This window comes from Rhineura floridana, chromosome 7 (genome assembly GCF_030035675.1).
Source record: "Rhineura floridana isolate rRhiFlo1 chromosome 7, rRhiFlo1.hap2, whole genome shotgun sequence".
NCBI lineage: Eukaryota > Metazoa > Chordata > Lepidosauria > Squamata > Rhineuridae > Rhineura > Rhineura floridana.
This window is the reverse complement of record NC_084486.1, coordinates 105,778,944-105,851,032: the sequence shown is the minus strand read 5'-3', so window position 1 is coordinate 105,851,032 and position 72,089 is coordinate 105,778,944.

Here is a 72,089-nt window from a genome sequence, read left to right as displayed (position 1 = left end):
TAGAAAGGTATTTCAGCAACAGGCATTGAACATATCCTTTCTGTTAATATCCAGTTCCCTTCCCCTATATTGTCAGATGAGTGATGCTTCCTGTATCCTCCCCCTTTTTTGTTTTTTGTTTTTGGCCACAGAAAACATTTCAGCATTGACATTTTTGTATGTGTTGCAGCACTCTTCCTGGAGGTCTTCATTTATAAGAATCATCTCTGTTTAAAGTTGAAAGGTTTTAAAAGGAAACAAACCTAATTAAATGCAGTTTGTGAAGTCACTATGGAACTGAAAGCTACAGTGTCGTATTTCTAATCCCTTGTTCCAAAGACTGCGGGAGTTTTAGGATTCCTGACAAACCTAGTTGTTTAGTTAAGTAAATATATATGTGTGTGTGTGTGTGTGTGTGTGTGTGTGTGTGTGTGTGTGTTTTTCAGTGTTGTGCAATTTTTATATAAAGCTTTACAATGTATAGACAGAGACTATTAATACATAGGTATATAGCTGAAGGGATTAGGAAATTAAGATATTTATTAGAAAAAATATAGAAGAGAAATTTTATCAAAAACATCCTCTAGAGGAAAACAGATTTGCATATTTTATTTCATAACAGGGATCATAAATGTTTGGATGTTGGGGTGAGACTATTTTATTCTTCAGACAGTGGCCTGAGGGCTAGTAACATAATAATCTTTCCCTCCCAAGTAGTGGGCGTCTATAAAAAGTTACTGCCATTGACTAGTAAGAGCAACCAAGATATGAAACACATGCCATTGCTTACAAATAAATATAATTTACATACAGACTTTACATGCAAAATAAAAATAAAAAAGAGAGATGCAACTTTTGAAGTGTGCAATAGCTCTGTTTCTAGCATATTGAAAGCATTTTTATTTTCCTCATTGAAATAGTGGACAATCATCTTAGCATACCTTGCTTATAATTTATTAGAGCAATCACAATTTATTTATTTATTATTTGATTTATATCCTGCCTTTCTCCCAGCAGGAGCCCAGGGCGGCAAACAAAAGCTCCAAAAACACTTTAAAACATCATAAAAACAGACTTTAAAATACATTAAAACAAAACAACTTCAAAACATTTTTAACAAAGCTTTGAAGACATCTTAAAAAAAAAAGGAAAAAAGGTTAAAAAAGTATTGTTTTTTTTTAAAAAAAGGTTTAAAAAAACATTAAAAAGCAATTCCTACACAGACGCAGATGGGGATAAGGTCTCTACTTAAAAGGCTTGTTGAAAGAGGAAGGTCTTCAATAGGCACCGAAAAGATAACAGAGATGGTGCCTGTCTAATATTTAAGGGGAGAGAATTCCACAGGGTAGGTGCCGCCACACTAAAGGTCCATTTCCTATGTTGTGCAGAATTAACCTTCTGATAAGATGGTATCTGCAGGAGGCCCTCACCTGCAGAGCGCAGTGATCAACTGGGTATATAAGGGATAAGATGGTCTTTCAGGTATTCTGGTCCCAAGCTGTATAGGGCTTTGTACACCAAAACAAGAACCTTGAACTTGGCCTGGTAGCAAATGGACAGCCAGTGCATTTCTTTCTGCAGCGGGGTGACATGTTGGTGATACCCTGCCCCAGTGAGCAGTCTCACTGCCACATTTTGCACCAGCTGCAGCTTCCGGACCAATCTCAAGGGCAGCCCCACATAGAGTACATTACAGTAATCCAGCCTGGAGGTTACCAGTGTGTGGGCAACAGTGGTCAGGCTATCCCCGTCCAGAAATGGCTGCAGCTGTCTTTCTAGCCAAAGCTGGTAAAAGGCACTTCTAGTCACTGAGGTCACCTGGGCCTCTAGCAACAAAGGTGGATCCAGGAGTGACTACAGACTTGCTGTTTCACAGGGAGTACAACACCATCCAAAGCAGGCAACTAACCAATTATCTGAACTTGGGAACCACCAATCCACAGTGCTTCCGCCTTGCTAGGATTCAGACTCAGTTTATTAGCTCAGTTTATTCAGACTAATTCAGCCCACCACAAAGTCCAGGCAGCGGTTAAGGGCTTGCATGGCCTCTCCCAATTAAGATGCTACAGAGAAATAGAGCTGGGTATTGTCAGTGTACTGCTGACACATTGCCCCAAATCTCCTGATGATATAGATGTTAAACAGCATGGGGGCCAAGATGGTACTCTGCGGCACCCCACAGCAAAACTGCCAGGGGGCCAAAAGACAATTGCCCAATGCTACTCTCTGAAAATAACCTTGGAGATAGGATCAGAACCACTGTAAAACAGTTCCTCCAATACCCATCTCACCAAGTCGGCCCAGAAGGATACCATGGTCAATGGTATCAAAAGCCTCTGAGAGATCAAGTAACAGTAACAGGGTCACACTCCCCCATCTTTCTCCCGATAAAGGTCATCCATCAGGGCGACCAAGCCCGATTCAGCTCCATAACCAGGCCTGAACCCAGATTGGAATGGATCAAGATAATCATTTTCATCCATGAGTAGTTGCAGTTGCTGCGCCACAACCCTCTCAATCACCTTCCCTAAGAAGGGGGTATTTGCGACCTGTCGGTAATTGTCACAGACCAATCTGCCCAGGGTGGGCTTTTTCAGGAGTGGTCGGATCACTGCTTCTTTCAGGGTGGCTGGAACCACTCCCTCCCACAATGATGTGTTGACCACCCTCTGGATCAACTCGGTCAAACCCCCTCGGCAAGCTTTAATAAGCCAAGAAGGGCAAGGGTTGAGAGGTTGCTGGCCACATCATCACAAGCACCTTGCCTACGTCATCAGGCCTCATCAACTGAAACCATTGCCAAGAAGTTGCAGCAGATGTTGCACTGGACACCTCATTGGGTACTACAGTAGATGTGGAGGGGGCATCAAGACTGCTATGGAGGCGAGCAACTTTGCCCTTAAAGTGCCTTGCAAACAATTCACAGTGGGCCTCTGAATGGTCTAAATCTCCATTTCCTGGAGTTGATGTCAACAGACCTCTGATAATATGGAAAAGCTCTATTGGACGGCTACTTGAGGATGCGATGGAGGCAGAGAAGTGGGTCTTCTTTGCTGCCCTCACCGCCACACAGTAGGCATGATTATGATGTTTTACTCGTGCCCGATCAGCCTCTCAGCATGTCTTTCACAACTTGCACTCTAGCCGTCGTCCAGCCTGTTTCATTGCCCTTAGCTCACTGGTGTACCAAAGTGCAAAATCACAGGTCATATATGATTGTTTGGCAGGGGTGAAGGATCCAGCTTGTCTCTAGTTCAGCCTTCAACCAACCTGGTGGTGGTTGGGGCCAATGGAAACATCTTGAACATCCAGAACATCTTGAAGGCACCTGGTTGGCAAAGGCTGCTCTAGGTCTATACTGCTCCCAGGAGTATGGAAGCTACCATATTATCACAAAACTTCCTATTCATCTTTTTTTTTAATTTCAAACCCCAAGCTGAACATAGACACAAAGGTTGTAATTAAGGTGGTTATGTGTCCTACTTTACAGAGGATATTTTTCTACTTGAAGGGCTGTCCAGTTCAAGTCCAGTTTAAAATCAAGTGGTATAAGAAGGCCTTATGCAACAAGGGCCTTGAAGTTGCTTACCAACAATTAGTACCTCCATAGCAGAGGAGTCACACAGGTCACCTGGTCACAGTCTTCTTCAATATGGTGACATATTGCATTTCTATTTAAATTTCAATAATTGTTTCAAAATATGCATCTACCCATTTAAATTAGCATAAGCAAATTTTATGGAAATCTCATTTTTGTCTTCTTTCTTGACAATAATGAGTGACTATCTTTGCTGGAATCATTCAATAATGTTGTATTGCTGTCCTTGAGAAGTGCTGTTGAATTTAGGAAAAATAATAAGTAGTAAGTGATTTAAAGGCATTGGCCAAAATAGGTTTTCAAGAACAGAAAATTGAGATCTTCATGGTTTGTATCTCAGCACAACTCTGCAGAAGTCAACAGTAACAGAAGCCAATGATTGGTCCTAGATTCTATAAGCTATTTAACCATGTTCCAAAGATGCTAACATTTCCCAGTTCTGTTAGTAATATGTCATGTTTCGATGATTTTGACCTTATCATAATAAGCACATCTGGTGATGGAATTTAACAATATGGCTGGCTTCAGAGCCTAAATATTCCTTTCTGATGTACATGACCTTGACATTGTCTCCAATGGTATATAGGAGCAGCAGTGTGTGTGGGGGGGGAGGGAATACAAATCTGTAAAAAAGAAAAGAAAAAACAGATTATTTTCAAATTAAATATTAGTTTGTCCAATTGTTTCAGAATTCCAGTCAGCTAGACAACTATGTCTGATGTGATGGAGGCCTATATATGTGAACAACACAGTTATTATTAGTAAAGCTGATACAATAAGCTTGGGGTTAGATTAAGAACTCCTGTATTTGAATCAGGAGGACAAAAAAAACTTGCGTTGGACTGATATTTAAAAAAATATTTTTATTTGCCTTTATAAAATATACAAACAGAATAATACAATGCACTGTATGTATTAACAAATGAAGAACAGCATTGGGTATGTAGTTGTATTACATCGTATCAGTGTGTTTCCACCACCACCACCAAACACCCTTCACCAGCAGGTCCCAGGGCAGGTTACAGCAGTCTAAAATTCAGTATTAAAAACAATTAAAAAAATATAATCACAGGAATAGGGTGGGTTCTGAAAACACACATCTCAACTGCCAAAGGCCAGGACAAAAAGGGGCATCTTTAGCATTCACCAAAACCTGTACGAAGAAGGTGTCAGGCACACCTCTGTGACAAGGGAATTCCACAACTTATGGGCTGCCACGGAGAATGCCCTTTCCTGGTCCACCATCCCCCGAACTTCTGAAGGTGGTGGAATTACCAAGAAGGCCCCCTCTGCTAATCATAACACCTGAGAGGGTTTGTAGGTAAGGAGGTATTCTGAGATATTTGGGGCTTAAGTTGTTTAGAGCTTTAAACATTTGGGACTGATTTTCTTTTCTGATCACTTATTTAGTTCTTATTGTTTTGACCTCATTCAGACTCCCCGTTCTGCTTCTTTAGATTTAGTTGATGAAGGATGAGATTGTTTTTGGGCCCTGATGCTGTAGCTAGTGATGTAATATTGCTATACAAACAGGAATGTCCATAGAAGACATTCAGAAATTTTACTACAACCTTTAGATAAAGGCTTCTGACTGGATTAATTTCTGATGATGCATTTGCCATTTAGTTAACATTTATTCATTTATTGGATTTCTTAGTCGCCCATCTGGCTGGCTAACCAGTCACTCTGGGCGATGTACAAAAGAAGCAAAATAGCACAAAATGACACATCAATACAATAACATTAAAATCTAAAAGTAATGATGTTAAAATCTAGCCCACCCCAAAGGCCTGCCTGAAGAGCCAGGTCTTCACATTATAGTATTCAAGGAACTGGAGGGTAATCATAGTCACAGAGAAACATTTGTTGAAGGCTGCTGGCTGCTGTTTATTCAGAGAAATGAGAATCCACTGTGGGAGAGGGCCTGTGGCATTACAACTTCAAAATCCCTTAAGCATGAGATCATTGCTTAAATAGTTCTGTATCTGTATCATAAGGAAAGCCTATCTGTGGGCTACTGGATTTTAAATGTGAACATGATGTGAAACACCCAGGGGAAACCCATATCTATTTATTTATTTCATTTAGGGATCACTTTCCACAAAAAATCCCAAAAGAATTAGCAATAAAAGCATCACAAAACCATCAATAAAACATATTTTAAAACAACTTTAAATCCAACAGAGTAAGAATTTTCACTTAAAAGTCTTGTTGAAAAAAAGAAAGTCTCCAATAGACATTGAAAATACAATAGAGACAGTGCCTGTCTGATGTGTAACGGGATGAAGGTTAGGTGCCACCACACTACAAGTTTGACTCCTGCTAGGGCTGTGTGCCGGATTTGGCTGATACTTGAGGTCCAAACCAAATTGGGCCTATTTGGATATTTCTCGGCCTCATCCGAGTCAGGTTCTGACAGCCACAGATCACTGCATTCTATGACTCAAGAGTGACCCAGGACTGTCAGAGGCGGGGCATCAGGCAGGAAGCAGCAGCAGCCAGGGCTCTCCTTTCTGCCTGACGAGCAGAGTGATCTTCCGGGGGTGAGGGTGCTGTTTTGCTCTCGGAAAACCCTTTGCAAAATGACATCATGATGAATTAGTCCCTCTGCTCAAGATCTGGGGGAAAGATCCTGGGGGATGCTGTTTTGCAAAGTGCTTTCCTGTAGGAAAATCCTTTGTAAAACAGCATCATGAAAGATCGTTCCGTCTGCTCGACAGCCAGGGGAATGATCCTCAGGATTGTTCCCTCCTGTGCGATGCAAAGCTTTTCAAAACATCTTCATGACAGAAGAGGAAGCAGATACATCTCTTTTCCCCTCCTCCCTCCTCACCATATGTTTACTTATATATATATATATATACACACACACAATATTTTAGGTATCCTGGTTGCAAACTGCACAGGGCTTTGTACTCAAGTACCAGCAAGTTGAATCTAGCTGTTTTTGCTCTTTGCACTCTCAATGTTTTTCCATTAAAAATGGAAAAAATTAACACAAACAATAGAAAAGTAACTTTATTGTTAGGAAATTTTAATTATGTAGCATCCACATAGCAAAGGGGAAAAAAACCAGATGTCAAAATCTAGCTAAAGAGCAGATGTTTGTTTAAAAATATTGATACTTGTGTAGTTATATAATGCTAGGAATTAAAGTCTACAGTGCATTTATGATCTGTCAGTTATCAGTAGAACAAATATTGGAGAGAGGATAACTACTGGGCTCCTGCTGGGAGGAAGGGAGGGATATAAATTAAATAATAAATAAATAAACAAATAAATAAAATAAAAATACTCTGGGGCAGAGAGAGTGTTGGGCTAAATTGGTTCTTTGCTAATTGGCACATACCCAGCCAAATCCATGATGCATTTCATAAAATAAGTGCAGTCTGGACAAGACGTAGTTTAATGATCTGAATTACCAGTCAATGACATGGTGGCCACATTCACACCATATGTTTATTCCACTATTCCACTATTCCACTTTAAATACTCATGGCTTTCCCCAAATAATTGTGGTGAAGGGAAGTTTGTGAAGGGTGCTAAGAGACTCCTATTTACTCACAGACCTACAGTTGCCAGAGTGGTTTAACAGTCAGTCCCTCTTCCCAGAGAACCTTGGGAATTGTAGCTCTATGAGAGGAAAAGGGGTCTCCTAACAACTGTCAGCACCTTTCTCAAACTACACTTTCCAGGATTGTTTCAGGGAAACCATGACTGTCTGAAGTGGAATAATGGCAGAATAAATGTATGGTGTGAATGTGGTCTGTGTAGGCATGAATATTACAGTATAGTGTGCGGACAAGGGCATTTCGGTAAAATATGCTTGCACGGCAGTGGACAGTGTCAATAAGGAATTTTCTTATTTGCTGTATCATCACCCCCTTCCCAAAACATTAATCCCCCTATATCCTAGAATCTTCCAAAGTATTATCAGTCATGTTCAGGCAGCTCCCAGGAATCAACCAATAGAAAATGGCACCACCTTCTTAACTTGACAAACTGTTTCATGAGCTGTTCAGGTATGTGAATTGTATAGCTTCTTGACATTGCAATTGATTCCTTTTTGGAGGAAGGGTGGAATATAAATATAAATAACAACAACTATTGTTGTTATTATTGTTATTCCACAGTGCACCCCAACAAAATGGTGAATTCTGGTCTTCAACTATGAATGCATAATATAAACAAATGCAGTACGAAGAATATATAGGTGTTAGTAATGCATAAATTTTAATTGCTTCTGCATAACGTCCACAGCCACCCTCAAGTTGCATATATACAATCACTCAGTGGGGGAAAGTTTGCTCTTAAATACACTTTAACTGTCATGGTAATTAAACATGTGTCTTTCAACACATGTTCATGGATATAGAATAAGGATTCTAACCTTTTTGTAGTCTATTTTGTTATCCATAGCATGGCTCTCTGATTTACTTTTCTATCTGACAAAATTGGAGCAGCAGATCAATATAGAGAGCAAAATTCAACCCACGTATTGTATACTGCTGCCTTATGTAGAGCAACTGACTGAATTATATATGCGTTGTTGATAACATTGGATGGAGAGTTTCCATTTATGCTGTTTATGAAGGCTTCGCAAATCAATGCAGATTTCTTAAAGCAGATTACAGTATTTGCATGGATTTATTTGCATTGACTATTTGCCATTTGTGATCCTCACGTACCCTTTGTGTTATTATTTCTGGCTGACATTTTAAAATAGGCAAATAATGAATCCAGGAATAGTGAAACACAGCCAGTATTCATTGAAGACAGAAACTCTGAAGCCCCACTTTTGGAAATCAAATCTAAAACCTGCATTTAGGTTCTTAACATTTATATTTCCATTATGACTTCAAAATGTTTTCTATAATCATGATGACTAGTAGCCTAGGATTTTAATATTTTTCAAATAATAATAATAAAAACCAATAAAGGCAAAGCACTGTTAGAGGGGAAAGAAAGAATCCAGACCCTTGAAGGTCCAGAGCAGAGCTTGGAAAAGTTACTTTTTTGAACTACAACTCCCATCAGCCCTAGGCAACATGGCCACTGGATTAGGCTGATGGGAGCTGTAGTTCAAAAAAGTAACTTTTCCAAGCTCTGGTCCAGAGATCATTTTTCCAGGCAGAAAACATCAGGTTGCTTTTTTAAAAAAGTCATAGGAAAAATGTACATATAAAAATGAGCCCATTAATTTTTTTCAAGTATAGTGCACATGACACATATCCTGCTTCTAAATATGAGCTTGTGTAAATCCAAGTGCTGTCATTTACAAATTGATCTCAATTTGTAATGTGGGATCCAAGTTAGGGATTCTAGAGCTGACCAAGGAATATCTTGGTCTGAAGGTGAGACCATGTCTGGTAATCTGCTATGGACTGGGTGTGCTTTGGTCTCTGAGTCTCATCAGGCCTACAAGAGAATAAGGATGTGCAACATCAGTCATTGCAATTTGCAAGAAGCAGGCATCAGTACACGGCATCCTTGTGGAGGGTCCAAATACACCATCCTGGCTCAGATGGCGACGGACTAAGACGCCAAACAGGGAGCTCCTGCTAGCTGACAAATAACATCGGACTATTGCTCAGTAAATACTGGTAAAATACTGGTAAATACTGGTAAATATTGATGAAGAACATACCCTGCTGTTGGTGGCGGTTTGCAGCTGCGGACGAGGTGGCCCCTATGTCATTTTGGGCCGGTTTGAACTGTGTGGCGTCTGGGCCTTGCTGCCTGGGCTGCAGCGTGATTTCTCCATCGGGAGGCTTTCCGCTTGCCGATCCATCTGCCCTGCTCTGGTTGTTGGTGGATGACGCAGTTCTGGGAGCCATTTGGGGCCGGCTGAGAGGCGCCCCCGCCCGGTTTTGGATTGTGCGGCTGCTTATCTCCCCCTCCCTTTTTTTGGGTGTTGTGTGGAGTTAAGTGCCATTTGGGCGACGTTTTGTGCTTTCGGGAGGGGGCCGTCGGACGGAAAGGGGACCTCTTGCTTTTGCTTCCTGTTCCTGTCTCCTGTCCTTCATCTTGTTCATCCCCTGCGGTTGTCGACGGAGCGCAGTTTGAAACGAGTGCTTCTTCTTCTTCGGGCTGGATTTTCCAACATTGCCTCCAACTAGCGTGGACTTGAGTTTGCGAGCTGTTTGCTGCTGTGATTTACGGGCAGAGACTTCAATTTGGCGCTTGTTTAGTGATGGACATTGGCTGAGCTATTCTCGATGGAGCAAGAAACAGCTGAGGTGATGCTGCTCGTCTTGAGTAAATTGGCTTGATACATTCTTTCATCCCCAAGGCATTGTTAGTTGCGGACTGGTTTTTTAACTGCTTTGTTTGTTGTTTGTTGGATTGTGGGTGTGTATGTTGTGATTGTGTGTGTGACATATGGTGTTTGCTGTAAGTGTGTGTGGTGCACTTTTTACATTATGTGCCTGGGAGAGAGGAATCAGAGACAGGAGGAACTTGCGGGGGCCTCAATTGGCGTAGTGACGGGTAGAGGGAGATATCACGTTGTGTGCAAGACTGGCCAGGTGAGGGGAACTCGGCCCAGACAGCTGACAGCTGTGCCGTGTTCCAGTCTTCCACACATTCACAGGTATGTGGGATGCCCTATCAGCCAGCTCTCTGATCTCCGGATGCTGCTTTTCAATGCCAGATAGGTACATAATAAGATCCCCCTCATCCACGATTTTATTTTGGATGAGGCAGCCGATCTGGCATGCATAACTGAGACCTGGGTGGGTGAGCAGGGAGGAGTTGGTCTCTCTCAGCTGTACCCACCGGGGTACTCGGTTCAGCATCACGGTAGATCTGAGGGCCGGGGAGGGGGGGTTGTTGTGGTCTATAGGAATTCTATCCCTCTCTTCAAGTGCCATGTCCATGTATGTACTGGCCTTGAGTGTCTGCACCTTGAGTTGGGCCAGAGGGACAGATTGGGGATTCTGTTAGTGTACTGCCCACCCCGCTGCCTAACAGACTCCCTGACTGAGCTGACTGAGGTGGTCTCGGATGTTCTGCTGAGATCCCCTAGACTACTGGTACTGGGGGATGTCAACATTCATGCCGTCTTATCTGGGGCGGCTCAGGACTTCATGGTTTCCATGATGACCATGGGGCTGTCCCAATACGCTACTGGCCCAACCCATGTGGCAGGGCACACTCTGGACCTAATATTTGCAACTGGACATGGGGATAGTGATCTGTTAGGCGGCTTTACATCAGCTCCTTTGTCATGGACAGACCACCACTTGCTGAAGTTTAGACTCACGGCGGCTTTCCCCCTCTGCAAGGGTGGGGGACCTATTAAGATGGTCCGCCCCCGGAGGCTACTGGATCCCGATGGTTTTCAAAAGGCTCTGGGGAGTTTCCCGACTGATAAGACTGGTGCTCCTGTCGACACCCTGGTCGATCTGTGGAATACGGAAATGACCCGGGCAGCTGACACGATCGATCCTGTGCGCCCTCTCCTTTGTAGAGCTCATACAGCTCCATGGTATACTCCGGAGCTGAGGGCGATGAAACAATATAGGAGACGGCTTGAGTGCAGATGGAGACGGACTCCTGATGAATGCAATTTTGCACTGGTGAGTGCCTACAATAAGATGTATTTGTTGCAGCACGTGTTGGTACGGTCCAGGAAGCCAGTACCGAAGCAGGTTCGATCAGAAATAATCCAGGCCAAGCAAAGTACATTGTAAGAGTCTTTTACTGACATTAGGTTTCTCAAACGCAGTCCTCCTTCCATACAACATTCCCCCACACCAGAGCTGCCGTGAGTCGTGTTCTTATCAGAGCTGTTGCCCTTGCCAACCAGCTGCTGGCCTTGACAGACCTGGCATTCTCCCTTGCTCTGGTTAACCCTTTTCCTTCAGGTTTTCAGAACCTCTTTCTGTGAGACACACAGATAGCACAACAGGCCAACAGCCCCCACCTGTGACTCACAGAAAGCAAAATACATTTATCTTATTTCATTTTACAATACAATTTCAATTCATTTCAACAAACATATATACATATCATTTTTGTTATTCATTACTTTGATACAGTCTCTATTTCCATTTCATTTCTTGTTTTTGTTTCTTTATTCATACAATTCATACAGCATGTTTGTTGATTTTTATTTTTCTCAAATTCATTTACATTTCATTCTTCAATACAGTACTTCCACATTAAATCCATTGTTTCTGTGTCTATTGGCCCTTCTTTTACCCATTCTGTAGGATATTCATCTGTCTCATCTTCCTTGTGTTGTGTTACATTAAATGTGAATCTATGTGCCGGTTTTCCTTTTGTTGTTCTTTCAGAACGTCTGACACTGTCAATTTCCATTGCTTCTTCACTCTCATCTTTTATTGTTCCTGCACCTGAGCCTGCACTTGTTTGCATCCTTTGTGGCGTGTATATACGTGGGCATAGTAACATAAAACAGTGAATCCTGCAATTTCCCCTGCATACATATTTCATTGCCTTTCTGCACAATGCATCTATTTCCTTCAAAAGACACTTTACAACCGAGTTGAGTTAATTTTCTCACTGAAAGAATATTACATTTTAAATTAGGAACTAAGAGTACATCCGTCAATATTGTTCTAAGATTACTCAACCTGATAGTGCCTCTGGCAATCGCGTCTCTTGTCGATCCGTCGGCTAGATAAATCTTCTCTTGAACAGGCTTTGAAATGTAAAACAAACTTGCGTCAGTAATCAGGCAATTTGACGCCCCGCTATCCAGAAGCCATTTAGAGCTAAGTGTTTTATTGTCCTCCTCAGTAATAAAGTTTACACTTGGTTTCTGCCATCCATAGTCCCTGTTTCTTCTTTTCTTACTCAAACAATGTCTCTGTATATGTCCCCGGGACCCACAAAAATAACATGTTTTATTTTCTTGCCTGTTTCTTGAATACTTCTGTTGTGCTGCTGTAGCCTCTTTAGACTCAGTCCTTTTACGCTCCTGTCTTCTGTTCCATTCCTGTTGCAGCTTTTGCTCTACAAAGTCCAAATTTAAAGTCCCATCAGGTAAAGTTTCCATACTTGTCACCAAATTGTCCCATTTTTGATCAAATGAAGATAAAATGATATAAACCATTTGAATGTCACTGTGATTCACTCCTCTATCTTGAAGATCTGCAAACAATCGACGAAATTCAGCCAGATGCTCACTCATAGTCACTTCATCTGTAAAACACATCTGATAAAGTTTCCGCGCTAAACAAAGCCGGCTCCCTGCTGTTTGTTGCACATGGGCAGCCCTCAACGTTTCCCACATTGCATGTGCTGTCGGCTCATTCCTTACGTGTAGCAGTTGAGAATCAGACAGCCCTAGAGTAATAAATGCTTTTGCTTTCTCGTCTTTCTTCGTCCACGCTGCTGATGGAGCGGCCGGAGGGGGATTTTCCACCACGTCATATAAATCTTCTTTGACCAGAACTGCTTTCATTCTCCACTTCCAACTGGCATAATTAACGGCACTCAATCTTTCCATCGGCATCCCGGTTGACAGGTTTATCGCCATGTTGCTCACTCTTTTACTTGCCTCTCTTTTGCTGCTTTCTTTCTCTTCAGCAACGGATCAGAACAGCTCCAGAACCTCCTTCTTTGGACCGTATGCTGGGCCCATAACCCGTGTTTCAGCGCGTGTTGGTACGGTCCAGGAAGCCAGTACCGAAGCAGGTTCGATCAGAAATAATCCAGGCCAAGCAAAGTACTTTGTAAGAGTCTTTTACTGACATTAGGTTTCTCAAACGCAGTCCTCCTTCCATACAACATTCCCCCACACCAGAGCTGCCGTGAGTCGTGTTCTTATCAGAGCTGTTGCCCTTGCCAACCAGCTGCTGGCCTTGACAGACCTGGCATTCTCCCTTGCTCTGGTTAACCCTTTTCCTTCAGGTTTTCAGAACCTCTTTCTGTGAGACACACAGATAGCACAACAGGCCAACAGTATTTTGGGGCAGTACAGACGGCAAAGAAACAATACTTTGTTGCCTCTATTCAATCTTCTATCTGCCGTCCGGCGGAGCTTTTTTGGACTGTCAAGGGGCTATTACATTCTGGCCCTAGGGACATGATTGAATCTTCTAGAGCATGCTGTGACGAATTTGCTAGGCACTTCCAAGACAAGATTTCTTGCATCCATCAGGACTTAGACTCCAATGATATAACAGTTGATTCGCATGAGGTCTCCGGAGCACAGTCTGGTCATGTTTTTTTGGATGAGTTTCAATCGGTACAGCTTGAGGACGTTGACAAGGTGCTTGGACAGGTGCGCGCAACCACTTCTCTGTTGGACCCTTGCCCCTCTTGGACTGGTGCTCCTGCTGAAGCCCTGGTCGCTCTGTGGAATACGGAGATGACCCGGGCTGTAAACACGATCGCTCCTGCACGCCCTCTCCTGTGTAGAGCTCATACAGCTCCATGGTATACTCCGGAGCTGAGAGCGATGAAGCAAGATAGGAGGAGGCTTGAGCGGAAATGGAGACGAACTCCCGACGGATACAATTATGCGCTGGTTAGTGCTTCGACTAAGCTCTATGTAGGAGCAGTGAAGGCAGCTAAAAAACATCATTTTGCTGCCACTATTAAATCATCTCTTTGCCGCCCAGCGGAGCTCTTTCGAGTTGTCCGGGGGCTTCTCCATTCAAACCCTCTGGACACGGTGGAATCATCGGAGGCCCGCTGTAATCAGTTTGCCGATCACTTCCAGAATAAGATCTCATGTATCCGCCAGGACCTAGACTCTCAAGTTATAGCAGTAGATCCTAGTGAGATGTCCGGAGCACAGTCTTGTCCTGTTTTGTTGGATGAGCTTCAGTTGGTTCAACTCGAGGACGTGGACAAGGTGCTTGGACAGGTACGTGCAATCACTTCGGTACTGGATCCTTGCCCCTCCTGGCTGATAAAAACTAGTAGGAATGGAACAGGTAGCTGGGCCAAGGAAGTGATAAATGCCTCTTTACGAGAGGGAGTGGTCCCGGGCTGTCTGAAAGAGGCAGTGGTGAGACCACTCCTGAAAAAGCCTTCCTTGGACCCAGACAATTTTAACAGCTACAGGCCAGTGGCGAATGTTCCATTCCTGGGCAAGGTCTTGGAACGGGTGGTTGCTGGCCAGCTCCAGGCGCTATTGGATGAAACTGATTATCTAGATCCATTTCAATCGGGTTTTAGGCCCGGTTTTGGCACTGAGACAGCCTTGGTCGCCCTGTACGATGACCTATGTCGGGAAAAAGACAGAGGGAGTGTAACTCTGTTGATTCTCCTTGATCTCTCAGCGGCTTTTGATACCATCGACCATGGTATCCTTCTGGAGAGGCTCGCGGAGTTGGGAGTTGGAGGTACTGCTTGGCAGTGGTTCCGCTCCTACTTGGCGGGTCGTCTCCAGAAGGTAGTGCTTGGGGAACATTGCTCGACACCGCGGGCTCTCCAATATGGGGTCCCGCAGGGGTCAGTTTTGTCCCCCCTGCTTTTTAATATCTACATGAAGCCGCTGGGAGAGGTCATCAGGAGTTTTGGAGTGCGTTGTCATCAGTATGCTGATGACACGCAGCTCTACTTCTCCTTTTCATCTTCTTCAGGTGAGGCTGTCGATTTGCTGAACCGTTGCCTGGCCTCGACAATGGACTGGATGAGAGTTAACAAACTGAAGCTCAATCCAGACAAGACTGAGATGCTGTTGGTGGACGGGTTCTCTGATCGGATGGTGGATATATACCCTGTCCTGGACGGGGTTACACTCCCCCTAAAGGACGGGGTTCGTAGTCTGGGAGTCTTTTTAGACTCTTCCCTCTCACTTGAGGCTCAAGTAGCCTCGGTGGTTAGGAATGCGTTTTACCAACTTCGGTTGGTAGCCCAGCTACGTCCCTATTTGAGTAAAGAGGACCTTACATCAGTGGTACATGCTCTGGTAACCTCACGTTTGGATTACTGTAATGCGCTTTACGTAGGGCTACCTTTGAAGACAGTTCGGAAGCTACAACTAGTGCAAAATGCGGCGGCCAGATTGCTGACAAGGACCAAGCGGTCCGAGCATATAACACCTGTTCTGGCCAGCTTGCACTGGTTGCCAATATGTTTCCGGGCTAGATTCAAAGTGTTGGTATTAACCTATAAAGCCTTATACGGTGCGGGACCACGATACCTTGCGGAACGCCTCTTCCGATATGAACCGGCCCGTGCACTACGTTCTGCTACGAAGGCCCTCCTCCGAGTTCCAACTCACAGGGAGGCCCGGAGGGTGATGACAAGATCACCAGTGGTGGCCCCCGAACTATGGAACAGTCTCCCTGAGGAAGTACGCCTGGCGCCGACTCTGCTCTCCTTCCGGCGCCAGGTCAAAACCTTCCTATTCTCTGAAGCATTTTAAGTTACACTGATTTAATTTTAAAAATGTTTATTGTGTTGGATTGTTGCTTGTATTTTAGTATTGTTTTGTTATTTATTGTATTTTTATGCTGTTTTATGTTCACCGCCCAGAGAGCTATTGCTAGTCGGGCGGTATATAAATTTAATAAAATAAATAAATAAATAAAATAAATAAATAAATAAAAGCTAGCAGGGATGGCACTGCCGGCTGGGCTAGGGAAGTGATTAATGCTTCACTATTTGAGGGAGTGGTCCCAAACTGCCTTAAGGCGGCGGTAGTGAGACCGCTTTTGAAGAAACCTTCCCTGGACCCAGAAAATCTCAATAACTACAGGCCGGTAGCAAATGTTCCATTCCTGGGCAAGGTCCTAGAAAGGGTGGTTGCAGCACAACTCCAGGCACTTTTGGATGAAACCGATTATCTGGATCCATTTCAATCGGGTTTCAGGCCCGGTTTTGGCATGGAGACGGCCTTGGTCGCCCTATATGATGACCTTTGTCGGGAGAAAGACAGAGGGAGTGTAACCCTGTTGATTCTCCTTGACCTCTCAGCGGCTTTTGATACCATTGACCATGGTATCCTTCTGGAGAGGCTTACGGATTTGGGAGTTGGAGGTACTGCTTGGCAGTGGTTCCACTCCTATCTGATGGGTCGTTTCTAGAAAGTGGTGCTTGGGGAGCATTGCTCGGTACCCTGGGCTCTCCAATATGGAGTTCTGCAGGGATCAGTTCTGTCTCCCATGCTTTTTAACATCTATATGAAGCCGCTGGGTGCTGTCATCAGGAGTTTTGGAGTGTGTTCTCATCAGTACGCTGATGATACGCAGCTCTACTTCTCCTTTTCATCTTCCTCAGGTGAGGCCGTCAAAGTGCTAAATCGATGCTTGGCCGCGATAATGAACTGGATGAGAGTGAACAAATTGAGGCTCAGTCCAGACAAGACTGAGATGCTGTTAGTAAATGGATCCCCTGACCAGATGATGGATGTTCGACCTGTTCTGGATGGGGTTACAGTCCCCCTGAAGGAGCAGGTGCGCAGCTTGGGAGTCCTTCTGGACCCATCCCTGTCACTTGAGGCGCAGGTAGCCTCGGTGGCATGGAGTGCTTTTTACCAACTTAGACTGGTGGCCCAGCTACACCCATATCTGGACAGAGAATATCTTGCTTCAGTTATTCATGCTCTGGTAACCTCGAAATTGGATTACTGCAATGCACTCTATGTGGGGCTGCCCTTGAAGACAGTTCGGAAACTGCAGCTCATGCAAAATGCAGCGGCCCGACTGATAACTGGGACTAAGCGGTCAGAACATGTAACACCAATTCTGGCCCGCTTGCGCTGGCTGCCTATATGTTTCCGGGCCCAATTCAAGGTGTTGGTTTTAACCTATAAAGCCTTACATGGCATGGGCCCGCAATACCTGATGAAACGTCTCTCCCGATACGAACCTACCCGTACACTCCACTCAACATTGAAGGCCCTCCTCCGGGTGCCTACTCAGAGAGACGCCCGGAAGGCGACTACAAGAAAGAGGGCCTTCTCGATAGTGGCTCCCGAACTTTGGAACACCCTTCCTGATGAGGTACGCCTGGCGCCTACGCTACTATGCTTTCGATGCCAGGTGAAAACCTTCCTCTTTTCCCAGGCTTTTTAACATCCTAACATCTTAGTATGTTAGTATTTTAGTTTTGTATTGCAACACTTTGTATTTTGGTATTTTGTATTGTCTATTTATTGGCATCTCAGTATGGATTTAATTATGTTTTTACTTTTTAGTCGTTGTTGTATGTCCTCATTGTTGATCATGTTGACCAAGTGGTTTTAAATTGTATATGAAATGTTTTTTATCTTGATGTACACTGCCCAGAGAGCTTCGGCTATGGGGCGGTATAAAAATTTAATTAAATAAATAAATAAAATAAATAAATCAACACCTGCTGCTGAGACCTGCTCTGCTTCTTCTTGTTTGTGTGTAGCAACTGGATGATGATGATAATAATAATAATAATTTCAGAAAGCTGTGGCTAAATATGCCCACAAGGTTTAATAATAATTCTTAGCAATCAGAATTGAATAACTTACAAAAGGTTTCTGCATTTTAAGACTTCACTCCTTCCAAGCACTGTGATTGGAGAGTGTTGGGTGGGTGGTAGCATTCTAGCCTTCCTCCCTCTCTCCCCACTCTGGTGTTCTCCTTCATGGTGTTGTAATTGCTCCGTTTCAGCATCAAGGTATTCATGAGCATCCTTCTGCATCAAGGCATTCATGACCCCCTGAATTCACCCAGTCACTCCCTACAGCTAGTTTTTATAAGACAAGATGGACAAGCATTGAGAGCTATGTGGTAGGCTGCATACCTTCCAACAGCTTTCCACATCCTCAGTCTATTCCTTAGAACAATTGAAACTGATTCAATGTAACAAGACTAGATGACACTATGGAACCCACACCAGACTTTCCCTAACCTTTGCATTTATACTTTGTGGCTTCATAAAAAGCTTAGAGATGACCTGAAAACAGAAAAGGACATGTATAGGAAGTGGAAGCCAGGCCACAAAGGAAGAGTACAGACAGGTAGCATAGCATTGCAGAGAGGGCATCAGGAAGGCTAAAGCTGAGAATGAGCTGAGGGATGCTAAAAGCAACAAAAAGGCATTCTTCAAGTACATCCATACCAAAATACAGAGAAAAGAAATGGTAGTGCAGCTACTCATTGAGGATGGCAAAAAGATAACAGATGACAAATAAAAGGCAGACATGCTCAGTTCCTACTTTAGCTCAGTCCTCTCAAAAGAGGACTAATTTTACCTCATTTTTTGATCAGGTAACCTCCCTGGTAGATGGTGGGAATGCTGTGGACATAATATATTTTGACTTTTACAAAGTGCCCCATGATATTCTGATTAGCAAGATAGCTAAATGTGGGCTGGATGGAACAATTATTAGATGGATCAACAGTTGGCTACAGAATCGTACTCAAGGAGTACTATCAATAGTTCTTTCTCAAAGTGGAGGGAGGTAATGAGTGGGTTACTATAGGGCTCAGCCCTGAGTCCAGAGCTCTTCAACATTTTTATTAATGACTTGGATGTGGAGGTGCAGTGAATGCTTGTCAGATTTGCAGATGATACAAAATTGGGAGGGATAGCTAATACCCTGAAGGACAGAAACAAAATTCAAAGAGATCTTGATAGGCTAGAGCATTGGGCTGAAAACAACAGAATGATGTTTAGTAGGGATAAGTGCAAACCTAGGAAAAAGAAACCAAGTGCACAGTTATAAGATGTGGATATTTGGCTCAACAACATTACACACAAGAAGCATCTTGAAAGTATTGTTCATCACAAGCTGAATATGACCTAAGAGTGTGATGTGGCTGCAAAAAAGGCAAATGCTATTTTAGCCTGCATTAATGTAAGTATAGTTTCCAAGTAGTTCCCCTCTATTCAGCACTGGTTAGGCCTTGAGTACTGTGTCCAGTTCTGGACACCACATTTTAAGAAGGATGCAGACAAACTGGAACACGTTCAGAGGAGGGCAACAAGGTTGATAAGGGGACTGGAAACAAAGCCCTGTGAGGAGAGACTGAGAGAACTGGGCATGTTTAGCCTTGAGAAGAGAAGACCAAGTGGAGATATGATAGCACTCTTCAATTACTTGAATGGTTGCCACACAGAGAAGGGCTGGGATCTCTTCTTGATCCCCCCAGAGTGCAGGGCACAGAATAATGGGCTCAAGATATAGGAAGCCAGATTTTAACTGACCATCAGGAAACACTTCCTAACTGTTAGAGCAGTACAACAATGGAACCTATTACTTAGGGAGGTGATGGCCTCTCCAAACTGGAGGCATTCAAGAGGCAGGTGGACAGCCACCGGTCAGGTATGCTTTAATTTGGGTTCCTGCATTGAGCAGGGGGTTGGACTTGATGGCATTATAGGCCCCTTCCAACTCTACTATTCTACAATTTTGTGATTCCTGTACAGATCTCAGTCAGCTTATCCCGAAAGTTTATGGCAAACTTGTCACATCAAACTTCAAATGATACAGCACTCTCACTCTTCTGGCCAGATTTCAAAAGGGTATTTACAACCTGGAAGAGCTCTGCTGAATAACTAATTGAGCATGTAATAGTGGCAAAGAAATAGTCCTTTTTTCATGCCCATTACTCCCAATTGGTAGGTACAGTAATGTGCTTTCACCCATATTCAGCCAGATTCATCTTAGGATAGGCTTAGGTCCACTGACATAGGAGAGGATGAACCAGAGGGCAATATGTTACCTCCACCTTCTGACTGAAAGCAACAAAAGGTACATATGAAAATAAGTGCCTATCCATACCTAACAGCAAAATCCACATTTTCCATATTTGGTTGGTGGCCTCAAGATCCATACATGTCCTGTCTGTGGTCAGTTTTACATTGTGAAAACCCGATTTTCAAGCATCCATACTTATGAGCTTTTTTTTTTCTAAATCGCTTTAGCATTGGCCATTTCCCTAAGTCCACCCCTTTTCAGTGATTGGTCCATAATGGTTGTTTGCTTTTCACATGCTTTTTTGGAAGAGTGCAGTAATGTATGTCTTTTTTAAACTTCCCATACAAGTGCAGGTTTGTGGATGTGCAAAAGGGCAATGTTAATGGACCCTCCCCCCCATTGTACACAAAATATAATGCCTGGGCTGTTACATATAACATAGTGCATACTAAGGATGGGAGCCACTGGATACTCGCGATTCCATTGAATTTGTCGAACTGGGTGGCAAATCCCTTTCTGTGTTCAATTGTTACCCACTATTTCCTGCTGTTACCATTTTGAAAGGGCTTTCCTACTGCCCGGTGCACCCACCAAATTTCCTCTTCATGCTTTCTCTTCCCAAATTGTATTAGGTCCTCCACCACCCACCATGGAGAAAGCAAGAGGTTGTCTATCATTCAGTTTCATGACCCAGGACCCAGATTGGTCAGTTTCAGGCTTGCAGGAAAAGAACACAATTTACAGTGTGTACACTCACACAGATCTGGCTGCCTAGAGGGAGAGAAGCTAGTTCCTGTGGTCCTCTAATTTTTGGCTCTTTGGTATGTTTGGCTGTCCCATCCCCATCAGCTGTTGGGTAGGAACAGAGACGCTTTTCCTGCTGCTGGATTGGCTGCAAAATCAGTGCCTGGGCAAGGTCTTAGAACGTGTGGTTGCCAGCAAGCTCCAGGTGCAACCGATTATCTTGATCCATTTCAATCCGGTTTTAGGCCCGGTTTCAGCGCTGAAACAGCCTTGGTCGCCCTGTATGATGACCTATGTCGGGAGAGGGACAGGGGGAGTGTAACTCCGTTGATTCTCCTTGATCTCTCAGCTGCTTTTGATACCACCGACCATGGTATCCTTCTGGGGAGACTCATGGAGTTGGGAGTTGGAGGTACTGCTTGGCAGTGACTCTGCTCTTACTTGGTGGATCGTCTCCAGAAGATAGGGCTTGGGGAGCACTGCTCGATACCCTGGACTCTCCATTGTGGAGTCCCGCAGGGATCGGTTCTGTCCCCTATGCTTTTTAACATCTACATGAAGCCACTGGGTGCGGTCATCAGGAGTTTTGGAGTGTGTTGTCACCAGTATGCTGATGACACGCAACTCTATTTCTCCTTTTCATCTTCTTCAGGTGAGGCTGTTAATGTGCTGAACCATTGCCTGGCCGCGATAATGGACTGGATGAGAGCTAACAAACTTAGGCTCAATCCTGACAAGACTGAGACGCTGTTGGTGAATGCCTTCTTGGCATTCACCTGTTCTGGATGGGGTTACACTCCCCCTGAAGGAACAGGTTCATAGTCTGGGGGTTCTTTTCGATCCATCCCTGTCCCTCGAGGCTCAGGTAGCCTCGGTGGCACGGAATGCGTTCTACCATCTTCGGATGGTAGCCCAGCTATGCCCCTACCTGGACAGCGACGACCTCGCCTCAGTTGTGCATGCTCTGGTAACCTCTAGATTGGACTACTGCAATACACTCTACGTGGGGCTGCCTTTGAAGACAGTTTGGAAACTACAGCTAGTGCAAAACGTGGCAGCCAGACTGTTGACGAGGACGAGACAGTCCGCACACATAACATCTGGCTCGTTTGCACTGGCTACCTGTTCAGCCAGATTCAAAGTGCTAGTTTTGACTTATAAAGCCTTACACGGCGCGGGACCACAGTACCTGGCGGAACGCCTTCCTGATAAGAACCTACCCGTTCACTATGTTCAACATCAAAGGCCCTCCTCCGAGTTCCGACCCATAGAGAGGCTCGGAGGGTTGTAACAAGATCTAGGGCCTTTTCAGTGGTGGCCCCCGAATTATGGAACAGTCTTCCTGACGAGGTACGCCTGGCGCCTACACTTCTATCTTTCCGGCGCCAGGTCAAAACCTTTTTATTTTCCCAGGCATTTTAATATATTTTATTAGCTTTTAATATGTACCAGATTGTTTAATTGTTTAATATGTTTGCCTTTTAGTGTTTTTTATGTGATTTTATTGTATTTTACTTACTGTTGTGCACCGCCCAGAGAGCCTTCTGGCCGTGGGCGGTATAAAAATTGAATAAAATAAATAAATAATAAATAAATAAAGTACTAGAGCTTGCTCCTCTCCGCCCCCCTTTACTCCTATCAGCCCAAGGAAACTCAGTTAAATACCTCCTCCTTTAAACTGTGTGTTTTCAATCAATTGTTTGCATAATATCTCAAAATAGCTTTTAAGTGGAAATATTATTCATTCAACATTTGATTTTACATTTGATTGCAAAATAGTGGGTTTTTTTTAAAAAAAAATGTGATACAGTTACAGAAGCCAGGAGGATATACCCCAAGTACCACTGTTCAGTACCAGAAGCAGGAATGAACTGTAAGAAAGAAGGAGGAGGCATGAACAGAAGGTGGATCCAACTTCAGTACCAGAAATGCAACTGGCTATTGGGTGGGAAGGAGACAGGGGGCTTGGCATATGACAGATGAACACCCATTGATCACCTATTGCAGGAAAGTCTGTGGCATTGCATCCGAGTGCACAGACGTTGATGCAATTGATTGTCGATACAGGAAAGCATATCAGTTTTTCAGTGGTATTTGTAATGCAGATTTCTGAATGCAACAATCCACACTAGCTTGCAATGTCATATGGACAGTGGTGAATTAATGAGGCCACAAAGCAATAACTTTGCAGATTATACACTCATATGGATAGGCCCTAAGTATCTGTCACAAATGGTTATTACTTTCCCTAAGCCTTGAAGTAATACACTTTCCTCAAAAAAACCCACACTCCAAGCCATGTATGAATTTATCAAAACCCCAATCATTTTATATTTACATTTTATATCAGCTTTCATATAAAAACACTCAAATACATATAATTGAAGTGTTTTGTATATGAAAACTGATATAAAATGTAAACAGTTCTATTGCAAACAGTTCTATTACAAACAGTTCTATCCTGCCCTTTTGCAACATGAATTCAGTGTATAGATTTCTACGTAAACAATATATTTAAAAAATCTTTATTGACAACCTCCATATAACTGTTGTGAATTCCTTGACACAATGGAAGATCTCCACTACCATTCAGTCCCAATTATTCTTAATAATGGCAGCAGCAGTTTCTGGTCTCATGTTTGTGCATTATGCATTTGTCTGCCTGTTAATAAATCTCCTCAATCAAAACCAAATTGATTTTCTAGATAATTGAAGTTGCATATTCCTTCAGTTCAGATTTAGCTGTGTTCAGTTTTCCAGTTATTCTCTCTTTATATTTTTATAATAAATAACAAACAAACTCAGTTATCAAAGTGATTAACTTTCTTTAGATAATTAGTGGCTTGTTTAAATTCTCATTTGTTTGCAAGGTACAACGTATACAAATTCATTTCAAGCCATGTTAGATTTCTCCTTTTGATCTTTAACTAATCAATAACAATGGTACAAGAACGTTTGGATTTACTGATTTAATTTTCCTTTCCCAGTTTCATAGTAATTTAAAACTCTTGTCTTAAGGGAGCCCAATTCCTTATTTTCTTGAGAATTCTTTTGAATTATCCATATTAATATGCAGCTTTAGAAAATGAAATATAAACAATTAAGGCTGCAATCCCAAACACACTTACTAAGAAGTATGCCCAATGGAACACAAAGGAACTTTCTTCTGAGTAAACCTGCATAGGATTCATAAAGGTGGCATAATATTTCTAAAATTTATACTGGAGGGTTAAGAACATAAGAAGAGCCTGTTGGATCAAGCCAGTGGCCCATCTAGTCCAGCATCCTGTTCTCACAGTGGCTAACCGAGGCAGTGCAAGGTGGTGGCAGAGATACAAGAAGTACTGGCCTCAGCACTGTGCTGGTGTGTGGCAATACCTAGCAACCACAAGCCATCATGTCAGCAGCTTGTGCTGGATGCTGCTAGTCACTGAACAGTCCCATGACGCTGGCAGTCCCATTATTCTAAAATTCTAGTTCTAATTTCATTTTTCTTTTAAAATGTAAGTTCAAGTCACATGTACCTATGAATATTTAATCATAATTTGATTTTATGATCTGAAGTTATGCTTCCTATTATAGAAGGAATTACGCATAGGCATACATATGTAAAGTAGGGCTAGATCCTGAAAAGCACATTTTCACACCCTACACTGTCCATTAGTGATACAGATTATATTCAACCACTATCCCAGATAAAGGTGGATATGTGTACTTACCTCTACCAAGAAGATTTCGCTATTCTGCTATAATATAAACATCAGAGCCCTCCTATTATATGTAGTATAAATTTCAGGTTGATTTAATATCTTTATCAAAAGAACTCACATTCATTTATTAAAACTAAACCATAAAATAAATTCAATGAAAAGTTTGTCTTGTGACACCCCCTCAAGCCAGATGTGTTTCTTTTAATCACAGCCACGGTTTATGGGGCAGATACAGAGCTTTCCCCACAGAGTTTCACTTAAATGTCTCCCCAGTTATCCCAACTGAATACTATAAAGGCTTTGCTCCCCAGAACATGTGCAGTATCTTTATGGGGAAGGACAGGAATTATTTAATCTTCTTTATTTGTACATTCCTCAATGCTAGCAACTCTGATCCATGAAGAATCATAGATGATCTCATATCCTAGGTGCTGAAAGCACTGGCTCTTTTAGAGAAACTTTCATACAGATGCTGGTGCACATCCCACTGTTGAATATAAGAATCAGCATTCAGAAAGCATGTTTAAAGGCACATGGCTTAGCAGATGAGACCAAGAATGAGAGTTCTGGTCACCTCTTCAACATAACTTTGTTCTGGGAAGCCAGTTGGGTTGGAGGGCACACCAGTGCAGTGGAGATAAATGCTCCTCCCCTCACTCCCTAAGGTCCTGCTATGGTGAAAACAGAGTTAAGAAACAGGGTAGATGTTTTAAGCAAGGTGTGGGGAACCCTACAGATGTTGCTGAACTACAACTCCCATCGTCCCTGGCCATTGGCCATGCTTGTTAGGGTTGATGGGAGTAGCAGTTCAACACCATCCTGAGGATCAAATGCCCCCCACTCCTGTTTTAAACAGTGCAGTTCTATTCATGTTTACTGAAAAGGAAATCCCACTATGTTTCATGGGGCTCAGTTCCCAGTGCAGGGGTATCCAACATGGTGCTCTCCAGATGTTATTGGACTGCAACTCCCGTCAGCCCCAGTCAGCATGGCCAATGGTCAGGGGTGATGGGAGTTGTAGATGTCCAACCACATCTGGAGGGCATCACATTGATTACTCCTGTCCTAGAGTATTTAGTAGAACAGTAATGCTTTCATGTTTATTCATGCTACGAAGCTAAAAAAAAGCAGAACTGATCTTAATTTCCTGCTAGAATGAGGCCAATAAAGTAACTACATATGTATAGTTTGAAAAGAATTGCCAAAGCTGGGCAGTGCAGATTGGTGGTATTGAAGTATCTTGCAAGAACAGCTAAGTGGTCTTGCAGACTGCTTTGCTTCAATCTAGTAAACTGGACCAATCCAAAGTTTCTTTTAATTTCCATTAGCATTTTACAGCAGTAATATTTCAAGCAGAGGCTACACAGCCACCTATCCAGGATGCTGTATTTGCATCCTGCATCACAGATCTTGCACTGAGAGTATAGTTGGACTAAATGACCCTCAAGTTTCTTTCTCTGTGATTTTAAAACAAACTTAATCTATGCATGGATGTAAATATTGTCAGTGATAGAACAGAAGCAAAGTTGGAAGACTTTCAAAAGAAAGATAAGCCTTAAAATCGGATATCTCTCACTCAAAGAGAAAACAACTGTCAAGATCGTGAGTGCCTACATATTAATATGGACTATGTCATGGATAAATTAGGCATTATACCATATACATGGGATACAAAGTAATTATGACTAGCTTTGTTTAGAAATGCAGTTTTCCTGATCTGAGGATGTAATATATATATATATATTAATTTTGGAATTTCTTGCAGGAGAGAAAAGAAAACAATTTCTCACCCCACTAAAGCCCATCGAGTGACTGTTTGTTAGCCTTGACCCACAATTGTACTTCATTCTTAAAGGCAACTGAAAACTGTTATATTTATTAGCAGATGAGCAGAATAGACTTGGTGGTTGGAATCTCTTCAGTACTGCATTCCATTGGCAGTAACCACAAATGTATCTCCTGTTTCTTATAATACAACCTATCCCCTAAGAACAAATATATCTTTATTCACTGGTCAAATGTGCACACTCTGAGCACTCCAAAAGCATAGGCTTTCTTTTTTAAAGTCAAATATTGCATTGTAGGGTTTTGTAATGGCTCAAATTAGAAAAAATGTATCATGCTGACATGCTGTTAAAAAGTCTTAAAATGTTAATTCCTTTTAATAATCAATACAAGATAAAAACTGATCCACTCAATTTTATTTCAAGAAGTTTTAAATGCATTTTTCTTGGTAGGTTGGTTGTTTACACACTGATGGAATGCAGCATTCTGGGTGAGATCCAATTATGTGTTTCTGAATGTCATGGAACTTCCCCTTCCTCCTCTCCTGCATGCATCTTCCATGCCTCCAATGTGCTTGACAGCAGATTTTGGGAGTATGGGAGGACTGTAGGGGGGGAGGACAAGAAGGGGAATTCCCGTATGTGAAAACCAAAGTCAATTGTGCAAGTGGGACACCACAATTGGCCATCACCCTCTGTCCCTTGGCCCTGTCTACACTAAAAAAAGGGAGGAATAGCCTTAGCCTTTTTAACAAATATTATGGACTATTTGCAGTAAAGCCTAAATCTTGTCAAAAATAGGAACATGAGAAGAGCCCTGCTGGATCAGACAATGGCCCTTCTAGTCCAGCATCCTGTTCTCAGAGCCAGATGACTATGGGAAGCCTACCAACAGGACTTATGTGAAACAGCACTCTCTCCACTCATGATTCCCAACAACTAGTATTCAGAGGCATACCATCTCCAACAGTGGAGGTAGTACAAAGTCATCATTGCTGGTAGCCACTGAGAGCCTTAGTGGCTGAAAGGACCAGAACCAAAGCCCACTAAAATCTGTAGATTTTTCCCAAACTTTTCAAATAGTGTTTGGATAAGCCACATAATGTTTTAAACTGCTGAATTTGTGAAGTGTGTGCAAGCGATTGCATTTGCCCTCTAATGGTAGGACATTTGGTGTAGTGGTTAAGGTGCTGGACTACAACCTGGGAGACCAGGGTTCAAATCCCCACATAGCCATGAAGCTCACTGGGTGACCTTGGGCCTGTCACTGCCTCTCAGCCTCATGAAAATCCTATTCATAGGGTTGCCATAAGTCAGAATCAACTTGAAGGCAGTACACACTGACTGAAAGGTTCCAACAGAGGGCAGTATTCAACTAAATTTTTGCACTAGCACAAGGATTAGTGCTACTGCAAGGGGATTTCTCCCTATCCTTCATGTCCTATGCCATCCCCAAATATGCAGGAGGGGGAGATGGTTCCATCACTCAAGGAAAAATCCTTGCACTGATGGAACCTTAGTAGTGTTACCTGGAATACAAACCACAATAATTTTCTAGGGTGGAACTGTTCATCCTTTTCAGATCCAAAACCCAACTTTAATCCCAAACGCTAGCTGAATATGCCCAATAATTTTTTAAAAACAATTATTGAAATATAAACATCATTTCCCAAGTGTATGTATATAATAGACACCATGTACTAACCTAGTAGAAATTCAGAGTATAGAAGCATTTGGTTTCTCTTTTGGAAGCCATATGTGAGAGGAATTTTTTAGTGGTGGCACCCCAACTTTGAAATGCCCTTCCTAAAGAGGCTTGCCTGGTGCCCAGGTTGCAATTCTTTTGGCATCACACTGAATCGTTTTTTTAAAAAATAATTAACCAGAATTTTAATTTTTTTTTCATTAATTTTTATTCAAATTTTTAAAGACAAAAAACAAAACAAAACAAAAATTATTAAACAATAAAATAAAATGTTGACTTCCGATTTATTGCAGATCAGTTATAAGTCTACAATATATAACAATCCTGTCTCCTAAATTATATTATAAAATCACTTTCCTCCAGTAGTTATCTTAATCATCAAATCTCATAAACATTACTTTATTCTTCCCACAAAAAGTCAAAGAGAGGTTTCAGTTCCTTGAGAGATATATTTTTCTCTAAATAAACATGTCGATTAATCCATCTCATTCAAATCTGTTAGGTCCAATAATTTCAATAGCCATTTTTCCATTATCAATGTTAATTCCATCTTCCATCTTCAATAATCCTGTTAAGTCCAATAATTTCAATAACCATTCTTCCATTATCAATAATCCTATTAAGTCCAATAATTTCAGTAGCCATTCTTCCATTATCAGTATCCCATAATAATCTTGTTATCATAGCCATAGTCCAAATAAACATATAGATTAATCCATCTCGTCAAACCAGTTTGATCCAATGATTTCAATAGCCATTCTTCCAATATCAATATTGATTCCATCTTCCGTCTTCAATAGTCCTGTTCAGTCCAGTATTTTCAGTATCCATTCTTCCATTATCAGTATCCCATATTAATCTTGCTGTCATAGCCATAGTCATATAATAAGAGTCTGATGGGAATTTCCTTTATTACAAATCTTTTCTTGCCATCAATTCTAAATATGTTGCTGAGATATTGTTGTAAAGTCATATCTCTGTTCTTCTTTTTTACAAAATGCACTGGCTCATCTCTTAAGAGTTTTTCCATTGTCACATATCTGTAGTCAATTCCATAGATTTTTTCTATATCAAGCTCCATCACATCATTCCAGTCCAAAAAATTATCCAAAACATTGATAACTTTATCTCTATTATCTTCATTAATTTCTTCAGAGACAACGTTAAGTTCCAAACAGTAAGCTTTATTTCTAATATCCATAAACTCCAGATCTTTTTCCAATTCTACATTTGTTCCAATCTCCAGAGCTTGTATCTTCCCTTTAATTTTTCTTTTCTCATCTCTAATCTCAACAATCTCCTCTCTCACAGAATCCACTATTTCTTTAAACTCCTGCGTCATTTTACTAAATTCATTTTTCATCTCCTGTCTACCCTGTCTCAGGGTTTGTTTCGTTATCTCAATCTCATCCATTATTTTCTGAAACATAATTTCTTCCATGGTCTCAGCCACTTTCCTGATTGCCATTCTTAAAACCACAAAAACAAAAATTATTTCAGTCACAATTGGGTTAATATTCCAGGCTCGATGAAGTCACAATGTAGACAGTACAGCCTGCCTTATCTCTTATGTTCAGGAATACAAAACAAATTTAGTTCCCAGCTTCAAAAAAGTTAATGGCATCGTGAATAAGTAGATTCGTCAAAATGAAATAGACCAAAAAGAAAATAATCCCAAACATATAATGCTCCAAAGTTCATAAATCAAATTTATTTATTTTTTCCCCTCCTCGAAATAGAAATCCCTCTTCCGTTTGTATCTTTAGAATGCACTTCCAGGCCAGCTTTTTGCAATAAAAACTAAGATAGGCTTTTTCAATTTCTTTCCTCCTTAGTTTCGTGAATAAAGGAGAAAGTTTTTAACTCACCCAGAAGATCTTTATAGCTGATTCATTGACAAATCTCTTTTTGCAGCAACGATTTAAACCAAATGAAAAAAAAATATAGAAAGAAGGATGCTTGCTTGTTTAAGTCCATTCTTCTTTAAAGAAAAGATAAACGTGTCGCTTTTTCAGTTAGAGCTTGATGGACGTCCTCCGGCATTGCTGGCTGAACCTTCTCTCATAAATTAATGAGATCCAGTCCTCCCAAACAAAAACAGGCTTTTATGGTTAATCTCTACGTTTCTCCCTGCCCGGGAGAGAATCTTCACCAGTCAAAAAGAACGTTCTGACTGATTTAAGCTGAAAAAGCTTCTTCTGAGACGAGAGCTCATCTCAAAAAGCAGGCACAAGCGAAGTCACCCTTCCTGGAAGTCAGAATTTTAAATTTTTCTAAGATAGAGATGGAAACTTGCAGTCCATCATCCATAGCCATTGTCCATATTGTGTTGGGGCTGATGTGCTGAAGTCCAACAATATCTGGAGGACCACAGGTTCTCCACCCCAGTCTAAGCCTCAGTCACATTATAGCTTTTATCAATTTATTATTGTGACTGTATTGCTGTATAAATCTGTTAATATATCCTGTTCTGTAACAACCTGGGATCAAAACTGAATGAAAATGGAAAATGGACTGCTTTCAAATCGATCCCAACTTATGGCTACCCTATGAATAGGGTTTTCATGGTAAGCGGTATTCAGATGGGGTTTACCATTGCCTTCCTCTGAGGCTGAGAGGCAGTGACTAGCCCAAGGTCACCCAGTGAGCTTTGTGACTGTGTGGGGATTCGAATCCTGGTCTCTCAGGTCGTAGTCCAGTACTCTAACCACTATGCCACACTGGCTAAATGTTCAAAATAAATAAGAATCATGGTTTTACTTTTAGACCTTGGGCTGTACCAGATCTAAATCCCTTGGCCATGCATCAATTCTGAAGTCAAAGTACTGTTTCTTCTGATCTATAAAACTTAAGAACCATGTTATGATTGTATAGCCTCAGAATATAAACAGGGAATTGTTTATTTCAAAGATGCCCCACATTGTCACGTTCCATCAACACAGAAAACCTATCAGTGTGCCTGACATGTGTAAAACCAACCACAACGATGGCCAAGTATTATTTTAAAATGGTATTTAATTTTTAAAATAATGTTTTGAGGAAAATCTAGCAAAATGTGATCCATATGAAGTCTCTCCACTATCTACTGCAGAGGTTGCCAACCTTTTGGGGCACATTTCCAAAGTGGAAAAACTGTTGTGGGCATCATGCTTACCTCACAACCAAACATACACCACTGTCTATTCTGTTGGCTACAACAGAATGCTTCTTTCAAGCTGAACTTCAGTGGAGTGAGGGGAGTATGGATGCCAGAAAAACATTGGTGAGCACATGTGCACCCATGTGCTCCATGTTGGTGACCCTTTACCTACTGCATACAAAGTAGCATTCAAAGCACAAGAAGTGTCCTGAAGTAACAACATCTTCTGTTACTTCTACTCTGTATCTACTGTATCTTCTACTCTCTCACAGTCTAATGTTGTTAACCTGTCATGAATCACTGAGCATTCTATTTTCTATGCATTCCGTTTTGGAGGCCATGATGCCTCTTTTCTGGCTGGACCATCTTGAACACTTGAAAGAAACACTTCCTCTCATATGTATTAAGAGGAGCTTGTGGAAAGACGGAAGCAGCCTACTTCAGGACAGAATTCTTTCCTACTCATTTTAATGCAACTGAATTGTGTAAGTCATGGTGAGATTGTTCATTAAAAATGATTTGTGTATTTTATTGTACGTGCATGAGATACAGCTATTCAAAACAGCATTGGAACCAATGTATGATTATGGGAAGACACTGATTATCTTAGCATCAAGGCCTGAACTAAGACGAACTTCTTTTGAGCCATTATTTTCTACATGACAACATTACAAGGAACCCTGGGGGGCAACTCTCAGAAATGAACTGCAGCCACTCTCCATAGTGAAGGCTGAGAGTTGCTGTTAAATATGTACTACCCAAGAGATCACTTACCCTGCTTTCAGTTACCTTATTTGGGCATTCACTCGTGTGATTTACAATCATATGGAGCAGCCTTTCCCAACCAGTGTGCCTCCAGATGTTGTTGGACCACAATTCCCATCTTCCTGACCATTGGTAATGCTGGCTGAGGCTGATGGGAGTTGTGGTCCAACAACCTCCGGAGGCACACTGGTTGGGAAAGGCTGATATGGAGGGTGGAAAGGAGGCCACACCCGCTCACGCTGGCCCTGCCACCACATTCCCACTGGCTCTTCCTCCTGCCATCCATCTATCAGATGGAAACATGTTCATAGGCTTGCCCTGTTATTTAGAAACCTGATTGTGCAGGGTTGTTTAGTATAGCAGGCACTACCCCCGGTGCATGAACAATGGGGAGGCAGTGCTGGCAGGGATGCAATGCCAGGGCAGAGCTAGGAGGGATGGAGCCTCTGTCCCATTTCATAGGATTGTAGCGCATGTGAATGCCTGAGTAGGGATGAGCTGGATATACCAGACCAAGGAAAGCAACTGGTGCCTTCCAGTCTTAGACAACAGTCAGCATGACCAATCATCAGGAATGATAGGAGTTGTAATCCAAGAATATTTGGAGGACACCAGGTTTGCTACCTAGTAATACATACAACCTTCATCCATAAAATGATATTTCTGTCATGATTTTTTTTGTATCAGTGCAAAAGGGGAAAACCTTCTAGAATAGTGGTCCACAAACTTTTTTCTCTACAGACCACTTGAAAATGGCTGAGGGTCTTGGCAGATCACTTAATGATTTTCCTGCCTATTGTAGCAACTGTAATGCTCTATGCTAGATGCTGTATGATTTTTATTGTATTTTTGTTGCTTTTTAATTTCTTATACATTGTGTTTTATTGTATTACACTTTGAATTCCATATCATGCTTAAACTTCTTCATTCTAGCCTCACAATAACTTCACTGCTAATTCCTTTTGAGTGCTTCTCCCCCTGTCACTTCCAGTCCATCCAGTCACCTTCTGGTGAACTGCTGGGTTCTAAAAATGACAGAGCAGTAGCTGCTCCTGCTGTTCCCAGCCACTGATCCTGCCATTCTTCACAGACATGTTGTGGACCACCCGAATGAAGCTCATGGACCACTGGTGATCCATGGACCCTAGTTTGGGAACCTCTGCTCTAGCATGTTGGTCTTCATCAATTTTCTTTTTGTTTGGCTTTCTTTTTAAGGGTAGAGAGAGGACAGGCAGAAAAAAGGATAGCATGGGTCAAAGAAAAGTGTTCCTTTATCTTCAGCAGGTGTGTGAAAGGAGATATTTTGGTAGATGTTGGCTAGACTCTTCAGCACCTAGCAAGGGACCAAGGGAAATGGCCAAGTCCTTACTGAAAACAAGTATTGGGAGAAGTAACAATAATTTGTAACCACGTGCCTCTGTCATATCCCTTTATTCTCAATATATTTGGAGCCCCAAATCTTTCCTCATACTGTGCTGACTGCCATCTGTTCCTGGAAAATGTATTCAAATGAAAGAAGAAGAAAAATGTTCCTTATCAAAGGAGCTAACAATATCTTTAGCAAACAACCTGAGCACATGTGTATGCATACCTCACCTATCTTAATTCATTCCAGTTGCAGGGAATATTCTGAGCATTTTAATACAGGATTCACAGGCAATGAATATCCAATAAAGGACGAGCAATTTAGTACAAGAAACAAGATCACTAACCAAAATGTCTGAACTGATTCATGTTTACAATGATAAATTTACTTTCTGATGGGAACTCTGCTTCAGCTAATAAAAACCTTTCTGTTTAGGTCAGTTTTGGATTGGGTCTTTCAGTTTCCTCAATCTCTTGCATGGAGCAAGCATTTAATATCATTAGAGCAATATGTGAAATTTAAAAAACCAGCCTAACTCATTTTATAACCCTATAATTAGGGTGCTCAGCTAACTGTCATGCCTTAATTTATTCTAGAATATAGCTGAGGAGATGATCTGATTATATTTTTTAAACTAATAGTAGTAGGAGTGGTTTTATGAGAGGGCTCACGGCTAATTCTTTGGAAAATGGTGGCAGCACTGGAGATTGCATTTCAGCATAAAATGTGTAATTGTGTTTTGAATGTGTTCACCAAGTTTCATTCCAGTATCCTCTAAGTATGTTATTATGTTACATTTTACATACTTGCTGGTCCCCTTGAAAATGGGAGTGGTAGGTTGAACTGAGCTTTGCAATTGATACACAGAATTGCCTTTAATATGCATACCAACTTCCATTCCAGTGTCTCAATATTTTCCCATGAGCTCAGAGCAAGGCATGGAGGGGCAGCTGGCATTGCTTCAGAAGTTATCATTTCCCACTTCAGGACCTTCCAAGTCAGATGTGGTACTGCTGGACTCCTCGTACTAGGAAGACACACTCTCAGTGCAGCCCTAACCGTTCCTACACCATAGGAACCAAATGCTGCAGAATAGGTCAGTGGCCCTTGACGAGCATAGGCAGCTCCCTAGAAAGGGTGGAGCTAAGAGCAGAGCAGAGCAGGCAGCCTTCAGAAAGCATCTGCACCTTGCTGAGAGGACACCTGTCCTTGAATAACTGAAAACGCTCCAGCCACCTGTGAAAGTAGTCCACTGGAGGTGGGAGAGTTCAGGATCCAGTCCAGCAGCCATATCCTGTTCCCATCCCCTGTTCTAGCAGAAGCTGGCTATTCTTTAATTACCTTGTTAAATATTAGTCTTAAAAAATTAGGCAAAAAGAAAGCAACATCAACTAACATCATCATTACCTGAACCCTTCTATTTTCAGAGAACCAATTTCACTTTTCACAGTGCTGAAAGAACAATAATTGCCCTCCTACCCCCACCCCCAGTATATGAAGTTATTGGTGGGATGTAAACAGGAAAAAAGGCTGGCATTGCTGAAGACCTATGAGAATTTCTATTTGGCTGAGCCCCAAATTGCAATGACTCAAGATCTAGAAACCAGATTTGTAAAGATCCATGGCAAATCCTGATATTTATTGTGTTTTTCTCCCTCATGAAACAAACAAAAATAGGAAGAAGATAAGCAACTGCAATGCAGAGCATATTGATACCATTCAGTGATTTCCCTGGTGGCATTTAAGTTCACTCTGGGTGGCATGTTTTAAGTGTAGGGCAAATCCTGTGCTAGAGGTCAGGTTTTTAATTTCATATCACTGCCCAGTTTGATGCTCACTTTCCTTTACTGCATAAACATCTGCTAGCAACACTATGCTGTTACTGTAAAAAAAGAATGCATTCCTTATGGATATATAGCACCACACAGAATTCCTGTATAAATGTTCTCTGTAGCTTGAGGTGTTGAAAATGTGGCCCAATTTATCAAAAACACAGCTGCCTTCCTTGGGGTTCCAGAATGCTCATAACAAATAGATTTCTTTATGAACTTGTGAAAATACCCTGAGGAAAACAGCTGCATTACTGCAAAGCCTATGAAATCTCAGGCGAGTCTGAGGCATTATAATTTTTAAATACTACTTTTTTCTTTAGTTTTTAATTTTCCCCAGAAACATACTGAAGAGGGGAAAATATGATGATTACTTTAACACTATCGGACTAAGGCTGCAATACTAACCCCACTTACCTGGGAGTAAGCCCCATTGAACTCAATGGGACTTACTGTTTTTAGAAAGAAAATGCAAATATAACAGAAGACAAGGGGGGGAGGGAGGAAGGCAAAAATGTCAGCTCCTATTAACAATTGTTTGTATGTGCCTTCAAGTTGATTTCAGCTTATGGCAACCCTATGAATCAACAACAATCTCCAATAGCATCTGTTATAAACCACCCTGTTCAGATCTTGTAAATTCAGGTCTGTGGCTTCCTTTATGGAATCAACCCATCTCTTGTTTGGCTTTCCTCTTTTCTACACCCTTCTGTTTTTCCAAGGATTATTGTCTTTTCTAGTGAATCATGTCTTCTCATTATGTGTCCAAAGTATGATAGCCTCAGTTTCATCATTTTAGCTTATAGTGACAGTTCTGTCTTTTTCACAGTCCATGGTATGTGCAAAGCTCTCCTCCACCACCACATTTCAAATGAGTTGATTTTTCTCTTATCCACTTTTTTCACTGTGCAACTTTCACATCCACACATAGAGATCAGGAATACCATGGTCTGAATGATCCTGACTTTAGTGTTCAGTTATACATCTTTGCATTTGAGGACGTTTTCTAGTTTTCTCATAGCTGCCCTCCCCAGTCCTAGCCTTCTTTTGATTTCTTGACTATTGTCTCCATTTTGGTTAATGACTGTGCCAAGGTATTGATAATCCTTGATGATATTGATCCCATTAACAATAAGAATATTCTACCAATCCATCAAAAAAGATGAAAACAATCCATCAATCCTTATTTAAACATATATATAATACAATATCCTTATGTTCAAATAAGTATACAAATGAGATTGAAGACTGTAAGATACTAGCTGCCTCATTCCCAGTGTTGCTCAGCAATTCTAAGAAACAACAAAAAATGTGGTTTTGAAATCAGTGGTTAAAATCAGTGGTTTTATTTATTTATTTATTTTTATTTATTTAAAACATTTATAACCCGCTCTGTTTCCGAAGACTCAGAGCGGCGAACAAAGAACAATCATACACAAAGGTTAAAATGAGCAATAAAAACAATTTTAAAATAAACATAATCACAGCAGGACCTGTCAATAATTAAAAGACATCCTAAACATCATTTAAATTAAATGCTTGGCGAAATAGGAATGTCTTAACCTGGCGACGGAATGCAACAAGAGAAGGAGATAACCTCACTTTTGAAGATTCAGTCTACCATCTTGATTCAAAATGGCATCCAATTGTATCCAAACATAGATGAAAACCTGCTCCTTGATCTCAGGTACCATGATGCAAAATTTGGTTACAATATCTTGTCCAAATGCATAGCAAACACCTTTCCAAAAATATATAGTAGAGATGTCTAAATGTAAAAGGCAGTAAGATCTTCAGACCACTGAATTTGGGACAAATGGGACTTACTTCTGAATACACACAATTTGGATTGCAGCTTAAAATACTCTCCTTTACCATTTTTAATTTACAGGACCAAATATAGCATCAACTCATGCCATCATGGCAATAATAACTAAAATCACAGGATATTCAATGGAAAAGAAAGTCAATTGCAAACAAAAGTTTCCTTTAGTTTGACAATTATCATAGGCAAAAATTAAATGGGCTGTAGTTCCACAGCATACATTTAAAGCACATCCAATGCACACAAAGCACATGACTTCTCCCAAAGAATTCTGGGTGCTATGCTTTTTCCTTCACAGAGCTACACACTTCCAGCACCTTTAACAATGGTGTTCCCGCCTGAAGCGGGGGCGTGTTTGCCACCACCCAACTTCTAGAAGGCTTGGGAACTTTTTTGAGGGTTCCATAGATGGTCAGCTGGGGTTTACTGACCAATGGGATGTGAGGCAGGAGTAGGTTTAAATGCCCACTCCTACCTCAAAACCTTGCCTCTTTTCGCCTTGCAGCAGTAACAGCGTTTGCACCGCTGGGTTGTTAGAGGCTGTGCTCTGCTTTTGTGTGACAACTGTTGCCTCCTCGCGTGTGACCCACTCCACTGCAGCTTTCACGCCTCCCCGGATGTCTTAGGGCTTTTGCCTGCCTGGGTTCGCAGATTTGGTCGAGGGAGTGGGAGGCGGCTGAGGCCTTCCCCAGGCCCGTTGCCGCACTTACCCCATCAGCTGCTTGGCGGGCTGCGGGGGGGTTCCCTCTTGGCAGGCCATTGGGGGGGTTCCCTCTCAGCACCTTGTGGGTTCCACTGTTTGTCGGGCCATGGGGGGGCCCTCCCAGCACCTTGCGGGCGGTTCGTTTGGCAATGGCATTCTGGGACCTTCCTACAGCAGGCACCCCTTTTGCTGGTGTTGGCCCGTGGGAGTGGGAGGTGGCTGCGGCCTTCCCTGGGCACTTGGCCATGCTGGGGTATTACCCCTTCAGCTGTTTAGTGGGCCACGGGGGGTGCCTTCCCGGCGCCTTGTGGGTCCAGCTGTTTGGCGGGACGCCCCCCTGTGCTTTGTGGGCAGTTTGTTTGGCGCTAGCCTTCTGGGGGCCTTCCTAGGGAGGGCCTGTTGCTGGCGTTTTCAGTCTGCTGTGAAATCCCCCACCCCTCTTGGGGTGTTGTGTGGAGTTGGTGCTTTTACCCCCTCCCCTTAGATTGCCCCCCCATCATTCCTTTTGCTTCTTCCATGTCTGGCCACTTATTGTGTGGGGGGAGGTGCGAGTTGATTGGAAGGGTGGGGGTGTCTAATTGTTTTGCCTTATTAATTTTTAAGGGAAATAATTTTATTATTATTAAATAAATAAATAATTAGATAAATAAATACACAAATTAATATTAAAATATTTATAGATATATATGTACATGTATATATTGATTTATAAAGGTTCTGGGTTGTGGCATTGCAGTGATACAGGTTTTGGATAGACCTTCATTTATTGATTATCTTCATATCAATTTTATTTTATACATTCAGGTCAGTTTGTACTCCTATATTGTTTATTTGACTTTTTAAATGTTGTATTGGATTTAGCCTCATCTTTCTGCTCTATGTATCATACATGGAAAAAATGATATATGCCTATGCAATATCATCTTTAGGGGACATAATGGATATTTTAATTTAACGTGAGTAAGTTGGAATCCTGCCTCTCAGAATTCTTATGGGGCTCCAAAATATGTAAATAAGCAAGACCCAGAGAAAGGTAATGTATTCCATGTAAGTTTAAAGGAAATACTCTTTAGCCGGTTAAAGCTCATTGTTGTTGCTTTCATTATGTGCCCAGACGTTTAAGGTTTCATGACAAAAATTTAAAGTTTACACGTTTGCTGAATCTTAAGCCTCACTTTTTGTTTAAGTTTTAACTGTAATTTATTTAAGGATCTCTACTAGCTAACAAGCTTATAAGAATCATTATTTATATAGCAGGAGTATGGCAGTACTATTTTAATATGTTTGGTTGCCTAAGACATCTTACTGCCTGTAGTTTCAAATGTTCTTTTTCTTCCCTGAAATCTCTAAATGAAATATAAAATATGATCAATTAAAAAAAAATGACAGCTTACTGGTCCTGGCTTCAAGTGCTGCTCTAGCGTTTGGAATATCTAGAATATGAAGCTCTTACAGGGCTTGTTTAAACTGATTTAAATTTATTCCAAAATCTCCATTGTATGATACATGTTTCACAATATACAGGGACCCTCTTAAATCATGACTGTTTCATGGCAGTATCGTGCATAAGAGGCGATGGCTCCTTGTCAGACTCACATTCATTCGTAATTCAGGCTGGCAGTACTTGTTTATATCATCTGAGGGAGAACCTTTGGTGGGAAGCCTGCTTCGGTTGTGTGGCCGTTTGCATCATGACTCGGCCAACGTCTACATTCCGAGCACTTCTCAGGGATCGTATGGGTGCTGCTGGCCAGATATGTAAGTAATTGAGCATTGGCCCATACGTCATATTCAATATTAACTCTTTTAGGGCTAGTGCGGTTATGGCAACTAGTGGGTGACTTCAACCACTGTGCACAAGCACTCTCAGATAGTAACATGCAGTTTTGATGATACTTCAAATGCACATTTAGAGGACTTTGTATTGCCATGCTCAAGGGCGGATCCAATGCAACTTGCACTCCTTTTATTTCAGGAGTTGTTTGGTCACTGAGTATTTATCTCCAAGGTCATTTCTCCTGATGGAGCACTTTTTTGGTGCTTTTTTTGTGACAACACGGAAGTTGTGTGCTCATGTTTTTCATTTCAGTAAAGTTTCAGATAGGAGGTGTGAGGATTTCCTCTGTGGCTTACCTTTTGAAGGACTTCAATGGCCGTTTTTCTTTGGGAGAAGAGGACTTGCTCCTGGAGGATGACCTGCAGGTAAGCTTTGATGCAGTTGATGGTTGGACTTTGGTGTCAATTTCTGGACCTTTGGTGTGCTGAGCAATGGATGGCTGCCTTGAGGGGCATGGGGCTCACTTTAGATTTTATTTTCTTGGACTATTTTCCAATAGCACTTGAGGTACATATCCTTCTGCCCTTCGGAACCGCACGGTAATTTTTCAGTCCAGCACCTGGCTATGGTTTTTGGTACATCCCTAGACCCCCAACTCTACTTGTGCAATGCGCCTTGTACGTGCATTTGTTCTGCAATGTACGTTTTCATATTCTGATTGTAGCTCGGCATGTTCCGGGTTTGCAGAATGATGCAGCTGTGCCATCTTCGCATGCCCTAATTCGGGCGTGGACAATATCAGTTTTACACCTTTGCAGTTCATGTTCTCCTAAAAGGGGACAGGGTGTTACTTTAAGAAATATATCTGGCCGCCTTTCTGCCTTGGCCTTTAATTTTCAGGTTGGTCGCATTCCACCCTAGGCCACCTGGTCCTATGTGGCCATTTGCCCCTGATGTACTCATGATATTCCTGCCTTTCATTAACACTTTGCGCTTTCCTCCTTATGAGGGGCAGTTATTCCAGGCAGTGGCCGTTACGGCTCGTTAGGGAGCCTTTTGCCCTGGTAAAGTCTTAGCTTTCCAGGCATGTCATGTCATGTTCAGCTTTGTGCTTACATTTCTGTGATGTTTATTCAGTGCATATGATTAAGACGGACCAGAGGGGTGGTGGCTGGTTGGTGAAGCTTAGGGGGAGATCCCTGAGTGTAGAGGTTACATTTCTTTCATACAGAAGCGGCTGTGGCTGCTGCCCTCATGGGCAGGCATTATGGAAGCATTCTGATCATACCAGCCAGCATCACCTGTTCATACGTCTCGACAGATCTTCCCTAACCCAATTGCAATGCTGGTCTCACGTTTGGGGGGCCCTTACAGGCCTGTGGTAAGATGCAGGAGAGTATGAGTTACATTCATTTCAAACTGGAGCAGCCGCCGCCCTCGTAGGCATGTGTCCTGGCAGCATTCAGGCCATACAGGCCAGCATTACCTGTTCATACATCTCATCGGATCTGCCCTGACACAATTGCAATCCTGCTCTGTTGTTTGGGTGGGCTGTACAGGCCTGTGGCAAGTTTTTGGAGAGTTCAAGCTACATTACTTTTAAAGTGGAGCGGCAGCGGCTGCCGCCTTTGTAAGCATGCGTTCAGATTGTATTCAGGCCATATGAGCCAGCGTTACCTCTTCATATGTCTCAAATGATCTGCCCTGACCCAATTACAGTTCGAAGGGGGGCCCTACTGGCCTGTGGGCAAGATTCACGAGGGTATGAGTTACAGTGTTGCATCCCTAGGCCACCTGATTGTGTGTCCCCATTCATGCCTGATATACTCATGTTGCTCCTGCCTGTGCTTTGCACTTTGCATTTCTCCTTATGAGTTACAGTCATGGCAGAGGATAGCCTTAATGGCCTTTTTAGGGAGCCTATGCCCTAAGGAAGTCTCAATGTCTTCCAGGAACAACATGTCAGGTCAAGCACTGCATGTGGGCAATTGCCACTCTCTGCCTCCTGTGTGGCCGATACCAGTCTTCATCTGCTGCAGCTTATGGATCAAAAGGGGGCAGAGCATTTCAGTGACCTTTATTTATGGCCACCTTTCCGTTCTGGCCTTTATCTCTAAGGCTGAATGCCTCTGGGATCGTACTGTAAAACTTAGGGTCAGGAATGTCCTTGTGGGTTCGTCGTGTTCCACTCCCAGGTCCCCTGACTGTAGGAGGCCATTCATTCTAATGTCCTGCAGATCCTGCCCCTCCCTATTTCGCTAGTTATGTTCCTCTCTTTACGAGACACACCTTATTAGTGCAGCTGCCTTAATGGCATTTTACGGTGCCTTTCGCCTAGGCGAAGTTTTAATCTCCCTCAAGACCTACGGGGGCTTATCTAGCCCACTGCCCCAGCCATTGTGTGTTGGGCGAAGATTCTGTCATGTTCTCTTTGCATATCTCCACGACTGAACACAAGAGTCATGGTCGAAGTGTGACATGACAAGCGGGCCAGTTTTATCTGGTCATACATTGACGGATCCGCCCTGTGTTGTCTGTTGTTCAAAGGGCCTTGTTGGCCAGTGGGCGAGGTTCTGGAGTGCACAGAGCATTCCTTCCTGATTGGGCAGCTATGGCTGCGGCCCTAGTGGGTATGCTTGAGGAAAACATCTGGGTGAATGGCAGATGGTAATCTGCCACCTTAAAAACCTATGTATGGTTATGCTTCTAATGTTGGTGATTTCTTGTTCTCCCCAGGTCTCCAGATCCTCCCAGTTCCTGTGAGGATGGTCCTGCTGGGTCATTCCATCTGGTTCTGGGCACACAGGAGGGCTTCTTCTTCAGTGGCATTGAAGCCATTGTTACTTGCTGCCCAGGTGTCACTCTGTTGGGGGAATGGGAGGGCCATGCTATGGGGGAAGCTGTTGCCATTGGCCCGTTGGATCATGTCTTCAGCTTCCCAGCCTTATGGGTTAGTGGTGCATTTGGGCATGGGCGACTTAGTGCAGGGTCCAGGAACAGATTTCCTGCTTGGGGTCACTCATGATTTTAAGAGGATTAGGAGTTCATATCTGGACTTATTTATTGTTTACGCACATATCTTCGAGCACAAGGGGATGCTCTTCATCCCAATAGAATCAACATGTCCCGGTGAAGGGTCAATATAAGGTGGGATAGTCGGTCCTGACTTTTTGGGGGGATTTATTCCCATGATAGGATCCAGTTCCATAGCCCGCACCTCTTCCGAGATGATGGGTACGATCTTTTGGAGAGGTGGTACCTGTTTTTGGAAGATTTTAGATGGGGTTTTGAGCGCTTTGTTTTCTTTTGGTAGAGGGGACCGAGCATTACCTGATCCCCTCTTGTGGCATGGAATTCGGGCAGGTGAGGAAGATGGGGGGAAAGTAGGAGAAGGAGGCATGATGTTCAAGGGCACTCCCTAGGGAACTACCAGTGCTGGATGACTGGTGGGGATGTGGGTGTGTCCTTGTGGGACCAGCTTGCGCAGAATGGTGAATGCCTGTATGTTGGAAGCATATGAAAGTGCGGTTACCCAGTTGTAGAATGAGACGAGTAGCCCAGTAGCCCGGTTGTAGAAGCAATAAGACACCAGATAGACTGCCACAGCTTTGTTAAGGAGAAGCTTTACTTGCAAAGCACGAATAGCATTCTCAGCATACATAAACACAATAAACACAATAAACACAATAAACACAATAAACACAATAAACACAATAAACACAATAAACACAATAAACACAATAAACACAATAAACACAATAAACACAATAAACACAATAAACACAATAAACACAATAAACACAATAAACACAATAAACACAATAAACACAATAAACACAATAGCACCTTCCACATACGACTCCTTCATTACCCCACAATTTACTGCAGCCACCCTTTGTTCTTTTATGCCCCTAAGCTTAATTGCTCTAATTAGCTGCAGCTGTAAACCTTATGCAACTGGAGTCTGGTTAACTGTTGCTGTTAACCCATTCCTGTCCTGTTATACCTGCCATCTATGGGAATCACATAAAATGCAAGTCATGCTGACTGCTAACATTCCCCACCCTTGTATTTCAATTTGATTACTGTACGATGCAGGTTCAAGTTTACATATACATACATATAATACATAATACGTGTTACATACAGTACTTCAGTTTAGACATGTTAGATCAAGATTAGAATATTTTTCTGTTCCCTTTAGTATCTGAAGTTTCCAGTCAATGTCTCCATCTAACATTTGCAACCATTGTTCATAATCTTGATGGGTATATTCATCAACATCATCGTCTTCCTGTAAGGTTCGTTATTGTTCTGAATGGATTGTATAGTGGCTATTGTAAATATATCTGGCGGTTTACCCAGATTAGATCTCTGTGATCTACGCAGTTCAATGACTGCTGCCTGGCTCTGCTCACCCCCTTCATTTATGTCAGCCTCTTGTTTTACTTGAGGAGTAAGAGGGCTGTTGGGCATTGCTGTAAACTCTATGTTACAGTCCTGAACCGTTTCTTTTACTTCAGTTTGCTCGACCTGTTCTACTTCTGAGTAAAAGTGTTGTGGCTTATCCACTGTATAACCATTCCCAGAATAAACTAGGTCTTCCTCTTGTTCTACCTTGTGTTCTGGGGTCACTACATATTTCCTTTGTACAAAGGGTTTCTTACAAGTAACCTTCCGGCTTGAGACCACTGTGTGAGAACGGAGTAACCACACCCTGTATGCCATACGTTCATACCCAAGGATTATTCCTTTAACCCATGATACCTCAGTTTTGTCAGGTACACGCGCCCAACAAACTTCACCGAAAGTTTTCAAGTGTGCATGCTTTGGTTTCTTTTTATACAACATTTCATAAGGAGTCATGTTAACAGCCTTAGAGAACAGTCTATTAATCAAGTGGTTCGCATACATAACAGCCTCACCCCAAAACCCTTGAGATAAACTGCTGCCTTGTAGCATAGAACGCATCATGTTCTGCAAACATTTGTTCCTACGTTCCGCTATTCTGTTCTGGTGAGGAGACCAGCTGGCTGTGAGAGAGTGCTTAATGCCTCTTTCCTTAAGGTAGCGCTGTAAAGAGCTGGATAGAAATTCCCCACCTCTATCTGAATGGAGTTGTGCCACCTTAACTTGGTGCTTGGCATCCACCCACTTAATGAAATGACGTAGGTTGCTCTCGGCTTCAGCTTTTGTTTTTAACAGATATACAAAGCTGTATCTCGTAAAGTGGTCTACTAGCACAAGATAAAATCTTGCCCCTCCTTTTGACTTGGGAAATGGACCGGCTAGATCCATACTGAGTAATTCAAAAGGTCTACTCGCTTTACATTCACTGCTTTTGTTTTTGGGAACAGCCTCGGCTTTCATTTCCTTGCATATTGCACATTCCAGAAACAGTTTACACGGTTTAAAACTTATATCAGCACTATGCTTGGGCATTAATTGCAACGTGGAATAGCTTGCATGTCCCAATTTATTATGGTAATCGTGGATACATCCTTCATGGATTGGTTTATTCATTACCGCCTTAACTTTAGCTTTTGGGTTTATCTCTATAACATAGAGTGCATTCTTTAAATAGCCTTGCGCCTGCACTTTTCCTTTTCTACTGATAGTACATTTTCCCTCAGTAAACATAACATCATAATGCATTCTGTTCAATGCAGACACAGACATAATGTTTGTTTCCATTTGGGGAGCATAAAGCACATTGGTTAGAGTAGTTTGCAAACATTCTACAAATACAATGCCTTTACCCTGTACCTCCAATTTCGAGCCGTCAGCTAAATAAATGTTCTCGCTGGTTGAAGTAAGAACTTTAAATTGTTCTTTAGAGTTACAGAGACACATTGATGCTCCCGAATCGACCACCCAAACGGAGTTGTTGCTCTCTGTCTTTTCACACTTGTTGCTGTTCGTTACAACCCGTATAGACATACTGTCCTTGTCTTTCTCTGTTTTGCTGTGTGCTTTACAGTCTTTACGAAGATGAGAAGTAGATCCACATCTGTAGCATTTTCTTGCTGCGTAGGCTTTCTCTTTGTCTTTGGTCTTTGAGGGTTCAGTGACAATGTGTTGCATTTTACTTTCAGCTCTCCTCTCCACCTCTTGGAGCAGTTTACAGGAAACATACTGCATGGTTAACTCATCGTCTCTCATAGTCTCTAATGTAGAAACCGTGCCATCATAAGAATTGTCCAATGAAGAAAGTAACAAATAAACTTGTAATTGTTCAGCAAATATAATGTCTCTATCCTGTAGCTGCGCAAACAGACTACGTATAGTTTGTATGGGAGCATGCATACTCACACCTTCTTTGAGACGTTTCTGGAACAATTTTCTTGAGAGTAGCACTTTGCTTCCTGTAGTCGTCTGAATATGAACACTTTGCAGCGCCTCCCAAACTTCCTTGGCTGTTTCTGTGTTTCTCACATTTATTAGCTGAGAATCTTGCACACCAAGTATTATTGTGGCTCTCGCCTTTTGATCTTGGCGCTGCCATTCCTCTGTGGGGTCGTCCGGCGTTTCATCCTCTATAACGTGCCATAAATCTTCACGGATCAGTAGCATCTGCATTTTCACTCTCCAACTGAGATAGTTAGAGTCACTGAGACGCTCAAGCGGCATTCCGGATGTGTAGAACATTGGCATTGCCATTCTCGCCTCTTACTTTGAAGGAGTTGCAGTGCTTGCCTTATCTTGCAGCTCTCCAGTACTGGCTGCACTTCAGGCTTTGCAGCTGGGCTTTCACGCTTCAGATCTGGGCTTTCACGCTTCGGATCCTGGGCTTTCACGCTTAGGATCTGGGCTTACACGCTTAGGATCTGGGCTTACACGCTTAGGATCCTGGGCCCATAACCCGTAGTTGGAAGCATATGAAAGTGCAGTTACCCAGTTGTAGAATGAGACGAGTAGCCCAGTAGCCCGGTTGTAGAAGCAATAAGACACCAGATAGACTGCCACAGCTTTGTTAAGGAGAAGCTTTACTTGCAAAGCACAAATAGCGTTCTCAGCATACATAAACACAATAGCACCTTCCACATACGACTCCTTCATTACCCCACAATTTACTGCAGCCACCCTTTGTTCTTTTATGCCCCTAAGCTTAATTGCTCTAATTAGCTGCAGCTGTAAACCTTATGCAACTGGAGTCTGGTTAACTGTTGCTGTTAACCCATTCCTGTCCTGTTATACCTGCCATCTATGGGAATCACATAAAATGCAAGTCATGCTGACTGCTAACACTGTACAGTGGGGCCAGGCTGCGGAGGTTGGAAACACATACTCTCCTAGCAAGGAGGGACAAGTTTTCCCACATCCTTGGCTGGGGAGTCACAGTCCGTTGAGACTGACATGCCTAGGGGACTGGGGGGAATACTCCCTTTCAGTCAGGTTTATCCTCACCTGCCCGAAGTAAGTTCAATTTGGATATTTGGATGTAATTGGCTGAAGTTTAATATTTGTTATATTTTAATAAATATAACATTCTTCCATTGCGGTGTCAAGAGTCTTCTTTGGTGTGGTGGCAAACAACAATTTCCATGATTCTTTGAGGAACATCATATGCTTTAAGTGTGTGTTGCTTTAAATGTGCTTTAAATGTATGATGTGGACCTGCCTGTAATCATTTCAGTGGAGAACTACAGAAATATATAAGAAAAGCTGAGGGAGAGGGAATGAAAGGTACCTATCTCAAGTTCCTCAGATAAGTGGAATGAGGACAAAAAATGCTATAATATTTTTTCAGAGATATTCTTGCCAGGTAGCAGTCCCTCCTGCTTCAGATAACCGTTTTGTTGGCCTACATAAAAATATCTGTAGAGATCAGGGATGGGGTTCAGTAGTTGGTTCTTATCTGTTTGAATTCAACATTCTAGCTTTCAGTACCAATCTGTCATTTTTTTGTTCTTGATTGTTTGCGTAATTGCTGGTTTGCAGTGTTTTTTCCAGAGAAAAAAAATAACATAATTGCTAACGAAAATGCTAATGAAAATGCTTATGCTGTAGGCACTTGTTCCACTGAGTTAAGAATGCATCAGTTTACAGGAAACCTAATTACAAAGACGATAATGTAAAATTCATATTTTTTTAAAAAAAATACCCGTGCTGATGACAGCTGTGACCCGCCACAAGAAATCAATGCCAGTCCAATACCAATGCTGATTGTTGAATTATGTCAAAATCCAGTAACAAATCTGATTTAGCAAATATTTCCCCCCATCCCTTATAGAGATATTGCATTTGCTTTTTAACTAGAGGGGACATACCCTGCCCACACCTTGCATTGCATTTAAAAGGCCAAATCTTCTACAGTCTCTACAACACTGGCACTTTTCTCACTATGGTGGTCCCTAGACTTCGAAATTAAGCTACTTTTACAGTGTGGATAGTTGCTTTTTAATCATCCTACATTTATAATAGTTTTAAATATATATATTTGTGTATGCAGATTGAGCAAATCCTCTGGATATAATGCTAATTACTACATATCTGAGTTGATAAATAGTAATCTCCCTGCTGATACTCAGTCAGGCCATGAGTCCTTTTTTGCCTACTAAACCATGGAGCTGTCTAGTGATTTTTTAATCTCATCTTTCCTAGACCTATACAAATTTAACTGTCAGCCACTTTATAACAAGGTCTACAGAGATTCTTACTCAAAAGTGGTTCTGATAACTTGGACAGTGAAAATAACCACTGCCCACATGAATATTATGGATTCTCTTTTTATTTCACATGATCTCACTCTACCCATATCAGCAACCAGTGACTGAGTGGAATACAAAGTTCAGGAGCTAAGACATAGCTCCTTAGTCCTCTATAGACTATTGGTTAAAAGTATTCTGGCTAATTTGGAACTGGCTAATTTATGCATCATCTCAGCTTTGATTTAATGTGAGATGGTTGCATCCTTCTTCAGAACAGCAGTAGATACAATTAAAACAACAGGCTGCCACATCTTATCCACAAGAGGCCCTGAACTAAAATTATAGAAAAGATATGCCTTAAGGTGCCTCTGAACATACTTTTATAAAAGTAACTTAAGTAGAAAGAACATTGTTCCCAATCTCTGCCCTCCAACACTGATTGTTCACCAACCAGAGTTTGTGGCATAGAACAATCCCAAAAATTCGACATGTTGAAGGAAGCAAAAGCACATTGAATGATGGACCTGCTGGAGCAGGAACATTTCATTTTGTAGAACAACATCCTGAAGACAACTGAACTGGTGATTCACCCAGAATACAAACATCACATATAAAGCATTTTATCAAGGAACAATTCATTAAACACCCAATATTTATTTCTTTGAAACATACTGTGACATACGTATCCAATCTTCTGAAAGACCTATCTCAATTATTACCATATTATTTTAATTGCACCCCTGAAAGAAAGAGAGAGAAAAGTGAAATGCCTTAGTCTGGAAAACAAATCTAGTCCTGATGAAGACGCCATGAAAACTCTTTACCGCATTATCCATCAGTAGAAATGTGACGAAGGCCCAGTATATAAAAGTGCTTACCAGATATAAATAACCCTCATATTATACCCCACCCATGTACCAAATGTAGATAACCCCATCATCCTCAGCCAGTGTGGCCAATGGTCATGAATGTTTGGGATTATAGTCCAATAACATCTGGGAACCCAAGGCTGTGGGAAGTTGTCCTAACAAGATGTCACTTATTACATAACTATAGCATACCTTATACTACACACCACTTAGAAATGCTAATGATTAAGTGGTATATAAATGTCTTAAAGAAAGAAAGAAAGAAAGAAAGAAAGAAAGAAAGAAAGAAAGAAAGAAAGAAAGAAAGAAAGAAAGAAAGTCTACAGGATATTGCTGGTGGTTCAGCCAAATTAAAACATTGACATTCCTGCCTATTTGGTAAGGGACGGGTTTGCCACACCCTATTAGTGGAAGGCTCGGGAAGGTTCGAGAAAGGTTTGTAATAGGTCAGGTGGTGCACCTTGTCCAATTGGGCAAGGGTTTGAGCAGCTATATATAGACTGCTCCTCCCTAGGCACGCGCCTTTTTTGCCTTGCGGCACGTTGGAAAGGCTCTGTGACTGGTCTCGATCTCAGTGCTTCGCCCTAGCTCCTGTTCCGTGGGTGATTGTATTGGTAACGAGTTTTATTGCTTCTAATTGTTGTTTAATTTTAATTGTATTGTTGGTGTTTGGGTGGGGGGGATTCCCCCAATTTTTCCCCTTAATCCCATTCCCATTTCACCCCCCGTAGTATTTGTCTTTCCCCAGCATTAGCTGGGGATTGAAGTTAACGTAGTGTTTTCTCTATTTTCCTAGCTCTATACTCTGTTATTGTGTTTACTTAGTGGCTCTACTATTGCCTGTGCAAATAAAAATATTATTTAAAATCCGACGTTACTTACCGCGTTGCGGTTCAGCGTGTATCGGGCGGCCCCATTGTCTTGCTAATTCCTGCATTGGGTGCCTGCCGCGCTTGATTGGGTGATCGTTGTTTGCGCGGTTTCGGCGGGGCGACGCCCGTGGGAGGCCTGCCTGCATCGTGTGCGGCCGTTTAAGTTGCCGCCCTGCGTTTGCCTCCAGTTTAGCTAATTCGATTGCCTTTGTGAGTTTTTTGCCTATTCGCATTAAGTGAATAGGCCAGTTCAATTAAATAACCCCTCCCACCCCTTTCCTCAGTCCTCTTCTTCCGCTGATCAGCTGTGAGGTCTGATCAGCTGTAGGGCGGCGCGGGAGGCTTTTCCTTGCTTCTCTCCAGCCGTTTGTGTTCATTTGAATTTCCCGCCTGTTTTTCGTGTTATCCCAAGTTGCGGTTTCTAATTTGTATTTGCAACGTTCCCCTCCCCCCTTTTACTTTTATAGCAATCTAGTAGAGCTTAATTAATTTGATTCTTGAATTAATTATAAACAATAAATACATACATAATTAAATAAATAAATAAATAAATAAAATTTAAAAAAATTAAAAAATATTTATTAATATTGCATTATATTGATAATTAATTATTTAGTAAGTTGTTTTAATATATACATTAGGAATTTTTATTTTTATTTTTTTAGAATAAAAAGATAAATTATTGGTAGTATTGGGAATTAATCGGTGCTTCATTCTTTACCCCCCCTCTTCCATTTGAAATACATTGTGTTTTTAATTTCTTTGGCTTTTGGTTTTTGGTTCAATTGCTTGTTCACGTGTTGTTTTATGGTCAATTCCTGTTGGCTATTTGCAACGTGTAATTTGTTGCAGCATACATTGCTATAATCATTGTTGTTATTGTTGTTATTATCGACAAGTTTACTGGAATTCATCATGCCTCCGAAGAAGTTTCAGCAAAAGAGAGGGGTTCGTGTGGTGAAGCCGGCCGCTAAGCACCCCCCGGAACAGCAAGAGTGTCTTTCCTTGGATGATGAAGGTGACATGGGGACAATTCGTGCTCTGGTGGCAAGGGTGGAGGCTCTGGAGAGGGAGAGAAAGCGCCCTTCCGAGCCAGGGGCTGGGCCTAGCACCACCCCTCCAGGTAAGAAGTCGGCCTGCTTGGCTGCAAAAGTGACTAAAGCTAGTATTCTTTCTGATTTGGTTGCCAGAATTGGTACCCTTGAGGCTGCAGCGCCCAGAGATGCCTCCGCCGTCCTTTCCATCCCAGCTGGCCCATCAGTGGTTCCTTCCGCATTCATCTCTTCTGGTATTCCGGTCTGTGCTGGTGCTGGCATTCCTCAGGAGCAGCTTCAGCAGATTCAACCTGCCATATGAGTTCCTCTTCCAGTTACTTCTGCGGGTGCCTCATCGGCTGTGGTGGCGTCGCCAGATGCTTATACGGGTGAGTTGGGTGTACCGTTACATTCGGATGGTACGCATGTTCAGCAGATGCAGCAATCGCCTGCAGCCACTATGGCGCCCGGTGGTGCGCAACAGTCCCTAGTTTATATGGGAGGTGTATTAGTCCCGCAGCAGCCTGTGCTCCCTTGGCCCACGGCGGCAGTAACTCCCTGGCAGCCGGCATTGGCTTCTGCTAGTACCACGGCTACTCCGCTGCCTCTTCCCTCAGGCGTTTATCCGCAGGGTGATGCTTCCCTGCCATTGGGAGATCATTTGCTGCCTTCAACTAAAGAAAAGATCTGGCGGCGTGAATACATCGATATATTCACACTCCTTTTTTGGGAATCTGAGACGAAACACAAGGAAGGCTTAGATGCAACTGAGCGAGAAGTAGCGATAAAAAAGAAAGTGGATCGCATATGGCCTAATTGGCTCAATGCGTTTACTGTATATATGGGTGTGATGACTCAGGTTTATCCATCCAGGGCCATGTCTCTGATTAAATATCAGGACATCATTCATAGAGCCTTTAGAGAATTCTCTGGGACCGCTTGGTTGCGGTACGATGAAAATTTTAGGCAGAGGGCGGCTTTGGATCCCACGCTTCGCTGGGACATAGAACATCCTGGTCTTTGGCTGCGTTCTATGACTGCAGCCAGACCTTCATTGGGTGACAGAGCAGATAGTGGGCATCTTTTGGTGAGTTCTCAGACTTCAGCCTCCAGTTCTAATCGGGGCTGGCAGTGGGTTCAACCCCCTCAAGTCTGCTGGTCTTTCAACAGTTCTGGACATTGTTACAGGTGCCAGTGTCGGTTTCGACACGCATGTGGAATCTGCGGTGGCAATCACCCCAGTTCCAATTGTCAGCGCGCCCATCCGGCTCGACGTGGATCAGGGGAACAACAACAACCTAAACGTGGATCAGGCAATAGCGGCAGTACATCGCAAGGCCAGTAGCCCTATTAGGTTGCTTCCCCTAGCCAGATTATTGAGTAGTTACCCCAATAGAGTTGCAGCTAGATGCCTGTTGTATGGTTTTTCGGAAGGTTTTCGTATTCTTTTCGAAGGCCCGAGGGTTCCCACTTCCACTGCCAACCAGCAGTCGGTTTTGGCTTTGGCTTCTGTGGTCCTTAAAAAAATAAATAAAGAAATAGCAGCTGATAGGATTTCTGGCCCTTTTAATTATCCTCCCTTATCCAATTTGAGGATTTCTCCTGTTGGTATTATTCCTAAAAAACAGCCAGGAGAATATCGCCTTATTCATAATTTGTCTTTCCCTAGAAGTGCCTCTGTTAATGATGGAATCTCATCATTATATACTTTCGTTCGTTATACTTCCTTTGATGAGGCAGTTAAGGTAGTAAGGAGGGCTGGAAAGGGTGCCTTGTTGGCGAAGTGCGACATTAAGTCTGCATTTCGGTTGCTCCCAGTCCATCCTGATGATGTGGATTTATTAGGCTTTCAATTTCAAGGCCAATATTACGTAGATAGGGCAATGCCTATGGGATGCTCAGTGTCCTGCGCGGCTTTTGAGACCTTTAGCACTTTTCTGGAGTGGGCTTTGAGGACAAGGGCAGGTTCTTCCTTGTCTGCTCATTATCTGGATGATTTTTTGTTCATTGGCCCTGCAGGCTCTTCTCATTGTTTGCATTTGATGCGAACTTTTGAGGAGTTAACTAGGGAATTGGGTGTCCCGTTAGCTCCCGAGAAGTCGGAGGGCCCTGCCACTTCCCTTTCATATCTGGGAATTATTTTGGATACGCAGTCCCAGTCTTCTTGTCTGCCTTGGGATAAGTTGTTAACACTGAAGCAGAGACTGCGCTCAGTTTTGGTTCTTAAAAAGGTCACTCTTGCTCAGTTACAAGAGCTTCTTGGTCATTTAGTATTTGCTAAACTCTAAATAACTTTAGATTTCGCCAGGTAGGGCATTCCTTCGTCATCTTTGTGACGCTATGAAAGGAGTTCGTGCTTGCTTCCATTTTGTTAGGGTCACGTCGGGGATGAGGGAGGATTTAACTATGTGGCTTACCTTCTTGAATGATTATAATGGCCTCTTCTTCTGGCGTGAGGACTTATTATTGGAAGCTGAGCTACAAGTACATTCCGATGCTGCAGGTGGCATTGGTTTTGGGGTAATTTTCAGGTCTCATTGGTGTGCTGAGCGATGGCCAGCTGATTGGTTAGCTTCTGGGATCATTTCAAACTTGACCTTTTTGGAATTCTTCCCCATTGCGGTTGCGGTTTACATTTGGCCTCTAGCATTCCAAAATCGCACTGTGCGTTTCTGGTGCGATAATCAGTCTACAGTGTGTGTGGTCAATACCCAGACTTCCAAATCGCCTCAGGTGATGCGCCTGGTGAGGGCCTTTGTGTTACAATGTTTGCGCTTTAACATATTATTTGTAGCGCGCCATGTTCCAGGACTACAGAATTGTGTTGCTGATGCTCTTTCACGCTTACAGATGGCACGCTTTCGGGAACTGGCACCAGGAGCGGCTCAGGATTCGATCCCGGTCCCGTTCTTCCTGTGGAGCCTTGGGAGTTAGAAATTGGGGCCGCCATAGCTGCTGCGCTAGCTCCAAGCACTCAGAGGGCGTATCAGCGGGCCCTTGTGACATTCCAGGCTTTTCGTGCCAATGGTGCTTTACCTGCTGAGTGGCCAATTCCTGTATCGCATTTGCTGCAGTTTATGTTATATTTAAAAGGGCTAAATAATTCTGTTTCCACCATCGCCGGACACCTCTCTGCGCTGGCCTTAATTTCCAAGGCAAGAGGAATGCAGGATCATTCTGTAGATTTTAGGGTCAGGAAGGTCCTTCAGGGTTGGTCGCGTTCTGCTCACAGGCCCACTGACCGAAGGAGGCCAATCACACCCGATGTTCTCCTTCAGATCCTGCCTTTATTTAGGTCTCTGTACTCATCTCAGTATGAGTCACACCTGTTCGCCGCAGTAACTCTGACGATGTTCTATGGTGCTTTTCGCCCTAGTGAAGTGCTAGCTTCCTCAAAGCGCGATGTGTCCTATCGAGCCTTTTGCTTTGGCGATTGCACGCTAGGTGCAGATATAGTTAGGCTTTCCCTTCGAGTCTCTAAGACAGATCAAAAGGGCCGTGGCAGTATTATTTCATTGAAAGTTTGCCAGGTTCCTGAATTATGCCCTGTGGCTGCAGTGCGATTATTTATGTCGTTGAGGCCAGCGGGCCAGCGTTATCTCTTTGTACATGCGGATGGTTCTGCCCTGACTCAATTTCAATTTTGGGCCGTTGTTCGGCGGGCCTTGTTGGCCAGTGGTCGTGATGCTGGAGTCTATGGGCTGCACTCATTTCGGATTGGGGCGGCTACGGCCGCTGCCCTCGTGGGCATGAGCGTTGAGGATATCCAGGCGATTGGAAGGTGGCGTTCTTCCGCTTTCAAGTCCTACATCAGATATTGATTGTAATGTGTTGTTCTTTCTTCTTAGGTATGAGGAGCATTCCAGTGCCTGCAAGGGTCGTCCTGTGTGGCCACTCGATTTTGTTTTGGGCCCATCGGAGAGCCTCTTCTACTGTTGCTGGGACACAGCTGCAGCTTTCCGTCAGCGCTATGGTTAGCTGGGAGGCTCAGAGAGACATGCTATGGAATGCGCTCATGCCTGTGGTGGGTCGGCTGATGGCTTTGCCTAGCCGGCCACATGTGTTGGTGGTTCACTTGGGGGAGAATGATTTGGTGCAGCAGCCCGGTATGGATTTGCTGCGTAAGATCACACGGGATTTTAATACACTCATCCAGTCATATCCGGACCTTGTTTTAGTGTGGTCCGACATGCTGGTGAGACGGGTCTGGAGGGGTGCTGTGCATCCTAACAGGATCGATAGGGCCAGGAAGTGGGTGAATAGGAAAGTTAGGAATTTGGTCTTGTCATTGGGAGGGGCCTATATTCCACATGACGGGATTCGTTTTCACGCTCTTCATCTGTTTCGGGATGATGGTGTTCATCTCTCGGATGCTGGGTGTGAGTTGTTATTGGAGGATCTTAGGTTGGGTTTGGGGGCTTTGTTTTCTTTGGGTTGAGGGGACCAAGCTTGAGCTGATCCCCTCTTGTGGCATTGAATTCGGGCAGGTGAGGTAATTGGGGTTAAAATTGAGGTGGATGAGGCATTTTGGTAAAGGGCACCCCCTGGTGAAACATCAAGGCGTAAGGTCTGGTGTGGATTTGGGGGGTGTCCACGTGGGACCGCCTTGCGCATCATGGTGAACGCCTGTACGGCGGGGCCAGGGTGCGGAGGTTGGAACCACATACCTGACTCCAATTGCAAGGAGGGAGAAGTTTTCCCACATCCTTGTCTGGGGAGTGCAGTTCAATGTGACTGACTTGCCTCCTGGTTTGGAGGGTATAGACCCTCATAGATAGGTGGAGCCTCACCTGCCCGAAGGATTAATATTTATTAATTGGCGAATTGGAATTTGATTTGTTTATGTGTTATATTTTAATAAATATAACATTTCAACCATATATGTGTCACGAGTCTTCCTTGGTGTGTTGGCAAACATTTTCACAGTGCATGGAAATGACCTATTTTTAATACCCATTTCAAATAATGTGGTCTAATTTACATTCAGCTATCTACTGAGCAAGTACAGGTTCTTTGGATCCATTCTCTGCACTATCAGTATAGCTTGGATGAGAACCAAGTGACAATAGAACCCTTTGGATTAAAGGATTTTTCTCATGCTATTTCTGGCAGGGACCAAAGCAAAAGCGGCTGAAAGCTCATGTGATCCTGCTGTCATAAAGGCATTTTTTCCATCTGAAAGTTAGACAGCTCTAGGATTGGAAGAGTCACCTTTGAACTTCCCCCTTCCTGAGTTGCATGGACCCTACTTGACTAGAGACAGATCTCAGGGCTCAGCTATTTCATGCAAAACACTGTAGCTAATTTAATTTCTAGAAATAATAATGTGTTCTTTTATTTCACTCTCTTATTGGTATATCAAATTCTTTTCCATTATTAATCTCACAGCAATTTAGGCATATATTACAGTGGGAAGAAATATTCTTTTTTTAAAAAAATGGCTAGAACTGAAATGTTAAATGAGTTAGTTCAAGTCCCTGATAGCTCACCCAAATCTGTTTAACAACAACAAAACTAGCAGAACAAATAAAATGTACATATATTTATAGATAATGCTAGAAACAGCATCAGCCAGTTCAGAGATGTGACTATTGCAGAAATGTGTTTGGGGACCTATTACTTGAACTGTTGTATGGAGTGCTTTGGCTCAGTTCAGAGTAAGACATTGTGCCAGGTGAAAGAGCCTGGAATGAGCCTCCGGCTTACATGATACCCATTCCCTTTATTTCCTCTCTCCCTCCCTCCCATCATGGCTTGCATCACACCATTGCCTTGTCATTACATACTAAGCAGCAAACTATGATTTGCACTTGCAAGCTAGGATGGATGAAGCAGGCATGTAGTCAGGTACATAAGCAGCATAATTATTCCTTTATGTCTTCATGCAATATATAACTAAAGCTACAATCCTACACACGCTTACTTAGGAGTAAGTCACATTGAACTCAGTGGGACTTATTTCTGAATAGACATGTACAGGTTTGTGCTGTAAATGGCCAACTTTGTTCCACAAAGATGTGATGATGCCCACAGACTTAGATGACTTTACAAATAAATTGGACAAATGCATGGAGGATAAATCTATCAGCAGCAACTAGCCATGATAGTTATATGGGACCTCCAGCTTTAGAGGCAGCATGCCACTGAATTCCAGTTTGTTTGCAGCAACAACTGGAAATGGATATTGGTCTCCACCTGCACTTCCCAAGGATGTATGGTTGGTTGTAGTAAGAGTCAGGCTGATGGGCTAGAGAGACTATTGGTTTAATTCAGCAGCGTTCTTACATAGCTTTCCATGATTACTTGGAGATTATCTTAAAGGAAGCCGAGGGTCACTGATCAGAAATGTAGACATGAGCTACAGTCTGAGCACATACCCCAGCTAGCCCTAATTTAACATCCACCAAACTATTTAACTTTTAACCATCCACTTTACAAAAAAACACAGCAATTACTGATTGAGAAGAGGGAATGACTACATTTCTTAAACATCTGGGAGAGCCCTCTGGTGAAGGCAAGCTACAGACACCGGGAGGCATAAGACAAGGGTTTTTTAAAAAATAAATAAAAATGATATGATGTTAGAATTGAGTTAACAGAGAATCGTCACATTCTTCTAGATCTAAATTTAGTGAATATGATGTGAGAATACATGTTTATAAAAATGAATTTTCGATTTGATTTTTACAAATCAATATAAAGTACAATCAGCAAAATCAGAGATGACAAAGAACTAGATAAGCAGGCCAGGTCACCTTATTCAATCTAACAATTTTTTTGGTCACAGGCTAATTAGCTACTTGCTTAATACTGTGATTTGATTTTAATTAAAGCTAATACATAGCATCTTTTTTAAAAGTTATGTTCTGAGTAGATAATTGTGTAGGAGCTTACAACTTTTCAAGACTTCAGTAGCAATTAAGCAATTTAACCTAAATTTACAGCGCAGTCCATTGGAATCAATGACTAACTTTTCCAATTATGGGCTAAAGTATGACTAGCTTAGTCTGAGTCCTACACCATGTTTTTTTCTACACCTGTAAAAGTATAGAATCATGTGTGGTTTCTCTTCTAGAGTCTATATTCTTTCTCAGGTAAGAGCCTTTACAACATACATATGCCACAGAAAACAATGCTTCTGGTTGAGAGGATTTGACCTTGGGGCATTTGGCATGTTAGGTCCTCTGCTCCCATACTGAGTCTTGATCTGCAAAATAAAAAAAGAAGTATTCAGTATTTCTTCAGGTGAATTACTGTTTTATGACATTTCCCCATGTTTTAAGGTAACATAACACTGGAAGTATAACCTATCTGTAGCTTATGCAAATTTCCCAGGGAGAATACATGCTCATCACCAGATCACATTATACAGTTTTGTGAAGCACACATCTTCTCTAGAAAACAGACCTTCATATTAGCTTTTTTTACATTACATTTGCTTGCATCTTAAAAACACCTGTGTGCACCCCTCTGTATTTACAAAGTATCTTGCAATTAATAGTCAGTAATCATGAAGGCATTTGTAATATTTTCTTAGTATTGCTTGGGATAGTTCAAATGTAACTATCTCAATTTTAGAATCTTCATTGTCCAAGTCCTGACAGATGTCTGTATTTTTAACACTTAAAAAAACCCTGATTAAACTATGCAATTGAACACTTCCAGTGCTTTGCTTATATAATTCCCTTCTCTAAAGGAAAGGCAAAAAGGAATTGTATACATTTTACATTTTAGACTGAATCTCAATGGCAAGGCTTTAGAAGGCTAAAAATGTAGGGTTTTATTGTAGCTGTCTTTTGGGGTTGCAAATTGTTAACATCTGTCTCTTAGTATCATTTTTTACAATAGTCTACTCTTGAGATATCCTGCTAATGACTGTAATTTTCTAGTCAGCTGCTATTTGTCAAGGTAGTTTAAAGGTCACTTTTTGCTATGTGAAGAAAATGGGTCTGGGTGGGTATTCTTTTTTCTTTTATAGGAAACAGTGCTCATATTGAGGTTTAGTTTTTATATAGAAATCATTATACTGCCCAGCACAACCGATATCTCTTTCCAACATTTCCATTCTTCTTTCCAATCCCCGTTTATTTCCTAGCTTTTCCAGTGCATTTTGAGCCATATCCCTTCTAATGACCGCATTGCTTCATCTCTGTTTTCTTCTCTCCAGCTATGTCGAAAGATCATTACTTATTCATAATCTATTATTAAAATGTCAGAGCTTGATTAAACAGACGAAACCATTAGCTCCTTTCTTGTTCCTTAGCCTATGGGTTCGTACATACTACTACTGTTTAGAACCAAGGTGGGCAACATGAGGATCTCAAGGCACTTTAGAGAGATGTACAGGCTCTTGTAAGAATGATCAGAATTACAATGTTCCTTGGGGGGGGGGGACAAGTTTCTAGCCCTTGTGGTTAAGGAGAGAATTTTAAAAATGCAGTATAATGATTTCAGTATAAATCACACACTAATGGTTTGGAGGTATAGAAGCAACCACATCTCAAAACTTCTCCACCACAAGTTTTAAGCCACACCAATTGGTATCAAAGCAACATACTTTAGCAGCAACATTGAGAATGAGCAGCATTGTTAGAGTGGCCATTGGCAGCCCTGAAAATGTGTCTATGTTCAGGTTAATTCTGCCTCTGGTGCTTTAATTGTACCCCTATTAGAAGTATGGTAGTGTCATCCTCTGACACTGGGACCAATTATTCTGGGTAGCATTAGGTACTTTCCTCAAACATTCTTCTGATGTTTTTCCTGAGAAATCTCTAACCTTGAAATGCCACTTCTGGAAAAATCTAGTGACAGCCTTGGAATCTGCAATGATGCTATGAGAAATGTTGCAAGACAAGTTTCACTTTTTGAAAATTCCTCTTATGTTCTGGTTTTGCCTGAGCAGGACAGCCCCCACCTGAACTACTCATTTAGCTTTAGGTGGAAAACTGATGACAGCTTCATTGACAACTGGGGGATGGGGCTAGCTAGGAAATCTGGGAGGGCATACATTTTGATAGTAGCCTACATTTTGATAGTAGTCTTGACCACAAATGGAATTATTCTGGACCAAATTATTCTGGGAACTTGATTATCATTTCAAATCTGAGCACATGAATATTCCTAGGTCACGGTATGCTGTTCACATGAAGCAGTTATCATATGGCTTTCTTTACCATTACAAACCTTTATCACGTCTACTGTTTTTCCAAAGTTGCTGGCATTATGCAATATATATATATTTCCTCTCATAGTCCGATCCAATACAAGTCTGCTCTGTAATATTCTTTTCAATGAGTCTTACAAGTACATGAATATAGGATTTAAATCCTTATAAATGCTACAAGGGTTTTTTCCGTTTTATTGAGTTAATTTGTGCATTTGGTAGCTAAACCAATCCCTAAAACACTCTGCTGACACAAGCAATACTGAACTTATTAACCCTTGCGCTAACAGGAGGACCTGAAAATAGAGCTCATATGCCAATCTCCTTGTGTTACAAATAATCAAAAGAAATTAACACAAATAAATAGATTTTTTTTATCTAATGCGAAATCTCAGTCTCCACAGCTTTGATCTTGCCAGCACTAATTGAAAGATGTTTGGGCCTTACACTCTTGCATTCATGAGTCTGTTTGCTTGTAAAACTATTTCTATACAAGTAGGGCTCTCAAAGTGGCTTGCTAACCATCTAAAAACTCAACAATAAAAAACAATAAATTAAAGAAATGGCACCAAGGTGAAGGAGGTTGTATGTGTGTGTGTTTAACAGGATAGCATAAACACATGAAATAGTGCTATAAAATGTTTTCATCCATTACTTTTTTTAAAAAAAAATACTTGAGATGTTCCTCTTCTGTGGGATAGAAGTGGGGAATGTAAAAATAAAACATGCCTGGAAAATGTCCTTTGAAAGAACACAATATGGATTATTTGTATGATACACCCTCACGTTCAAGGAACAGGTGAGGGGGTTGTAGGGCTGTGAGGGTGGCCAAGCTCCTGAGAGACTGCATGCCCAGCTGTGTGCACACAATGATGGATGCACAGAAATTATCCACACAAAATTGTGTATATTAGGATAAATTTGCATGAAAATGCTCATGAACAAGACCACAAATTGTGGAAATGAGAACTGGAGATGGAATACGAGAAACGGAAAGAAACGTAAACTGACAGATTGCCCCTTCCCTAGTGGGGAACCCCTTCCCATTCCAGCTGACCACATGGCTGGCAGACAGTGTGGTAAGCACACACATCGCAATCAGGGAACATGGTCACTGGGCATGATTCTGCTTCCCCCATCAATTCATATATTTCAGTTTCGATCTTTTTTGTTGTAGGATGATGATGACAATAGTAATAATAATACTAACCTACCTTTCCTCCAGGGAGCTCAAGGTGGCATATAAACATGGTTCTCTCCCTAACAATTTTATCCTCACAACAACCCTGTGAGGTAGCTTAGGCTGAGTGATAGCAACTAGCCCAAGGTCACCCAGTGAGCTTCATGGCAGAGTGGGGATTTCAACCCTGGTCGCACAGTTCCCAGTCTCACACTCTAACCACTATACAACATGTTCTCACACTGAAGAGTCATCAGATGGTAGAAAATTTCAGTCAGTACAGTCTGGATTGAATGGGCTAGATTGAATGGGCTGCATCCAGTGGTGCTTCATCCAAAGGAGGAAGGTGCGATGGATCCAACCCAATACTGCAATCTAAATAAAGGTTCTTCATTCAATTAACATTCATTTTTTCCTCAAGGACTGCATTTTTTCACAGTGTTTGATTAAAAGACACCGTCTCTGCTTTTTAATTCAAATTAACCTAGAAATACAGGAAACATAGAAAACACTTTGCCCAGCCAACATTCCCACGACTTTGAAAGAGACAACACAACACAGAGGTCTCATTATCATCCAGGTGTTATTTGGATCATAGATTCATTGCAGACTAATGTATACTGCAAGACAGTTAATGTCATACATGACATTGCTTCTGACAACTCCAATTAGGTGAAGGTTACCACCTTGGCAAAAGTGGAGGATGGGTCAAACTGAACAATGATTAGGGTGGTTAGTTTGCTGCTCTGCATGCAAAAAGAAACAAGCAGTGCAGTGATTAGGAGGCTCAAAAGTGTGAATCATACTCTTACATTAGTGGATGTGAATAACACTTTTTAACAGCATAGCGGTTTGCAGCAGCATATGTAGATATAGAGTACAAGATGTTCTCCAACTTATCATTCATGAATCTGGAAAATAATTACCTTATTGTGAAAGAACAGCAGCAACAATTATGCACATACACCCCATCACCTCGATTTCTTAGAGCTGAGCAGTAAAACAGCAAAAAATTGGATTCAAATGGGAGAAAAAGCATGTCCGTTCAATATTATACATTTTTTGCCTTAAAGTGAATTCTTCATGCATACCTGCTTTGCTCAAATTTATGCTAAAGTGTGAACTTTGTATTAATATATGAAGTACTTTATTTCATCAGACCATTAGCTCATCCTGCCCATTTCCAGCACCACCACCACAAGTTATGCTTTAAGTTGGATTTCCTTCCAGCTCTACCATTCGACGGATGATGATGATGATCATGAAGATGATCATAAAGATGATGAGGATCATGATGATGATAAAATTTCCCAGGAGTAATAAACCAGTCTTACCAGACTATTGGTTTCTTCACTCCGCTACTATGCTGGATTCTTTGGTATCTTAAGGAGTCACGGAAGCAGCCATATTTTTATGATACAATTTTCCCTGAGTACAATGGCACATCTTCAAGTCCATTGCTTCTCAGGGGACTTGCTATAGTATTTTCAATGCATTACAGCAGCAGGGCCCCTGCATGCTAGCTAGCAGGTCTGGCTCCTGAGGGTGACCAGGTTGGGCACTGGCCAAGGGCCCCTGTGACTGAGAGGGGTCTGTGCTGCTGGCTATACGCAGCTCCCGCGTCACAATCCATGCTGGCATCGGGTCATGAACCATGCATCCTGCAACACGATGCTGGCATGGATTGCAGAATGGGAGGCACCATCCCAGGCAACACCCCTCTCCCTCTGGCATGGACTTAAAATAGGCCCAGCCGTGCCACTTCCTATGTTGCCACATTAGTGTGCCAGCGTACTGCGCTGCTGCCGCCACTGAGGCCTGCTGCAGTCTGGTGCTGGTCCTGCTAGCTAGCTACTATTTGAGATGATGGGAACCTTTCTAAATTCACAAAAGAAGAGATAGGCAGCCCTTGGAGCACCTTCATGTGCAACTATACATGTGAAAGCTCCCCTCATTACAGACATTCATGCTGTATGAACAGGGGGGATGGGAAGGGTAGGGAACATCAGGGGCAGGGCTACTCAGCATGGTCCTGCTGCTTGTTCTTGTTTTGTTCGACAGGGAGGTGAAGAATGCCTGTCTAGTACTTATGAGGGTAATACTTGAGGCAGAGGTTTAAACAGGGCCAGCACCAGGCTTGCCAGGGCACTTGGGCACCAGCCTGCCCCGGGCCCCGGCACCCGTACGCACGCATGCACACCCCACCTACATACCTTTCCCTTGGTGAATGCTGGTTGCTATGCATGCGCATCCCTGCCATCAACCAAGATGGTGGCAGAGGCATCAGCCACTTAGGGAAACCTTGGCCACCATCTTGGTTGATGGCAGGCTTGTGCCTGCAGCATAACTAGCATTTACGTTAAGGTAGAGGTAGGTGGGGCATGTAAGCAGGTGTTGCGGGCTTGCACAGCAGTAGGGGGTGCCTGGGAGCTCTCTCTCACGATCTGTGACAGGGTCAGGAGCCAATGCCCCCACTGATCGCAAAAGGGAGCACTACCCACCCACCCTAAGGAGGGGCCCTTCAGAGACCTTTGGCCAGGGCCTGACCTGGCTCCTCTCTGGCACCGGTCCTGGGTTTAAACAGTGCCAAATAATGGGTTTTCAATGATCACGTGAGGAAGTAGTGAGAATGTACCTCTAAGTGTGCATGTTCATTCACATTTAGATGTATGTATGTGCACATATATGAAATATGCACATGTATATTTGTATGCACATAAGGTCTTCTAACTGATTACAAACCATGATGACTTGGGAGGGGTATGGCATGACTGAACAAACAGTGGAATTTGTATGAAACCCCCCCACACACACACACCATCCAGCATCTTGCTTAGAATATTTATATTTAACAAATCACTAGGATAGGATTGAGGAGCCTCTGGCCTTTCAGATGATGTTGAGCTACATTTTCCATCATTCCTGACCATTGACCCTGTTGGGATCTGGAATCCAACAACATCCCTATCATAGACAAAGGACAGATTTGAAGGCTTTTTTGGAGGGGGGGGAGAGGGAAATCAAGAAGTGATATTTAGTCCTCAGTTCTTTCTTAGTATCAGGGGCATTATCCTCCCCCTAAACCTTCAGGTTTATTTGAATATCTACAAAAGACTAAGCATCCAGCAAATGTAGCTCATTTGTCTCAAATCTGTATATGTTCCTCTGACTTTTTCAGCTCACTGGCATGTTTTTCCCCAGAGCAACAATGATGAATGTGCCAAAGAAGGTCAATTACCCAACAAAAACATCTGAACAGCTGAACAAAATTATTTTGATGTGATTGGTTCCTCTCCATCATTACTCAGCAGCATATCATAATAAGCTTCAACAGGAAATGAATCAAGAGAAGTAAAAGAAAAGAAATCAGGTGGGGTCATGTGCACCCCCAAAATTATCAATGGACTCAGAAGTCAACAAATGAAAATATCTTCTTAGCTATTTTTCCTTTTTTAAATTTTAGTTTCCCTGTTTCATTCCTCCCCCTTTGACTGAAACATTATTATATCTGCCCACCTCAGGGAGGGCTCTCAAAGGAAATTATTAGAAAGAAATTGTATGATGACATATATTCATGTCATTACTTCAGTTGTATAAGCTTTTATTCAAATAAAACTGCTCTGCCATGTAGTTCAATGATCAAAGATTTGAAAATATCAAAATAGAACTCTGCATGATGCACTTTAAAGGAGCAATTTAATTGAGCTATAATGTCAGGGTCACTGTGGAGACAACCTGGGTTAATAGCCTTCAAGAAGGTCATGAGCGTGAGGAGGCACTGACCAAATCTCTCAATAAAAGGGGCAGCAGCAGCATGCCAGAGATAAGAACCCTTTACTCAGCAGTTGTCTGAATATGATGGACGATCATAGATTTTGCATATTATCACTAATTTATGCAAGAGTTAGTGTTCCAGGGCTGAAATTAACTATAAAACTGCTTGGGGGTTGTTAGGTGAATAGCGCTGATGGGTGGCTCTCTTAATCCCCATTTAGAAACTCGCTGACTGGAAAAGCCACACTTTGCAACAATCACAAATCAGTCATTAGCATATTGACTATCATGCGTAAAAGTGGGCTTGATGTATGCAGATTAATAAGAAAAAAGCTCAACAAAGCTGACCGTATCACTTCTGTGCATGTTCTCTTCTGAAAATGATAAACATTTCATTCCATCTTTGCATATCAGTATGTTTCTGGATATTTCTAGAAATAGCTACCGTGATCTTTAAAAGCAGAAGCCATGAACATCTAAACACATAGTATGATTCTGAACCATGGACCCTAGGGAAATAACCACCTGCCACAGGTTATATTTTTAAAAGTCCAACATTACTGTTTGATAGCTACCTTGTGGCTTTTTTCCCCTGATTAATAACAGTCTTGCAACTACTTAGGATATGTTATTGTCTAGGGACAACAATTAAAGAAGTAATTTAATTTGGAGTCCCCTAGGCTCTCATACACACGTAGAGTTCTGTATGTGGCAGAACATGACAATCGTCCTCAATATCAGAAGCAGCTTATGCACACATTTTCTATGTCTGTCTGCCTGTGCATGTGTATAGACCAAGAATGGGCAGAAATTCAGTTCAGTTCACACTTAAAGGCAAACCTATCTAATTCAAACTTTCAAAAACAATATGTGAACTGAAACACAGATAGCCTTAGATATGTGCAGTTCTTTGAATTTTGCAACACAGTTGCATACGCTAGGTTACAGTATGCTTAAAAACTATGTAGTGGTGAAAATAACATACAAAAATCCATTATATTAGGTAATATAGGTATGCAAAATTGTGTTTGTTATTGTTATGTGCCTTCAAGTCAATTATGACTTGTGGCAACCCTGTGAATCAGCAATGTCCAATAGCATCTGTTATAAACCCTGTTCAGATTTTGTAAATTCAGCAAGTTAGATTTGCAGCAGCCAAGGCCAGCACCTTGTGCACACGCAATTTTTTAAAAAAGTAACAATTGCAATTATAGTGATTACTTTTGAGTAACAGTAGAGAAATCAGTTCCTTTCAGAACAGTTGTAATTGTAATGGTAATTTATTACTTTTTAGGGCCATGTAACAGTAATTGTAACTTATTACTTTATTATTGTGTAATCTTACAAGCTCTGTGCCTAGGAGTAAATCCCCTTGAACACTGTAAAACTTACTTCTGAGTAAACAGTAAATTAGTCTAGATGTCCTGTTTTACATAAAAGTAAAATGTGGACGTTTCCCACACACACACACAGATAATATGCCCAATTTATGAATTTTGTTCAGTAGCGCTAAAACTAGCAGTATGCTAAAAATATTTTCATAAGCCCTGAAAATATATAACACATGCAATAAGTTAAAAAAATAATAGGAAAAGAAAATGATGGTATCTTTTAACATACATCTCTGTGCAAACAGATTAAAAGCAGATGGTTTGAGGGAAATAATCCTTCATATAAATTAGCTATTACTAAGTTCTAATATAAAATTAAATTTATTGTGGTTATGAACTTGCCAGGAAGTCGTCTTGGCATGAAGATTAACCTTTGTTTATTGATATTTAAACTTGAGAATGATGTATATTTTGTATTGCAACTAGCCAAACACTGCAGCCGATGTACTAGAATTACCACTGGTGGTGTGTAAATAAATATTGTATAGACCAGAGATGATACAGCACAACCCAGGCAAGTACAATCCACCCAGTGTTAAACACTTGAAAATCCTGCTTTCAATGGGTGAGAACTAAGCAAGTCTCCCACTGAAATCAATGGGCATTCGATGTGCTTAACTTGGGGTGGATTGTACAATTTTATGCATGGATACTTAGAAGTAAGACTTGCTATTTTAAGAACATAACAGCATGCTGGATCAGTGAGGCTTATTTCTTGGTAACATGCTGGACCGAATCATTGTAGTGCAGTCCTATAGCTGTCTACAGTCCTATACCTGACTCACAAGTAGATCCTATTGAGTTCAATGACACTAATTCTCCAGTATGCAACTAAAGGACTGCCGCCTTCCAATATAATCCTCCAGCAATTGAAAAGAATGCCTCCTTTGTTTTCATTATTTTACAGCAGTTTACAGAACAGCTGTTCAGCTTACCAGCATAATTATTCCACATTGATTTGCACTGTTCAAAGTGCTACTATCATATCTCTAACTCTTTTTCTATTGAGATGCCATTATATTTTTAATATCCTAGTCAAAATTAAGCAGAAAGACAGTGTCCAGGCATAATATATAAAGTTCTCTGCTGTTCTGCCACCAGGCTCATCTCATTTTAGAGACATAGCAAGCTCACACACTCTTATAAAATTCCTCAAAAGCTGGTTCCAGAGAATACAAGTGCTGGCCACATTTTTCAGCGTTTCTCCATGAAAAGGATTTCCCTTCAGTAAATTCTCCTTGCATGCCACAGTCTCTTTATCATTTCAAATGTTGCAAGGTGACTTTTTCGTAACTAGGTTAATCACTGCATCATGGAAGAGTGCCATTTCCACTGTGATCTTGGAATAAGTGTAACAGCAGTGACCTACATTACAAAGGATGAGATAGCAACCCTTGCACTACACTTGTGTATAAACGTACTTCTAAAGAGCTTTTGCATGATTCCATGAGTCTCACCAAGACTCTAAGATCTGAGCAGAGCCTTGTCCTCAGTTCACAATCCTGCTCCTTTTGGCTGCACAGAACTGTGGCCTGGGAGTGTCATTTGCAACCAGCCAGGGCAGGCAAGATGCACTGATGCAGGAACACACACACACACACCAGGTGCTGGCAGCGATATGCCCAACTACATACCCTCTTAAGCCCTGTTCCCTTGGCTTATTAAATCTAGCAGAGAGGATTTAACTGGTTATAAAATCTAGCAGAGAGGATTTGACTGATTGGGTCCAGAGTGCAGTCAACCCTTCATGGAGTGAAAGACCAGTCCCTGCTGCCTTGAAAGAGGCAGTGATATTGCCACTCCTAAAGAAACTGGCCCAGGATCAGTCACAAATACCACCCTCTTGGGGAAGGTGGTGGAGAGAGTCATGGTGGGGCAGCTGCAAGCATCCTTGGATGACACAGATTATTTATATCCATTCCAATCTGGGTTCAGTCCAGGTCATGGGACTGAGTCGCCCTTGGTTGCCCTGATGGATGACCTTTACAGAAAGCAGGACATAAGAGAAATGCAACCTTGCTCCTGTTTGCAGTGCATAGCCGGGAAATGAAGAGGCAAGACAAGATGAAGTGTGGGTAAATCAAGGGCCACATTTATTGGAATAAAGCTAATTACATACTTGAATGCATAATAAAATGATCTGCAGAGACAAGTGCAGAACCTCATACCCAATCGGGCGAGGACACCTTGCCATGGGAAAGGGGCTGGTCCAAGCCCAATCCCCTTCTCTGGGCTCCATCCCCACAGGGTGGTTAGGGTAGGGTTGCCATAATGCCCGGTTAGCCGGGTTTTACCTGGATTCTGTCCATGCCACCCTGCGCCCTCTTAGCCCATTAGGTGGCCCAGATTCTCAGCTTTAATTTTAAAAAAAAAGTTTCTAGGTGGTCCGATTCTCAAGATATACATCAAAACGTCAGCTGCCCCCGACTGTTAAATCTTTTTTTAACAAATCTGTCCTGTATAGCACTTTGTAGCTTTAACCCCACCCATTCAGGATTGCAGCCAATAAGTGAAGCCAGGGTTGTGTTTGGTTGACCTGAGGCAGTGTCTAGAAAACCTCATTGCAAGGCCAGAAAATGGTGGTTCCCCCCCCCCTCCCGTTTATCTGAAAATCTCATAAATTGGGTAAGTATATACATTTCAGGTTTTTTTCCTCTTGCGTGCAGGAGTCAGATCCTGGGCAGTGTTTTGAAAACCTTCCCAATACTTGCTTTTGTGGGGGGTAAAAGCAATGCCAATCCCATATGCCCAGAGTAAATCCCATTGAATTGAATAGGCCTTACTTTTGAGTAGACATGGTTATGAATGTGCTGTAAATTAATGGGACTTTTGAGTGAATGTAAAAAAGAATTGTGTTTGTGTTCTAAATTTTTCTGTCCCCATTAGGCAGGGCTTACTTAGGTATTACGGTTTTTATTATGTAGGAAACTAATACTGATTTTTAAAAAACTAATACTGATTTTTCTGCAATGACCAACTGGTTTGACAATAAACTATTATATGGCCTGTATGTATTTATACATCTGCAGTGTGTGTGTGTATGGAGTATTTCCAACAACCCTGTGAGGTAGGGTTGGTGATTGGAAACCAAGGCAATTCACAATAAGAAATAACTCCCTCTAAAAGCCAATAACCATAAAGCAAGAATAAACAGTTGGGAAACAGCCTAAAGAGGCATGATTCTGAATTTTGGGTTGGGTGAATGAAGTTTATTTATTATTTAATTTATATCCCACCCTTCCTCCCAGTAGGAGCCCAGGGCGGCAAACAAAAGCACTAAAAGCACTTTAAAACATCATAAATAAACAGGCTTTAAAATATATTAAAACATCTTTGAAAACATTTTTAAAAGCTTTAAAAAACATCATTTTTTTTTTTAAAAAAAAGGCTTAAAAACACTAAAAAGCAATTCCAACACAGACTTAGACTGGGATAAGGTCTCAACTTAAAAGGCTTGTTGAAAGAACAAGTTCCTTATCACTTGAGGCTGTTGTTCTCTGCACACTTCCCAGTTTGAGCAAGCCCCACTGAATACATTGGGACTTGCTTCTGAGTAAACAAACATTGGATTGCACTATAAATATATTTACAGATTGTGTAATTAATAAACATATTTGATAGTCATGTTTATATAAATATTTCTTCATACTGTGTCCCAATAAGTATTTGATTTCACACTATGGTTGTAGATGATTTTTTCTCTACATTTTAAGTGTGCCCTTCTTCCTTGGGGTGGTCATGGTTCTCCGTTGTCTTCATTCTGAGGGGAGGATAGGCTGAGAGATGGTGAGTAGCACATGGTCACCCAGTGCACTTTATAGTTCATTTCCATTTTGAAAAATTAATTAAAACGATCTACATGCAGGCAAAGTTGATTAAGTAGATCAACACATTTAAAGCACATCCAACTCACATTTAAAGCACATGACTTCCCCTAAAGAATCCTGGGAAGTGTAGTTTCCCTCTCACAGTTATAGTTCTCACCACCCTTAACAAACTAAAATTCCCATGATTCTGTGGTGGGATTCATGTGCTTCAAATGTGTGTTGAATGTGCTATAAATGAATGGTGTGGATCTGCCCTAGGTATGATGTGTATTCAAGAGTGAATTGCAAAGAACAATTTTAAAAGATACTTTTTTAAAGAGGGGGAGGGTTGTAGCTCATCGGTAGGGCATATGCTTTGCATGTAAGGTCCAAAATTCAATTCCTGGAAAAGACTATTTCCAGGAATCCTTGAGAGCCAATGCTAGTCCATGTCATGAGTACTGAGCTAGATGGTACGAGTGGCCTGAGTCAGTATAAGGCAGATTCCTTGGTTCCTAAAAGTGGGAAGAGACTCAAGGGCCACAGTGACTCCAACATTTATTTATGTATTTTTATTTACAACATTTATATACCGCTTTATTGTAAAAAAATCTCAAAGCAGTTTACAGAAAGAATTAAAACAATAAAATTATTGGCAAAAGCATTAAGGACAGATATTTAAAAACATTCAAAATAATAAAACCAACAATTAGTTAAAAACAGATTTAAAAACACAATAGCTTCTACATGCCTGGAGAGGCTTGCCTCAAGAAAACTGATTTTAGCAGGTGCTGAAAAGAGGCATCTGCCTAATGTCAATAGGCAAAGAGTTCCAAAGCATAGGTGCTGCTACTTTACAGGACTGATTTCTTACAAGAGCAGAAGAAGTACTATGTGGCACCCATAACATGGAAAGCACAGCTTGAACTTGGCCTGGTAGCAAATCAGCAACCAATGCAGATTTCAGAGTAGAGGTGTAATGTGCTGATAGGATCTCACTCATGTCAGCAATTGTGCCACAGCATTCTGCATTAACTGCAGTCCCCAGGTCAGGTTGTGCTGCATGGGGATTTCTGTGACCTTGGCTGACTGGCTGCTAGGATTTTTTTAGTTTGGGTTTTTGGTTATGAATCCTGACTGGTTGTGGGATGCTGAGTTTTCTGCCTTACTCATAGGAATCTTGTTGTGGTTGGTATGGTATTGCATTTAGGAAAGTGTTACTGCCTTTTGTGTTGTTGTTTTTTCTATTTGCATTTCATTTATCTTTAACCTCACTCCGTTACAACCATAGAAGCAACAGCAGTGGTTCCATGTGCTCAGGTCAACCCCCTTAAACCCAATGATGATGCACCTTGTCGGTTGCATGACAGTTTGTTTCTTGCCGAATAGTGGTAAAAGAGAATTCACATATTTGGAAGTGTGGCTACAACTGTTGTTCCCAAGCTGCTGCCTATGAAAGTAGACCAAACCATGTGTGTTTTCTCACTGTCCATTATTGCTCACTGGAATTGGGTTGGCTGTCAAAGTGAGTTTATAGCAGCCCACAGGGTAGACAGAAAAGGGTAGACAATCTTCTTACTCTTACTCATTTCTCAGACCTCTTTCTGAAGGGTCAAATCTGTTAAGAATTTTGGAGCAGCCATGTTAAAAGATACGGCAGGGCACTGCAGGCAGGGGGTTGCCAACCCTGCTTGGGGATGGATGTCTTTGCAGAGGATCCCTAGTCAAGCTTTACCAACAGCACAATCCATACTATATCTACTCAGAAGTAAGTCTTGTTGAGTTGCTTAGTTCCTTAGTAAGTGTGTTTAGAAATGCA